General features: G+C 41.4%; 1 protein-coding gene and 1 long non-coding RNA gene across 8 annotated transcripts; one reads left to right on the plus strand and one right to left on the minus strand.

Annotated features, from left to right (window-relative positions):
* Nucleotides 1-806: 806 nt before the first annotated feature.
* MED30 (mediator complex subunit 30) lies at nucleotides 807-16,324 on the plus strand. 7 transcript variants are annotated; one of them, XM_065054298.1, is made up of 5 exons: nucleotides 807-967; nucleotides 1,709-1,914; nucleotides 2,842-3,000; nucleotides 6,077-6,187; nucleotides 16,081-16,324. In XM_065054298.1, exons 2-5 carry the CDS (start codon nucleotides 1,741-1,743, stop codon nucleotides 16,174-16,176), a joined length of 540 nt encoding a protein of 179 aa, XP_064910370.1. In that variant the 5' UTR covers nucleotides 807-967; nucleotides 1,709-1,740; the 3' UTR covers nucleotides 16,177-16,324. The 7 variants fall into 7 exon arrangements, with proteins under 7 accessions (XP_064910370.1, XP_064910373.1, XP_064910371.1 ...); XM_065054299.1 differs by lacking the exon at nucleotides 16,081-16,324 and adding an exon at nucleotides 14,579-15,113 and having other exon boundaries at nucleotides 879-1,002; XM_065054297.1 differs by having other exon boundaries at nucleotides 880-1,002.
* LOC135578692 (uncharacterized) lies at nucleotides 8,928-56,408 on the minus strand. Its single transcript, XR_010470757.1, has 3 exons — nucleotides 56,233-56,408; nucleotides 55,770-55,892; nucleotides 8,928-11,733 (listed from the first exon to the last, which is right to left on the minus strand). It is a non-coding gene; the product is annotated as an uncharacterized LOC135578692 (long non-coding RNA).
* Between the last annotated feature and the right edge of the window lie 1,834 nt (nucleotides 56,409-58,242).

The raw sequence follows: 58,242 nt of genomic DNA on the forward strand, positions 1-58,242 counted from the left end.
TTGTTATTCCCACGCAAATACTGCCATTCAAGAAGGCCAAAGGGTAAGGTTCTTCTATACTGGCAAAAGTGTATCTATGCAAGAGGTAGTAATAGCACAACTAACAGAAATGAGGTTGTAGCAAGGAGAGTGTTGGTTTCTTCTCAATAGTAGCAAGTGATAGGATGAGAGGAAATGGCCTCAAGTTGCATCAGGGGATGTTTAGATTGGATATTAGGAAAAATTTCTTCAGAGAGAGGGTTGTCAGGCATTGGAACAGGCTGCCCAGGGCAGTGGTGGAGTCACTGGAGGGGTTTAAAAGACGTGCAGATGTGGCATTAGGGACATGGTCTAGTGGTGGGGCTGGCAGCGTCAGGTGAACGGTTGGACTTTATGATCTTAAAGGTCTCTTCCCACTAAAACGATTCTATGATTCTACCAAGGTATAAAATTAATACAGTTCGCATGTGTATACCCACAAAGAGACACCCACACTGCAAAGCAGATATTCAACAATTTATCAGCGTGATCTCCCAGAAACGCCATGTCCGAACCCTCACTCGCATCACTCAGGTGGCGTGAACTATGATTTTGATCTTTCAACCTCCAGAAACCGTACGCCAGGCTGACCTGCCAGTAAACCCTCCCGTGATCCAGCAAACCTGAAAAAAGACCCGGTCCCCGAGCGAGGCCGCCCGTGGGGAGCCCCAGCGCGGCGGACAGCGGCAGGGCGGGACGCCCCCGAGCGAGGCAGCGCGACAGACACCCCGCGACAATGAACGACACCTCCCCCGCTGAGCAGGGGACACAGACGAGACTTGTGCCCAACGCCCACACCGAGCAGTGCAGCGTACCCGGCCCTGGCCTCGCCTGGCCCGGCCCCACCGCCCCTCGCTCCCGCCCCTGACGGAACGTTCCCTCCCGCCCCGGCGGCGGTTGTAGCGTCACTTCCGCCTCAGGTGGCCCGCGCCGCTGAGTGCTTCCGCCTGTGCGTTTCCAGGGCAACGCGGCGCCCCGGTCCCCGTGAGCACCGGCCGCCGCCCGGGGGCCTGAGGGGGTGGCTCTGGGGGGTGGGCTCGGTGTCGCGGCGCTGCCGTTACCAACCGAGCGTCCCCAGGGAGGGGTTGAGGGGCCCGGGGCGGCTTCTCCTCGCCTCCCAAGGGCCGCCCCGTTGCGGTCTGGGGGCAGCGGAAAACATGTCGCACCCCGTCCCGGTAACTCCGCGTGGCTCCAGGGCGGCCGTGCTAACCGAGGAGCCCCTGGCGGGCCTGCTGGATCAGGGCGGGACCGGAACGGGGCGAGGGAGGGTCTGCGGGGTCCCGGGGCGTCCCGCGCGGTGGGTACGCGGCGGTGGTTCCTGGCGGAGAGAGGGGCAGGGGGGCCGGGCCCGGAGCCCGCGGGAGGTCTGCGGTGCTCAGGTGTGGGAATTGGGCAGAGGCCTCGTCCGTGTTCCCTGGAGACAGAGAGGGGCAGGGCCCCGGTGACCGCTCTGAGGGGACGTGTGGGGGCAGCACCCCAGTTCCACTGCCCAGCAGAGCTGCAGTGGTTCCGGGAGCGGTGCCCAAACCAAAGGGGACAGCGCCGAGCTGCCTTGTGTCAGCTGAACAGTTTTATCTCGGGTAGGACCACGCATGGGGAAAAGGAAGGGCATGGCCACCATACGGAAGCTTTTTTATTATTATAGACTCAAACAAGTACTTAATCATTCCGTCTTAACTCCTTTGTGCAGCTGGACTCGGTGGGACTGGTTAAAGTCAAGAGATGTCAACCCCACCTCTCGCTGGGGCAGGCATGCCACCCGGGGCGTTCGCAGGGACGCAGGCTCAAGCAGCAAGGGAGGTAAACACAGCTTCTCTCTGTCGAATTGGCCAAGAGACTGTGCAGGACATTGTATTTCGAACCATGGAAATCTTCCAGTTACTGAGGAACATGCAGGTGAGACATAACTTTTTCTTTTTATGGTCCACAACTTCCCATGTTTTTACCACCAGCTGCTTGTATATATAGGCACAGGAGGTAGCTTAGGACATTTAAATACATAACGTGATTAAACTGCTTTGAAAAAGGGGCATTGATTGCGGAAGAGAATACTACTCTTGAAATATTTGCTTACTCCTATACGCTAAGTGAAGATGAAGAACATTCAGAAATGCTGAATTGTTTTCATTCTTACAATAAATATACTCTAAATACCCTGAGTATCTGTGTTTTCCTATATGAATACTGAAGTGTGTTTATGTTTCTCTGGTTTTGTTAATATCTGGGGAGTAATTTTAGAGGAACTTTCGTTGATCTTTTTTTGTAATATTATCCCCTTAGAGTTTCTTGTTATTGAAGTGGACATAATCGTTATTTGTGCCTGCTTACTGGGAAAGCGTACAAACTTCTGTCGTGTTGTTCTGCTGAGAGCAGAAGATAATCACACCCGTTCCCTATGTACTTTCTTGACTCCAGCAGTTTCCTTCTGGAAATATCATAGGTGTAGGTATATGTACTTAGAGTTTTGCTAACAGGGAGTTCATTTGGATTGTGTGTCTGAATTGTGACCTGGCGTTGAGAAACAAAGTCTAGAAATGTAATAGCTGTAACAGACAACAATGGTGTCATGCTTAAGGATTTTGAAGACATTCACTGGAGTTACAGACCAAAATGCAGAATACATGAAACTATTTTACAGCAGTAATTGGACAGATAAAATACAAAATTTTGCTGATAAAGAAAATAGAAATGTCAGTGATTTCTGTGGGAATAGTATGATTGTATTATTTTAAAATATACAAAAACCCCTTTGACTTAGTTTATTTCCTGTGACAGAAACTTTAATCTAATATTTTTAATGTTTTGGGGTTTTGATTCTCTAAGTTACCAAATGGTGTTACTTATCATACTGGAACATATCAAGACAGACTGGGAAAGCTGCAGGAACATCTCCGTCAGCTGTCAATACTCTTCAGAAAACTGAGACTAGTCTATGACAAATGCAACGAAAACTGTGCTGGGCTCGATCCTGTTCCCATAGAAGTAAGTATCTTTATTAATACATAAATGACAAATCAGAATAACCACTCTCTGCTTAGCATATCTTCCACTCTTCTGAGTTGCAGGAGACTCATATTAAGTTTTAAATGATAGTGGAATTGTTCAGTGGACTGAATTCTGTTTATTATTTGGGGCTGGCGGAAAGATTGTGAAGCTTTCACATTGACATCAACAATTCTTACCAGTGGAAGGAATCCAATTTTAAAATGAAACTTCATTTAAAATGTCAGCCTTTTTCCTCTAGGCTTGGTACATTTACCAATTATTTTCTACTAGTAAATAAAGAATCAAGAATCAGGGCAAGTTTTTGTGGTTTTTGATTGTTTGTTTTTCCAAAGAGGTGATTATAGTGGGAAACACTCTACTTTAACCTCTCACCTGCCAGCCTGGCTCCCTGAGTAGTAAACATTATTCTCTTGCTCTGACCATCAGTCTGTGCTTCTGTAATTTGCTCACTCGACTGCTGAGCCAGTAAGTATGAACCAAATCTGAATGTGTAGCGATGATGGAAAAGTTAAGAGTGTAAGACTTCAAGGAAGGAGATTGGCCGAAGTTTTTCCTAGTAAAATTGCTATTCCTAGTAAAATCAAAACTTCATTTTTTCCCCTTATAAGTTGTTTCTAATTCCTAGTAGTACTCTTAAAGCCTGTTTTGTGCTATGATTTGGGTTCCTACTGCTCTACATTAATCAGAACTATGAGGTTCTTTAATTACTGACCTCTGGATTCTGAGGCAACTCTACTAAGAGACTTCTGATTATCCATTCTGTTTTAATCATTTAAGCATTATATTTTATATTTTATATTTGAGTCTCCTCACTGAATAGGAATAAAGAATTTAAGGAGTCCATTCTAAACGACTAATCTTCTGTCAGCAGTCACTGCCGTGTGTTTCAGAGAAAGGTATTCAGAAACCTTATAGCAAGCAAGGGAGGAAGATAACTTTCTCATTAAAAGAAAAAAAAAGAACAACATTTTTCATGTTTTGTTGACTTGTGTGCAATAGCTGAATACTTGTGTCCCGTTTAGAAGCTTTTGATATGTTTTGTTTTCACATATGATCAAAATGAGTGGAGGTTGGTCTTTTTTTTTTTTCTTCACAGTTTTTAGCTCTTGCCAGGTTAAGAAAGGATCTCAGGATCTCTGTAGAGAAAATGAGTAGTCCTGTTAAGCTTTTTTAATGCAAGGTCTCACTGCTACCTCATGCACAGCAGTGTTTTGTATCGATAGTTGGAATTCTTTTTTCTCTTATCTACTTGGGGTTTCCTGCTCTGGAGTTAATAGAATGCCAACCTCCTCATGTTTTATCAGTTAGGGTAAACGAGAGTGGCATTGGTTTTCTTAAATTCTTATTTCAGCAATAGTCTCAATCATATTATTTAGTAACTGACATTCTAACCATATATTTAAAGAATATCAACAAGTCTTTTTTTTTAATCAGTCATGTCAGTGCCTACTAATATTTCTTAATCTATTATAGCTGATATAAGTGGTTTTATATTTTTAAGTTAATGCATATTACCAATGTAATACATATTATAAAGTTTCCATTAACTATTAAGACATGAGATGATTATGAAGAAGATCCAGCTACAAAGTTCTCTAATTGATTACAATTCCTATTTCATTTGTGTGTGAGGTGTAGTTTTTTGTTTTGTTTTGGTTTGGAGTTCTTTGGTTGATTGTTTTGGTTTGTTTTGGGGGGGGTTGTTTGATTTTTGGTTTTCTACTAACTTTTCTGAAAGGTGGGAGGTTTTCAAAGGAAATATTCTACTTTGAGTAGTACTTTGTTTTCTGTCGCAGAGAGGAGGAGTTTTTTCCAAGAGTATTTAGCAGCCACACTACTTCTGCTTTATGGTATGCAAAGGCAGTAGGCTGTTAACCTTTATTATTTTCATGGCAGATTTTAGTGTGGTAGTTTTTGTCCATTTATATAAGCTTAATAAGTATGGCCTACAAAAACAAATTTTATAGAAGGAAATTAAATTTTCAGTAGGTTAAATGAAAGCTTTCCATCAGAATGCTGAAGGATGCAGCTGAGTGCTTCATAATATTACATCCCGACCTAAGTAACAAGTTAATATGCATGCGAAGGCAACTTGCTCACAGACTTTTAAACTAATATCTCCTTGCTCATTTGCATCAATTACTACTCTTCCATTTGTCTGTAATGTGTATGTGAACAGGGATGTAATTTTGCTATCAGCTTTAGCTTTCTCAGTTTAGGAAAGAAAAACACCAATAGGCTGTAGATTTTGTGGATGTATGTTATGTATAAAATGTTACAGCTTATAATTATTTCTGAGTAATATATTAGCTTGGGAGTGTTCTGACACAGAAGCATGTATTTGGTTATTATCTAGTACATTTACTGATTCTTTTTATATTTTTTATTATTTTTTTAGGAAGGGAGCATATATTAATATTAATTTAGAAATTCTTTATGGTTTTTTTTTTGCTTTGTAGAAGCTTACTGTGTGCTTGAGGAGATCATAGTGGGAAATTCTTACAGAAAAACTGTTAAGGAACTGTTAAGGGCTTAGTCTTAAGAATAGCCAAACAGAGGCCTACTAAAACAGCAAGTCATAATTAGGGTATTAACCAAGTAGCTTTGTAAAGCCAGTCATGTTTAATATATCATTGAAATACTTTACAATAATGATAACTTAATGTTTGTGGCATTTCATAGTGTGGAACAGTAAATTTTAAGATCACAATCTGCGGAGTTTAAAAACAGAATAATTATGTGTGATAAATGTCTTGAAATGTAAAGACTGGGTTCTGCCTGCAGTTGTGAAGTTGCTTAGGTCTAGGCACGCTAATACATGGGATTGTGTCTTTTTGAAGCACATAGTTTTCCTGGAGAACCAGCTGAGGTCATTCTAAGGCCTTTGGGTTTGAGCTGATGAAGTAAGCTTGTCTCTGCTTCCTCTTGGGAAGTTTGAACCTTTGGAGAAAATGGTAGTGCCTTATGTATCTCCTGTATCTCCAGTTTTCAGTTTCTTTTATTCTTATTCTTTTTTTTTTTTTTTTTTTTTTTATGTTTCTTGTCTTCACAGCAACTTATTCCATATGTTGAAGAAGATGGCTCCAAGCACGATGATCGTGGTGCTGCAAGTCAGCTTCGTTTTGCTAGTGAAGAGAGAAGGGAAATTATGGAAGTAAATAAGGTAACAAAGTTGGAATTGAGTTGCCTAAGACTGAAAATGTCACCTTGTCGTTACAAAGCTTACATTTCTAGGTAGCTGTATTAGATGTCTACCAGCAAACAAGGTAATAAGTATTTCTTGCATGTAACTGTTTCAGAATTACGTTTTAGTAAGCAATTATTTTTTTTAGCTGTACCTCTGACTGTAGAGTTTAGGTTTCCTGAGAATTCAACTTGTGCCTCTTTTTAAATGGACATGTATTCTTCTGCATACAGAGTATTATGTTTAACCCACTAGATATTGGAAGCACAGATTGAGGTAGAGGGCCTAAGGATCTTTTTTATTTCAAAATTTACCTTAGGTGTTAAAAAATGGGTATTGAACATCAGATGTGTAAATATTATTGCAATTATGTGAGTTGCTGCAGGATTTTCAGGGGAACTTTCTGTATTTTGACAGCTTGAGGAAGATCATTCCTTTTGTTAAATGTAGCATTTATTGAATCTTGACACATTCAGAAAAAAATGTACTATGTATGATAAAGATGCTATTAAATTTGCAGTTTGAATGGCAGTATGCAATTCAGTACAATTAGTAAAGATGGATCCAAACCTAAAAATAACTATGCTGTAGTAAATGCTAATATAATATCGAGTTTTAAAAGATGTGGTTTTACCAGACCACAATTTTGACCGTTGTTTCTTCAGTCTCTAAAGTACAAAGGTAGGATTAATTAAGTATTTCTGTAGCTGTAATGTCTGTAAATGCTTAGTAAATAGGAGACATAATCTACAAAAATAACTGAACAAAGCAAATAAAATAGTAGAGTATTTCTTTATGAAAAGAATAATTGTGGGATTTTCAGCTTTTAGAATAATTCCAATATTTTAATTTGTACTCAACAGTCAGAGATGTATTGAACTTTTCATAACCCATTTATTTAGAAAAATGTGTGCATATTGTACAGGAGAAAATGAGGACTATGTGAGTGTAGAGAACAGCAGCTGTCAGCTTTCCTGTTGTATTCTTTCTGTTCAGTGCTGATGTAGAAGGGTTGTATATATCATATTGTATATAATGTTGTACTGTGAATTTGTGCACATTTTTTGCAGTCTTTAAGTGTTAATAAGCTTAACTATCCATATATGCTGTGGATTTGATAGTTTTATTACAAGTTTTTGCCCTTGTTGTTGTACTTGTATGCTAATACATTTTTAAATCTCCTTGACGTGATCTTGGGAAAAACATTTCATAAATGTTTATGGTGAGTTCTAAACCTTAAAAAGGTCGATAGTGTTACAGGACCATTGGTAGCAAATTGGTAATTAAGAATGTATTAAAACATTCATTTAAACCTGGTCAGAATTCCTGCATTTACACTGAAATGCCTAGACCTTCTTTGCAGACTTCCCACAGTAAATCTTCACAAGATAGTTGAACTTTCTCTGGTATTCTTGTGGACAGATATTGATTAACTATTGCAGTAGAAATTTAAACTTCTTGGTTTTGAAAATGCATTGATTTTTTTTTTCTTTTGTTCCCTTCCAGTTGTATAAGCACATACACTACCAATCACACAATCACAAAGGTCAAGTTTTAGTACATTACAGAATAGGAAATGCCTTTGGGTTTTATGACTAGAAATAAAGAAATTTTTATTTTTGCAAATAATAATCACTAGAATCAGACTAATTGGTCTAATTTCTGACACTAGCTGCTGGGCTCAAATAGCCCTCTGTGGTTCTTAGCTAGCACTCCTGACAGCTTTTCAGTCCTCTGTAATATGTGATATCCACTTCCAACTCAATTTTGCTTAATTTATTTAAGCAAGATTTCAGTAATAACAAAATGTTGATGAAAATGCTGTGACAGGGAAAGCCACATGACAGAAGCAGCAGCTTTCTGTACTCATGACCCACTATCTTTTCTCCCTTCAGCTGGTTGTCCTGCTCTCACCTAGTCCTTTTTGCTATGATAGGCAATACCTTTTCAGTCTTGAATGTTAAACGTATTATTGCAATTATCAAATATTTGGATGCTATTGAGACATTTGAATTCTTAGACTTTCCATGGGTCTCTTTAATTTTGCCATTCTTGCTATGACTTTCGAGCCATCCTGATCTCCTTAGTGGCTCTGGATGTATGTGAAAGACACTTACTGCCCTATAGCCTGGAGCACAACCAAAACCAGCAGATCCTATAAAAATTGTGGATTGTATATTCTCACACAAAAACATCCCCCCTCCCAGGAACCACTGGCTTGACACAGAACAGTTGAGGGTTACTGCTGCTGGGAAGGGGCCATCCTTAGTGCAGGACGTGGGGAGCGTCACCTGCTTCCTGTACCTACCATCTCACTCTTGGGGCAGAAGCAGCTGTTGTTGTAGTGGAGTTCTGAAATACTGTGGTAGCTTTTGATGTTGGTTTACTGTATAGTGACATCTTTTGGTCTAATTTATTTATTCTGCTACATTAGACTTATGTTGTAGGTCAGAAAGTTTAGTGCCCTCACCATGGCTAAGAAGGACTTGTCCATTAATTTAAAATATAGATCTGTTTACAAGGTAATGAATTTCTGTCCTAACAATTTCATAATATATAGCAACTGTAGGTTTAAATAAAACCTACTAAGCTTAAAAACAAAAGGATTTTTGGCCAGCAATAACTAAGAAGTGTGCACCACTTTTATTTTAAAAAACAAACAAATAAACAAAAACAGCCAAACAACAACAACCCAAAAAACTAAACAAACAAAAAAACAGACCAAGCAAACGCCAGCCAATTTATTGAGCACTAATTACCTCTACCTTTTGTACTAAGCAATTCTTTTCTGCAGTTCCTGAAAGTCTTGCTTATTCCTTTGTTCTGTATTTGCTTTCTGGAGTTGTAAATTGCTGAGGTGGTTTGACTCTTTTCTGGAGTAAATAATTTACTGTTCCAGAATCAGTTTAGCATTTGTATTTTTCTGCTAATACAAAGCCTTACTCACTTTTCACTGAACATAATTACTGTTTGCAACAAATACCAAAGTTTTCTCACTTGTCTTAATATTTTTTGAGTCTTTAATGTTCCGTCTACAGTTTTCTTACCTTTTAAGTATAGCATCATCTGTAATATTTTCAATATGTCAGGCTCACCTTGGGTCTGTGTTCTTATGGTACATTTGACAGGCTTACAACAGAAAATATCAAATCACAGGCTGAGAACACTTTGATTTGTGTTGTTTCCTTACCAGCAGTTTTCTTTACTGCTGGTTTTTAGGAATGACACAAATACAGTTTTGTTTTTTTAGATGCTGTAGGTCTGGTTTCAGATGAACCACTTAGGAATTCCATCACATAATTAGTAGTCTCAGTACATTTGGGTGAGAATGAAATGGTGTGAAATAACATTAGAACAGTTCAAGTGACCCTTTAGAAAATAATCATGTTTGATATTCTTAATTAAACTTTGCTAACTGGTTAACAGTGATCTTGCTAAGAGGAAAATGTATGATCCACATGACAGGCTTTTCAATTAAGCTGTTACGAGTTTAGCTGTGGGCTTTTTTGATAACAAGACCATTGTGCACTTCAGCTGATGTTGTTTTGGGCAGTAGTCCTTAAAGTTGCAATTACTCTTTCTCTTTGGAGAACTCTGCCTGAAAACTACTTTTGACTATGCTGAAACTTGCATTCTTTTTAAACTATCTTTCACCCTGTTTGCATGTCTTTTAAATTTGTTTTGTCTGTAGAGGTACACTTTAACAGGAGAGGAAGAAATGTTTATTTGGACACCTTCTGAGCAGATTAATCTTCAATAGGCACTGACTCCTGTTCGGTTTGTCAGGAAGTTTCAAAAAGGACCTTTTCTGCAAATCAGCTTTTTATTCAGTCAGTCCTCTGCCTGTGATTTTGTATGAGTTTATTCTGTTTTCAGATGTAGGATGTTGCTTTGATTTAAGTTCCTGACATAGGCGTTGGCCTGCCTTTCCCACCTGTTGAGGTCCCCCTGAATTGGACATCCTACCACTGAGTCGACTGACCACTTCCACCAATTTAAGAAATTCCACAAATTTGATACTTTAATGTGGTGGTTAGGTCATTAAGTGTGTGTAAGTCACTAATGAAGATATTAAGAATATTGACCTTAGTATCAATCCTGAGAAATATCAAGAAAGACCAGCTGCTACTTGGTCTTAATACTACTGATCACAACATTGAGAATCCAATCCAGTTTTCCACTAACTCTGTAAACCACCTGTCCAAACCACATCTCTGTCATTTGTCTACAAGGGAGACTGTGTCAAAAGCCTGATTGATATCAAAGTGAAGAAAATCCTCGGCCACCCAGCCAGTCATTTCTTGATAGAAGACCAGCCTGTTGGTCAGGCATAACACACCTTTGGTAAATCCAGGATGACTGTTTGCAATCACCTTACCATTTATGTGTCTAGGCATGACTTCTAGAAGGATTTGCTGCATAATCTTTCTGGGGTGAAGGCTTAGGCTGACCAGACCGTACTTTCCATAGTTTTCTGGATCCCCCTCTTTGCATTTATTGAAGATGAGTTGAGATGTTTCCTTTTTCATCAGGAGCCCTTCTCCATCTGCAATAGCAGATTATGTGGAGTGGCCTTGTAATGTCATCAGTCAGCTCTCTCAGCACTTGGATGCATTTTATTCCATATAATGAAATATTTCCTTTTTCATTTAATAGGAAGTGTTTCATGCGAAGTTTTTTATGTAGTTTCCTATTTTGAAACAATATCATGGTTACAAAGTTGAGAATAGATAGGAAACAGCAAGCTTAAAGCTTTCCCTGCAATCCCAGTTGTCCCCTTTTGTCCTTGTATAAAGGCATATATGCAACCTTTATTACATTATCAAATTTGGTTCCACTTCCCCCTCCCTGCCCCACTTCCTTTTCTGGAAGAGTCCTTGAGCTATTCTGCTTTTGCTGCAGACTAGACACTGTTTAGATTGAATCAGTATTGTGATAAATAAATAAGATTATAAGAATCCTAGTTTATGTGTTGTGTAACTTGGATGAGGGTATTGAATAAGCAGGGAATTTGAGATTGAGAAGGAGGGATTTAATGTGAGTAGTATGTAACTGAAGGCTGATCTCAAGAACTGGGTTTTTATCCTTGTGGCTGCCAGAATATATCTGTGGTAGCTGTTCATTCGTCCCCTCCCAGCTGGTGATGGCTGTCCTTTGAATATGTGGGAAGCTGTTATAAAGCTTAGTGGTGGACTTGAATCTTAGATAGCTTAGAGGGTACTCAGTAAATAAGACCTGAGTCTTCACCATCAAGTGATAAATAATTGGTATGAAGCAAACATCCACCTGTTTTGATGAACACACTTGTTCCTCTTTGAACCACAGAGCAGTGGATACATGGAATTGCTCTCTGGTTCAAGATGGGAAAAATACTGAGCATGCAGTGGAGCTGTCACTGGTGCCTGGGCTTGTTTCAGGAACAAGAGTTGTGCCTGCAGAAGGGGCAATTTTCTTTTCAGCTGTCAGGTGAGGACGGAGGCAGAAAACCCAGTCTCTCATTTCCAGTAAGGGCAGAACAGTTATGCCTGTGAATGACATCAGGAAAAGGTGTAGTTATTGAGCAATGACTGTGTTAATGTTTCATTGCACAGCAGTTAGTGTATTAGTGATGAATACTTTTTATCCATTTGAAAAAATATTATTATAACTTTATAAATAGATATAGTAATATAAATGTATATGTAATAGATATTATAATATTATAAGTATATAAAAATATATTTTATAAAGAGATTAATATGTGCATTTATTATGATGAAAAGTGGGCCTTGGTATCAGTTGAGTAGCCATAAGTTAGAACATCACCTGGCAGCTTTAAGAGAGATGTGCAAAGTGTTGAGGCATTTTTTCTACCATTTTTTTCCTGCTGTGTGTGTGTAACACTGTAAGTCTTTTGACTATAAACTGAAGGGGGAAAAAAGTTTTTCCACTTCTTCAGAGATTCCAGTATGGACTCTTTAAAAAATAAAAATGAACAGTATGAATTGCCAGGGCAGGCTGTACTTTTCTCACCTATCAATCACAATATGATGTTTCTGTAGAATTTTCACAGGTTTGACTTAATGGAAAAGCAGAGACCATTATTGCCTTTATAAGACTTTCAACAACCACTTGCTACAGCAGTTTTATGGTCAGAAGGGGTAACACACTCATGAAAAAGATAATGATGCAAGTTCTCTCTGAAGTAGAGTTGTAATCAACAAAGTAAACATAATTGTTTTATTTCTGTTGAGACTTATGCAAGCAAATTAACATTTAATGCTTTATGAAGCTTAGATGTACTTCTGGCCTGTACTGTTGCAGGACTTGAACAGAGCAGGTAAAAATAATACCTGCCACAGCATTCAGGAGAATAGTCTTTTATCTAAGATTTTCAAGGTGGAAACATCTCATTTTATTTGTTTTTTTTTTTTTTTTCTTAGGCAGTAGAAGTGCCTCTACAACATAGGCAAGTGCTTTTTACAGGCATCAGTTGGAACACAATCTCACTGTTCTGCAGTGTTTACACTATTATCTTTGCCTAAAGAAGGGACTTTTAACAAATGGATTGAATGCAGTATTGACTCATAGTGATGTTTAGGTCTTAAAATGGGAAAGATAGATGAGCTAAAGATGAGGAGAGAGTCGGGAACTGTGTGAAGTAAAGCTCTGATATGTCTCTGATAGAAGGTTGCGTGTTGGTCTAGACAGCAGTGCTTTCAAATGAAATGAAAGTGAACCAAACATGAGTTTAAGTCAAAAACTGATTTCAATCTAAGTTGAAATTATTGTGTGCTGCTGAACCCGAATCTGTATGAAACATGTTATTTATGGCACGTTCCTTGAAAGACAGCAATTTTCTGCATGTATATTATGGTTCTTCCACTTTGTTTCATTTATGTGGGTTTTGTGCTTCTGCACTTGTTTTCAGAAGCGTCCTACCTGACCTAAGCCTACTAAGGTCTTGTTGGTTACTGGAAGGGGCAGTCCTTGCCAGCTCCATCATGCTGGCCATAGCACTTGCAGTGTCAATCAAAATGGATAGTTAACGACATCAAAAATCAATATTGCCAAAGACGACCCCTTAGGATTGGTTTTCAGTCAGATCACTTTTCTGACAGAGAGGGACTAACAGAAATGTGCCTGTCAGATGGAAGGTGAATTTAGGTCTCCTTATAAACTGCATCTCATAATTTTCCTGTGCTGTCTTAAAAGAGATAAAGCGAGAAGCTGTAGCATGTGTGTAGGATGAAGTACCTTTTCTTGTTCCTACAACTGTTAATCCCAAGAAGCAGTCCAGAGTTCATCTAAGTCATTTCAGTAGAAAGAGAAAGGAGTGGGAGACAACTTGCAAGCAATCTGTTCAAAAGAAAATTCGTCATTGCTGCAGAAGCTGCTTACACAATTTGCCTGTTTCCCAAGAAGGCCATTTCACCAAGGTTAAACCTGAGTTGAGACGTTCTTACTGTCTCAGCAAAGTCTTAAGCAGAGGCCAGCACTGCTAGTGGTGCAGAACATATTAATTATAAGTACTTTGTGATGTGGACCGCTGCCTGTCAAAGATCAGTAACAAAGATCACTATATGCATTTCAATTAGGAGACCATGCTCTTTGAAGTGGATTTTTTTTCCCTCTCTTTATTCTTTTTTCAGCCTAGAAGTCCAGAGATGGTGCTTCATCTTAGATGTTTTTTCTGTCTCTGGAAAAAGTAGAATAGAAAAGCTAAGAAAATAGCTCTTCACTGAAGACAAGGATCTGAAATTATCTTCAGATAAATAAAGTAACAATTGTATACTTCTTGTCTTTACAGATGCTTTGAAAACAGGTGAAATCCAGTTTGAAATCCTTGTCTAGTATCAAGTAAAGATAAAGCACTTTACAGTTTAATAACACTTGCACTAGAAATGAAAACAGTTTTACAGAATGAGTCTTTTAGGTGTAACTTACGTAAAGTTCATGTGAGCGTGCCTGCCTAACAGTACTGAACAGTACAGTTCGACTTGGATGGAGAGAGAACACAATCTGCATATCGGAGGTTGATAGTTCTTTCTGTCTGTGACTTGAATAACCATCACTGACTGTTGGGCCTTTGTTTCTATTGATGAAGGCTTTGAAAAATCATGAAGTGACGTGGCCGCAACATCAGTGAGTGACAGCTTGCATCCACCTGGCAGTTTTGATGTAGCATTCATTGATTTGTCTAAGAGTGAATGTTGAAGGTGGCAAACAAAGATGTTTAAAAATGCCACAGGTATGAACATGCTTGTTTATCTCATTCCTCTTGTGCTTTCTCAAGCATCAAGATGTTATATTATGAATTTTTGTATGGAGACGCTTGCAATTCTTTCATTTGGTAACTACATGCTTCTCAGTTTTTGCTCTTGTCTTTAGGAGCTGGATCTCTGCTGTATATCATCAAGTCTTGGATTAGCAATTGGAAAAGAAAGAAGCATTAGATAAATGCACAGTTACCTTCAAAATACTTTTTAGTCTGTCAAATACTTGATTAGAAATTCCAAATTAGTGCACATGAACTGTCCTGTTTTACGTGCTTCTCAGGAGTCTGGAACTGAGTATTGGCTCTGCTTCCAGGGAATGTGTCCACTGTGTTCAGGAATATTTCCCTTGCTCAGAGTTCTATGTTCCCCATGTCATTTGAGTGTAATTACAATAGTACTTTAGCCAATTTTTACAGATTTGACATCAATCAGCTGCTTTTTTTTTTTCCCTGGACTTCTTTCCCAGCTGACCAGCTGGGCACCTTAAAAATGTTGTTTTCCACATCAAAATTCAAAAGACTGATATTCAGGATATTGCTTCTTTTTATCACTGTTCCAGTTACTTTGGTTATATTGCTGATCTGGGTTGTCCTTTTAATGTGTTGTCTTTTAGTAGTGCAAATAATAAAGTTATGTCAAACCTGAAATATTTGGATAGTTTGTCCTCTTTCGATGGTAGCAAGTCTCTCCCTTGCTTTCACTCTACTTGGAACTCCAGACTTCACCAATGAATAGCTAGTTTGATCTCTAATGTGATAGTGCTGACATCTTATCAAATTGAAATGAAATTAAGGACATAGGTTGCTGTCAACAATACACAGTAACTTAGTTTTTGGCAGCTTTGATTTGAGCAGGAAAAGAAAGAAATCAGACAATAAGTATGTGTATTATTCTGAAATGTGAAAGGTTAGGGAGGTTGTTCAATGTCTTAGTCTTTCTTTTGCAGAGACATAGTTTTTAAGTTCTGCTTATGCACCCAGATAAAAGAAAGTTTGCTGCTTGACTATTCATTCAGATGCTTCTGCAGTTCACGAAAACACATACACAATTTTAAAGAATGCCATGTGCTTGGGAATGGAATATCTGTTTCAAGACAGGAGCCCTTGGGGGTGACCTACATAGGCAGAAGGGCTGGAAAATCTTGATTGGCTTCTCCTGTACCTTGTGCTTTGTTCAAACTTCTACTGTTAATCCCTCATTTATCTGTGCACGCATGTTATACAACATATGTTCACATAAATGTACCTGTTCCCTGAACTGTGTTGGTCCAAATTACCAATTCTTTTCTTTCTACATAAAGTGCTGTCTTTTGGACTTTGGAAAGGGAGGATCAGTCCCCACAAGCATCTGATTTTTGATGGGATCAAGTGTTTTTTTAGGAAAAAAAGCTGCTATGAAAAGAAACAGCATTCCCCCTCTAGCGATGGTTCTTAACTTTTGAGGCTTTCTTGTATTTTTAGCTTGCTTTAAAGAGGATGTATTATCCCACTAATTCTGCTCACAGGCGACTGAGAAGATCCATATAGTGTTTCATAGCACTGTAACTTTTGTTGAATTTCCGAGTGCGCTATTTGAACTGATCACAAAAAACCTTCTAATAAACTCTTTCCACAGAAACTGAAACAGAAGAATCAGCAGCTGAAGCAGATCATGGATCAGTTGCGGAATCTCATTTGGGACATAAATGCCATGTTGGCAATGCGGAACTGAACAAGGAAAATCAAACTTCGTAGCTGGAAAATATATGATTTTTTTTTAATACACTTAATTTCTTTCTAAGAAGTAACATATTTTCCCACAACTATATTGCAGTAATGTTTGAAAAGTTCAAGATTAAAATGTTGGTTTTTTGTAACAACTTTGATGGTGTTGGCTTTGTTTTCATAACAGATAAATCCTACAGGCTTTACCTGAGTGATTCACTTAGTATCAATATAATACAACCTAAATAACTTACAGTAATAGTTTGGATTGCTATGCAGATGGGGTTTTTATAAATGAAGTGGATATTTTTAATAATGCAGTTAACACTATTTTCGAAATGTGTGTGTGCCTGCCCTTCTGCTGTGCAAACCACCTCTGCAGACAGGAAAAGTTGCAATACAGAAGTCACTCTAAGATACAGGATCAAGATAAGTGATCAGATAGTACAAGTACAGTGCAACATTTCCCCATTGTGGGTACATACACTACAGGCTACTATGCCATATAAGTTCATCTTATTTCATATCCTATCACTGGATATATGTTACACTAGATAAAATGGAGCAAAATTCAAAAGTTACATAAAATTATGTATATATCTGTATGGATATAACTAAGTCTTTTAAGTGAAGACTAAATACGAATTTCTTCAACATTAACTTCTTCTGTAACTGTATAATTTCTTGAGTACTGCTCCAGCTATTGTATGCTGCAGTATTCCTATAGCATTATGTGTGGTTGGAATACTTTGGTTTGGTTTACCAGAATGCACTGAATAAAGCCTCATTAATCTTTTCCCTGTGACTGCCAGTCCTAGAAAACTGTGGAGTATATGAGCAGTTTGTTATTTTGTGTTAATCATCAACCTTCATCTTTTTTTGTTCTGCTTCTGGTATTCCTTATGATTTTCAGTAACCCTGAAAATATTCTTAATAATTTTTGTTATTCTTAGATGCTACCGGTGGACTGTGTGTCTCTTTACCCAGATGAAAGGATATGTAAAATAATACTGTTTCAATACAAATCCGTAGGGCACTCTACTGTTAATATTTGTCAAGATGAAAAGTGACCATCCTCGTTATTTGTTTCTTCTGTGTTACATTTATCTCTCATTCTATGCCCAGTCAGATTCCTTAATAGTTTTGTGTGAAAGATTTGCTCAGAACCTTCTGAAGAGTCCAGTTAAATGGTATCCTTTTAAAAGAGATCCTTTTTACGATATGGGCTTTTGATACTGAATGCTCATTGATTTGAGCTATATGGTTTTTAAAATGTTATACTGGTTTGTTGTTCTATCAGTCTTTTTTAAAATTTTGTTTTCTTTAATAATGTCAACCCATTTGTCTGCTCCTCAAGGGAAAAATCACTTGTATGTAATAGATCTGATCACACTTCATTAATAATTTGTGACTTTTCCCTGAAATTGGGTACAATATGGTTGTCTTTTATTTCTCTTTTTGAAGGCTTTAAAGATTAACAGATAAATAGATGCCTGGTCCTATAACTGCAAATAAACAGAGTCAGAAAATGTTCATTTTGAAGAGTTTACCCAGCATTGGAAGTGCTATGTAACTATGACAATACCTAAATGTGAGCAGGTGTCAGAACACCTTACAAATAAGATCTCTGTCTGTGCTCACATGTTACAAACGGAGGAGCAGATCGCTTTCTCAGTAGCAAAGCTGGTGGCAGAGAGGTTCGGTTCTTGTTTAGATTGACCACTATGGCAGATTTGTTGGTCAGGAATAATGGTTCGTTTCTGTGCCTGTACGAGACATTAGTGTTTTATAAGTAAAGGCACGTAGCGATTTTTATCTTGTTTTTTAAGATGGAGGCACATTTTTGTATTTGCAAGGTGTAGTGGCAGTTTTCTGATCAGTGTGTGTATACGCATCATCCAGCCTAGAAGTAGTATTTGAAGTGGATTTTGAAATGGCACCAACATCTGAATTGTGAGTGTAAAATTCTCAGTACTTAGCATTTTGTTCTATTTTTTGAACAATTACGGGAAATAGAGAGTAATCTAGACTTTGCTCTGCTGCCTGTATACTATGTATTCTTACCGAATGTCTTTAAGTTTGTTGACTGTTGCATATATACAGTGCAGAAGTAACATAAAATGTGAATAAGAGTGCAAATATTGCGAGTAGTTGTCTGGCCAGTATAATATTCAGTTTACTCTGTGCAGCTGCTAGCACTAGCCAAGGTTTATACTGCAATTTTTCATCTGGGAGAGAGGAGAAAACACTTTAAACCACTACCAGAATAGATAGTGCAGTAGCTAAATTGCAAAGTGCAGAAATTGACAGAATTATAAATTATCACAGTAAATACTGTCAAAACAGGAACTTTGCAAGGTGTTGGACCAAAACCTTACACTTTGACTTAGACAGATGAAAGTACGGGTAGCGAACATAATTCATTTGCTACTGCCGCCATGAATAAGTTTAGGATTTGGCCAAGAAGATGACAGTTTTAAGAAAAGTGGCAATTCTTCAGCTGTGCAACACTTTTAAAGGAATTACTGGGCATCAATATGTGCTGAAATATAATATTTTCATTAATGCTAACCGAACTTTAACTGCTAGTTAATGAAATGTCACCAAAGGAAGTATTTACACATATCAGCAAAGCAATATCAATGCAGATGTTCCGATGTTTTGCTTATATATGATTGACTATTTCTGGCTAGGTAGGAGCTGGATGAACTTACAGGCAGTCCCAGGAGCAGACACCAGAACCTAAGATGGTTCAATTTTTGGAATATAAAGAATGTTTGAGGGGCTTGGGGTTCTTAGGGCTCTGTTTTGCCCAGAGAGGACTTGAGGCAGCAGAGTCGGGATGCTGACTACTTCATAGCATGTTTGTGGGAGCACCACAAGTTAATATATACTCTCATTAATCCAGTACCTTTGTAGACAATATAACAGATACCGGACGTTGAGTTCAGTGTCACAACACAGAAATTGCCTGCTAGACAGTATGCAAAGGTCCAAGGTTTTCCTTAAATAAGAAGATAAGAGTGGGGAACAGATTTATGCCATGTTCAGGAAAGATGCAAGGAGTTTACGTTTCCTCTTGTCCTTCATAGAGATGGCAAGGACACCTCCGGAGTGCTCTAATAAACCATGGCTGTTCTTGTTGTTCTGTAGGAAAAAAACAAAACCAAAAAACCCTGCTCTGATTATTGGATTTCTTACTGATGGAGAAATTGGAACTTGTGCACAAGTGCTACTTAAATTAATCACTGTAAATAATGGATTTAAGTGGAGTAGGGCAAGGATTCTGGTCTCATAGGAACCAAGATTTCATCGGTGTGCAAGATGGCTGCACAAAACAAAAGGAATACAGCTGAAGAATGACTGACAGCTGCTGCGGAAAACAGTAAGTTCTGGATGTAGATTTGAAGATCTGAAGTTAAGAAAAAAAAACATCAAAAAAAGATGCAATTATACCCAAGGACACTGTGAGCCAGCTGAGGTTTACAAGAGGGTGGATTAGTTTAATTACTTTGTGCTAACAAAGGAAATGGGGAGTAATAAGGGAATTTACAAATACATCAGTGCAGAAAAAAATATTTGGGGAAGAAAGTGGGTAGTTTGCTTACTCTTATGCAATAATAAAGAAGACTGATATGGTAGAGCATCAGGGCTTTAAAAGAAGGGTTTTTGCTGAGTTGGAAGGTTATTCTTATACATTAAAGGACAGGCTGGCTGATATGTATTGCAGGATATTAATGAAAGTGACAAAAATATGTGCCAATGCCAGTTATTTAAGAAAATGTAATGAATAACTGGAATATGAGAGGTAAATAAATGCAATATAGTGAAACTTTTGTCTTGTGTAACCTAACTTCTGTGTAACTTTAAGGATTTTTCTTACATTGCATAAGGGACACACTCTGGTATCTGTTACAACACTAGACGACAAATAACACTACTAAGAGCCACGAGCAGTGTTTGTATTGATGTGACCATGGTCAGAAGCAGAATGCATGTCTTACAGCACTTCCCACCAGACTGGGTCCAGGGCAGACCAGAGCCGTGTTGGAGGCAAACAACCAGAGCCGCGTTTTCATGTGTGCACTGAACTTTGGGAGCATCTTGGCTCATCCTCTGCCTTCGTGTTCAACCTGCAAGCTGCCTGATTGCTCAGAGTTCTGCTTCTGCATGTGTTCCCAGCAGCTCATGTATCTGATGATCACTGCTGAGGTTGTGTAAACTCTGTGCTTTTTCTGCCCAGATCCTATAGAAGGGCTGACTTGCTGGGCCCCCTTTGGCCCCTCACGCTCTCGCTTTCCCTTCTCAGCTGACTGCCCCTACTGCAAAGCTATAGAGCAATGTTCTGGGATAGAACTGAAAATGAGTGGCTGAAAGGAATGACTGTGATAAAATTCTTTCCTAGGTCTGTGTGTGCTTTCTCATGAAGTCTTGCTTGAAAAATAAATTCAGATTTGCCTAAATAGGAAGAAAGATATGTGATCTTAAAGTTGTCTGAGCAGCAGTGGATAGCAGTGCAGTTGTTTTTATAGCCATGTAGGGGTTTTAGTGGTATTTACAGTCCTGGAGAGGGAGGAAGAGGGTCAGGAAGACAATCCATTACTGAAATATGTTGTTGAAGTGGGAAGACTTTCAAACAATGAGGGGAAAATATCAAGAAATATAACAGCAACTATCAGAACTTAGGTAAGCTTGAACTGGCCATAAAACAGAGGCAAGGAAAGAGGATTTGGGAAAACATATTTTAAACCGGCATTAAAGAGAGAATTGGAACTCGGGGAAAAAAAAGCCACTGCAGTTTTGGGGTTCATGACCAAATATTGCATCGTAGGGAGTATAAGTGTGAGAGCTCGTGCTCTGAGACCAGTAATTCTGATACAGTAATTTTGCATGAAACACTGCTTTAGTTTTGGGGCCTGCATGTTACTGACACAGTCAAAGAAAAAAAATACTGATGTGCTACTATATGAATAATCATTAAAATAACTTGTGAAAACAAAGATGAGGCCCGGATGTAGAAATTCTTAGGGAGGTGCAAAGGAGAGGTAATTAGAGAGATTTGGAGTGGCTGTGGTAAAGAACAGTGAATGAAGGTATCACAGTATCACAGTATGTTATGGATTGGAAGGGACCTCAAAAGATCATCTAGTCCAATCCCCCTGCTGGAGCAGGAACGCCTAGGTGAGGTCGCACAGGAACATGTCCAGGCGGGTTTTGAATGTCTCCAGAGAAGGAGACTCCACAACCTCCCTGGGCAGCCTGTTCCAGTGTCTGTCACCCTCACTGAGAAGTTTTTTCTCAAATTTAAGCGGAACCTCTTGTGTTCCAGCTTGATCCCATTGCCCCTTGTCCTATCATTGTTTGCCACCGAGAAGAGCCTGGCTCCATCCTCATGGCACTCACCCTTTATATATTTATAAACATTAATAAGGTCCCCCCTTAGTTTCCTCTTCTCCAAACTAAAGAGACCCAGCTCCCTCAGCCTTTCTTCATAAGGGAGGTGCTCCACTCCCTTAATCATCTTGGTTGCCCTACGCTGGACCCTCTCCAGCAGTTCCCTGTCCTTCTGGAACTGAGGGGCCCAGAACTGGGTAAGCAAGGTAAGCAAGAGCTTATTTCACCAACCACCAGTGAGGAGGGAGGGGAAAACTCCTAAGATATGAAATACTAATTTTCCTGGGAATTTAGAAGATGTCTCTTGAGTTATTTGGAAATTTTAAAACTAACCAGCACATAATGGACTAGACAAATACATTGGGAAAAGGCAAAGAAAAGGCATTGGTAGAGCAAGAAGTGGACTAAACTGATGTTACTGTTTTTTCCCACCTTTAGATTTTCCAGTTGTAAAACATGTTTATCGCGTGACTGTTTGTCAGGTGAGGAACTCCTGAGAGCACCTGGACTAGATGCCGCCTGCAAATATTAAACAGGCTTACATGGTTTCTTTGTGACGATTTTCTGCTGAAATTCGTCTTCAGGTGAACATGCCTCTGTGGAATTTCTATTAGAGGAATCGGAGCAGAAAAGGAGATGAAGCAGCGCCTTGTTTCTCCCCTCCTCCCTTCCTCCCTGCCCCACATCCCCAGCCTCCCCCTGTTAGTTTTGCTTCATTTCCTACTGAAGAGCTGCTCTGTGATCTTGCTACAAAGCCGAAGTATTAGCTGGTACTCGATTACTTTCTGTTAACTTGGTAGAACTTCGGAAGCCATTTACTGAAGTGAAATGTGATGCTATTTATCCATCCTTCCGCAGCTGGTGGTGAAAACCACTGCAGCTCTTGTCACAGCTGCTCCCAGGGAGCACTTCTGTCCCAGCACACACGGGTGATCTGAGTCTGTAAAGCACAGCATCCTATTTTGCCCCAGATATCAAGTAGCATATAAAAATTGCATGTGGCTTACATAACAATTTATAAGCATTTGCATATGTTACATATATTTTTGTTCACCATGGGAGGTTTTAATTACTTTCTAGGAAATGAGAACTTTTTAAAAAGCTCTTGAATACTCTAAGCAACCACATCCAAAATGCCCTCCAGCAATCACAGAAGTAGGGGATGGAAATAGAATTTAGGCATTGCACTTTCTCATAGAGAAGAAAATGATTTTTTTACGTGTGTTTAATTACTGTTGCCACAGTCCCAGTTTCTCATCATAATCATTTGGTAGCTCAGATTTTATAAAAACAATGAACCCCACTGTACCATTTTGAAAGTAATAAACAGATTCACAGTATCTAAGCCAAATACAATTAGATTTATTCACTTTACAGCTCCATGAAGTTGTAGAGACCGCTATAATTTAAATGAGCCTTACAAAGCCAGAGTGAAGTTGGAATTAATTCATGCAAAGACTATACGGCTTTCAGATTTGGGCTTTTAAACTTGACTCAAACAATTCAGCTAGTTTTCCTGCTCAACAAAAAAGCAAGCAGAGAAACATTAAATCCTTCAGTTGTGCAAAGTCATGTCATGGAAGGAAAAGAGGTGGAAATTTCAGCCTGCTGATGCTCTGACATACAGTTACGGAGTACATGATCTGTGCTAATATGATTTTGCTACACATAAGCGCGGAACCTGAAAAAACAGATGGTTACAGGGACAGAACCCAAACTGGTAGCATAAGGCCAGCAACATTCACCCTCGTGTGTGTGCTGTCTGTGTTCGGGTTCGAGGCACCAGTGTTTATTCCTGAAGTTGATTGCTTCTGTGTAAAATATAAGAAGTCCCTTGTATAAGGCCTTCCACTGACACATAGTGAAGTCACGTCTCTGGTGAACAGCCCTATACTGGAGTGCCAATGGACATCTCTGTTTGTACAGGTGGAAAAGTACAAAACTGATGGGTGTCTCTGTCCCTGAAGAGCTGGGTAGGTAAACAGGAGGGACTAATGTCAGAAATAGAGAGCGAAGAGCTGCTTCCCACAGGATTTGCTTTCCCTTTGTTTCACATGCTTTTGTTTGACAGCTTTTTATTTTAATATGTGAAAAACTGTCTCAGTGCATGCAGGTTTCTACTTCCAGCTCCAATACCATTTGCATTTGAAGTTGGGCTTGAAAGGCAGGAATTACCTGCAGTGTGCAAATGTGAATGTGGAGCGCAGCTGCCTGGGAGGCTGGTGATACATCATCTCCAGGGTTTCTGTTGAGGTCTTATATTTTAACTGTGTCAGCCTGCCCAGTCTGTTGCGAGCACAATTTACACCCCTTCTGCCTCCTAAGAGGAAAGGAAATAGAGGTGACAAAGACGTTCCCAGTGGAGTGACTAATCTTTACCCTTCAGGAGTGTTCAAGGATAGCCACCTCTACTAATCATTAAATAGTTGTTTTTAAAACAAGAAAAAAAATGCAAAGCAGTTAATCCCATTTCCCAAATGTTCTGCAGTGCACATTATTATCTAATCAGCTTCTTGTAGTCATTACCAGAAAGAAATTAGGTCTAGCAATGGATGGTCAGTATGATGCTGTCAGCAACACACACTTCAATTTTAAATTTCAAATGGAGTCTGTTGTCTGCCTGTATCAGCTATTAACTTTACTGTCATTGTCACAAAGCCATCAATCTCCGTCTGTCCCAAACCCATTTTCTGTGTAGAGTCAGCCCATCTTCCTGATTTCCTACACATGCAGATTTGAAATAATCTTGTAAACCTTGTACTGCACCAAAGACTTAAGGCTGCAAGAATTGGCAAGTGGGGTTTTGGTTTGGGTTTGGTTTTGTTGTTGTTTTGGGGCTTTTTGTTGATTTGTTTTGTTGGTTTTGGTGGTTGCTTTTTCTTTTTAATCCCTCTAACATAGATTTAGTATCTACTACCAGCTGACAGATTGCAGCTACTCTCTGGACTGGATCAGTCCAGAAATGAGAAAACAGAAAGGCAACCCTAAAGCTGATATAAAGCAGATGAAAGTCTGGTTCCACTGAAGCTGATGGCAAATGCAGAAGGACTTAATTTCTAAGTAATTGCTATAAAAATTGTTTCAGAGAGATAGAGAGTGCACAAAGTGGCCTTTGTAGGCTGGATTTTTTACATTTTAGAGATGATCTCTGTTTGTGTAGCATCTGAGAGCATCAGAAATGCCCCAGTTAGTTGCCTTCTAGTTAAATGTGTGGGAGTTTGTTACCAGAACATTAAAACATTTAATTGAAAGAGTCTTCTGTTCTGGATTTTGCCTCTCTTCTGGGTCTAACAATGTCTAAGAACATCAACTTTTAAGGCCCATAAATTTCCTCAGAATTTCCAGAAAGGCACAGCTTAGGGAGCATATATTTGATTTATAATGCATAGCTGTGATAGGAAGAGTTCCTTGAATAGAGAGCGTGTTATGATCTTCATTTTATTCTCTAAACATGAATCCTTCAAGCAAGAATCTTTTGTAATATCTACAGAGAAGTTTCTGCCTCTGGGGTCCGTGACAGAAAGTTGCTTCATTAACCTACATCTCACTGGAAAAACTGTAAAGGGACCAATTTGTTAAATATGGTAACTGTGATGTCGTGTTGCATCAGTACATAGCACAGGAATGGAACCTGGGTAATACTGGCCATTTGCACCTGCAGTTACTTTGTTGTTAAACTGTTGGACACTTGTAACCTGAGTACTCCAAGAGTTGTATTTCCACTTTGAGTGCTATGTCCAACAACCAAGGTGACACTAATACTTGTTACAGATCTTGTGATCAAATCCCATCTCACCCTGTAGATGCCTGTATTATTGTAATGAAGCCTAGGTTTTGCTTCCAGGAAATCACAGGCTTGCTAAGCCTTGGTGTAACTGAGCTGCTCTGATCCCTGGATGGCATCTAAGTGTTGGCAGAACTCCCGTACTGACACTTTCGTCACCTCTCACTTCTGGGAGCTGGGGCTTGTGAGCATTTTGTGATGCACAAGGAGATGCAACACCCATCCCACCTGTGATTAAAGCACTTCCTCGAAAGACCCAAATTCAGGTCTTCAACCTTTGCGTGCGTATCAGGCTCAGCTTGAAGCAAAGGGGGATGCAGCAGCGTGAGTCAGGCCTGAAAGGAGCCAACTTTATGTCTCTCTCGTATGCAAGTCCTTTTTTTTGCATACAGAGAAGCCTCACTGCAGAGAGAGGAAGCAAACTTGTATTTCATGAAAACTGAAGGAGGACACAGAGTATGTGCATAATTTATATTTGTTGGAGGATACAGCTCGGGAGTACAAATCAAAGAGCTGCATCCAGAAAAGGGAAGCGTAAAAAATATTACACAATGAGAACCAAGTAGGTGCTTCCTGTAGCTACAGCAACAAAGGCCACAGGATAAAGAGAGGCGATACCATGCGAGGATGCCCACTGAAACAAGTGCACTGGGGATTTTTGCCATCAGACATTGTCTCCAGCTGCAGTGAACTGCCTCCCCAGACTGGTTCAGATGTGTCGGTCCTTAAAGTGATGTTACAGCTCAAACAGCAGCAGGGGCTTTTCCTGCAGTTTTTGGAACATCTGTTAGCATTGCATTTGATCCTTTAATGCTGCTTCTCTGATGACAGTGAATTTGCAGTTACGGGCTTGAGCATGAGACGTAGTTGCAGTACCTTCCCACTAGATCTTTGCAAAATTGCCAGATAGCACTCCATTAGAGAAAATATACAGCACACCCTCTTCCTTATGCTCCCTTCACAGACTTGGTGCATAAGGAAGAAAGTCCTATAACTCTTCTCACTACAAACACACCTGTAAACCACCAGCTGCACATATAAAATTGCAAACCAGAGGTCCCATTATTCACATTTTGTATAGCTGGAAAAAATATCCTTTTCTGGTGTCAATAAGCATTCTTGGCTGAGCCTCTAGATCTGTGAAGCTTCTTGCCTGACAGGAGTCCACCAGCCAGGTGAGATCTTCCACCACCACTTTGTGGAAGGATGGGCCTGCGGTGCCACTTGGCTTCTAGGACTTCACTAAATAAGGAAGGAAACATCTAGGACCAAATATGAGAAGAAACTTTATGGCAGGAGAACAAAAGTGTTCTGGGCTCAGCCTCAGCCAGCCAGTTAAGGATAGAGGAGTTCTCAGGAAACCCTGATCTTTGCTTTGACCTTTTTTGTACCTGGAAAGGATATCTTATTTGAAAAATGTAACACTGCTCCATCTGTAAAATAAGAAGGGTAATAAGACATAGTTACAGGCCTCTTTATTTTATTAGTTATTGATGTCTAGTAGTAGGCTGGGACTGTGCAAGGCATTGAGAACGCTGCTACCAGGGGCTTTTAACCAATGAACTGCAGATACAAGCCTGGAACTCATCAGTGGCCAGAATATGATACCCTGGATAGTTGTGGCAATGCTTGGACTTTCCGAATGGCAACATCATATTGGAGTAGGGAGGGCTGTAGGAGCGCGGATCAGTGGAGGAAGGTGTGTTTGAGAAAGCACGTGCGAAAACAGAGGTGCATTCCTTTCTAAATTGCATACAATTAACATCCAGTTGTTGAGGATGGTCTGTAGCATGGAGGAGCTGACAAAGACATCAGTGAGGTGTGATGTACTGGCTGAGTAGAAATGGGAGCAGAAAATACTGCAGTTGATGCTGTAGGTCAGAGCAGTGTTCTGGGGAGCCTTGAAGGGAAGCACAAGTAGCTGAAATTTAGTGCAGGAGGCCAAAGGAAAACGATGGAAGAATTCAGAGGTGCTGCTGTTGAGGCTGATGATTTACTGAGGCATTTGAAATAGGTTGCAAAGGAAAAAAAATGAAAATGAAGAGAAGGCTCTTCATTTCATGTCTTGAGGAGAAATGATCAGAGCATGACCACAATTTTTGTTGCATGGCTGACAAGGGTGAACCTTAGAGAAGCTGCACATGGGGAAATGATGTAATTTGGCAAATGTCTGGCTCTTGTCTCAGACTGGGAGAGATGAGTCTCAGGAGATTTAATTAACATGTAGGCCTCCTTGTAGGAAATAGCTAAGTGTTGCTATGCCTAGAAGTTTCTCAAGAAACAGAAAGCAAAATTAAAGATGGTCACGACTCCCTGACTTCAAAAATAAATTCTGCAAGAGTCACAATCTGTGCTCGCTGTCCAGGTGACGAATATTCAGATGTGTTGTCTCTCTATGGATAGAAAGCTCTAATAAGATCAAGTCCTTGTTTCTTGGACCGACAGAGGGTTCACTCTGGATGATTTTTGAAACATAGCTCAATAAACCTTTATGTAAAGATAAAGTATAAATTCTATTTTGATTTTATATTGACTTCTTATAGACAGGCAACTGTTCCAAAAAGTTTTTCACATATTCATTCATTTCCCTTTAGAGAATGCAGTGTGCCAGTTTCTGAGAGAGAACAAAATTATCACATATTATTTTTAGATGCAACCAATTTGTGGTGAATATTACTGTGCCAAAACAGGGTACCAAGCTCCCTGCTTCAAAACCAGGCAAGTTTGTTGGGTAGCTATAAAACTCAGTGTGAAGGAAAGAGAAGAAATTTTCACCTAACTCAAATAATCTGGCATGTACTGCCAGCCTACAAATAAGACTGAAGCTGGGGTAGCTCAGCAAGAGAAGATGAAGAATATTAATGTACTGAAATGTCTGTACGTGGATGCAATGAGCATGGAAAATAAGCCGCAGGCACTAGAAGAAATACTAAACAATGAAGTTTATGAACTAGTGGGCACAGCTGAGGCAAGGTGGGCTGATTCCTGTCAATACTTCGAATGTCAACAAAGAAGGAAACAGTCTGCATCGAGAGGCAGAGGTGCGGTGGCAGGATGCAGCTATGTTTGCTCACTGGTGCGGTACATGCAATGGGCTCAAATGATGTTCTGTTTTCTCGAAGGAGCTTATAATTGGTGGATCAGAAGAAATAATGAACATGATAAATCCAGTGCAGCTTTTTTTGTTCATGAACTCTTGGAAATCCATAAACTCCTAAACAATCTGTTTGGTTGTCATAAAAGACAGTTCAACCATTTTAAGTTACCTTAACACTAACAGTTCCTTAGTAAAGCTACAAAGCACTGGATGCTCTGTTTGATTGTTGGGTGTATTCTTATGAAGCTTCCTAATTGCAATAATTAGGACCAGCCTTGGGACGGGCCACCCACTTCTCTTTCCCACTTTGATGTCAGCTACTGAGGGGAAGAATGTAAATAGAAGCTGGACTGTAAACACAAACACTTACTGAGGTCTTTGGTCCCAGTATTTTAGCTCTGAGACACTGTTTTAGGTTGAACAGCTCAAATATATAAGAACAAACTATCCTATGAAATATGAAACCGTAAAAAAGACATTTTAGCCAGCTCCCAGGCATAGGTAGTTTGACCATTAATTGCTCTGCATTTCTCTTTTGCACATGGAGCTTCGATCACATAAATCCTGCATCCATTTGCTGAACTCCAGAGCTCGGAGACAGCTGGGTTTTGGTGAAGCAGACTCATCTTTGCAATGGAGCTGGAAGCCTTAGCTAAATTTAACTGGCAATGGTTATATGGTATTCCATACCATATAACAAACACCATGTTCAGGAAAAAAAATAGGGAAAGAGAAAGAAGATAGTGGAGTTTGGACTTCCATGGTGGCCAATGCTCTGCCTGTGAGGGAGTGTGAGTGAACTACTTTGCAACACTTTGATTCTCTTTCCATCACGTTTCAAACTGTTTGTATCTTACAAGTTTAACTTGTAACTTTAACTTATAAGTTTTCTCACTTTTGTTCTACTTGTTCTCTCACAGTGGAGCTGGAAAGCCCATGGGAAAGGGTGGTCTTGTGAGCATATCAGTGTGAATACAACAACAAGGGATGTTGTGCAAGCCATGAGGTTAATGGAAGGGCTATTTCTGAAGCACATCAATGAAGAGTGACACTTTCAGCCTGGTTTGGCAGCTGCTTCCCCACTCCCAGAGGGCTGAGATATCTCAAGAGCCTGTGAATTATGGAGTAAGGGGTTAGGTACCCAGGATGCCTCCGTCTGCCTGGTGTCCTGGCCCACAGGTCCCTCTGCAGTTCGCTTCCCGCAGATGTATGTACACTGCTGAGTAACTATCTTAAGAATAGTTCATTCAGAGACTGTTTTCCGCAGGCAATATGGACAAGTCTGGATCTATCCACCATCGATTAGCTACCACTATCCCAGAAAGCCTTGAAGCTTCCTTTCTCCTACTTAAGCCACAGACCACACTATTCCAAAATGCCACCGTGGAAGTGTCTCAAGTCAGTTTGAAGACTTTGGGAGGAAAAACACTGAAAATGATTATGTATTAGGTCCTCCATGGGAAGCCTGGTGGAGATTGGGGCTGTATGCTAGAAGTGTGGATTACCAGTTGTCTCCACAGGACAAGCCCTGAGCTGTCGGACTGCAAACCCCACCGTGTCACTGGCTGGGTTGTGTGTTCCATGTTGCAAATGCTTGCAGGCAGGTAGGCACAGCCTAAGCCTTGTTTAAAATATGGTAGGGAAAGACAGGCATCTAGTGCAGAACACCTGCAAGGGGAGGGCACGTGCCTCCAAACAGGCAGTGGAAGGTCCTGGTCTGAATGAGGTAGTGATGGAAGTTGAAACATTATCCTCTGGTGTCTACTTTGTTTGGCAGCCTGACTACCTAGTCTCCCTCCCTTCTTGAGATTTTTGTTTTGTGGCTGGTTGCTGTGGGGGAAAAGATTATATGAAACCGCCATGTTTGGCGGTGGCTGGACAGTGAACTAAAATACACAGAGGAAGGTTTCTGGGCTGGCATGGACAAGCAGAAAAAGCCTTGTGGGCTACTTACCCAAGGGTGAGCTTTACCAAAGGCTTTTGCAGCCAGTCTCTATCCCCAGGCACAGTTTTCTGGCCCAGGGAGGCAGCGATGCTGCTCACAGGTGCAGGGGCTTTTTGTATCCAGGACGTCACTGCGGTCCCTTCCCTGCACTTTTTGTGGCACCCACACACAACCCAGAGCTGAGGGGATGAAACCACATGTGCACCTGGTGCTTCAGACTCTTCAGTGTTTCTGCTCTTGTGGGACTTGCTGCAACCATGTGCAGATGCTTCCTCCTGCCTCCCCACACCCCGAAAGCTGATGCCTCTGCCCCTCTCCCAGGAGCCTTGCACCTGCTGAGCCTCCCTCCCAGACTCCTTTAGATCAGCTTAAATGCTTTTCAGCAGTAGATGCTTCCTTGCCTGGATCAATTGGAAGATGCGGAATGCTTGTTTGACTAAGCTACCCCTTAATCCTTTAACAGGAAGCTTTTATCTAGCAGAACCCGGGAGTGAAACACGCAGGACGAAGGCTTGTTAGCAGAAAATACTGTGCCTTCGTGTTTTCTTTGGCAGCTTGGCAGCAGACTGCAACACTTTATAGACACGTGTGTGTCAAAGCGAGCCGTGCCGCGGGGCTGATGCAGCCTGCTGGGAGCTGGGAAGGGAGGGAACTGGAGATGGGGCTGGGATGAGATATTGCAACCTGCAACTGCCCCACAGATATCATTAAATCTGCACTTTTAGAAATAAAAAGAGTGTGGGACTGTCAACACTGAATATGTCAGTCACAGGTAGAAATTGCCTGGCGTCCTGCAATTCCTATTTGCATGGAACAAAAAATAGTAGGAGGAAATCTGCCTGCAGCAGACTTTCAATTTACGTCACTCTGCCAAACTCCTCAGTGAAAGCAAGTGGCTGTGTGAACATTTTGTCATCGCCTTCATTTAACATCCAGTGGGTGTAATGTTTGGCAGCCTAGCCCTCTGAAGAGGCAGCCCTGGCAACTCATTTTAGCACATTATCTCATTATATTGTGTGCTGTAGTATCCCAGTGTAAGGAAAGCAAGGAAAACGCATAACTGTGTGAGCACAAGGGGCACACAGTCAAAGCTGGCTCGTCTGGGGAAAGCAGAGCACCTGGGGTTTAAAAGCTGGAGAGTGGGAGATAAGAGCAGGTGAGGCGAGGGGAGAGCTGGGACTGCCTGGGCAGGCTGGGGGTCAGAGACCTGCACCCCCTCCAGCTGAGGAGCCTCTTTCCAAACCTGCTCCTGGAAGGAGGCAGAAAAAGACCGTCCACATGGCTCACTCAGAGACGGAGGTACGAGCAGCATCACTCTGCCGCACCCAGCACAGCTTGGAAAGTTGTTCTCAGTTCTTGCTTGTTTCAGTGCTCTGTGTCGTCTTCTCTCCTCAGTGGTGCTCAGGCCATTGGTCCTCTGGCTACAAGGAGTACGGCTGGTTCCTTGGGCTTTGCCAGTCCTTCCCAGGGACGTTGGCTGGGCCACACCATGGCTCACAAGTGGTCTGACTGGTAGACACCAGAGGTTGCCCAGTGCCTGAGCTGCGGCATCTTGGGAAAGGCCTCAGAGTGGACTTAGATATCTTTTTAGACACCAAAACTCATTCCAAATCCAACCCTACTGGGAATCAAAGGAACATTTTCAAGAATACCCGGGTAGATAGATGCATGATGCCAAGTGCGAGTTTAGAAAGAACTGAAGCACACAACATTGATGTTCATTAAATCTTAATCAGGTCTTTTTCAACAAACCCTATGATGTTGCATTTATATCTGCAAGTGCTAAATATCTATTTTGGTCCTTAGCTACTTAATGTCTATAATCTGAAATCCAAGGTCCCGATGGATCCTCAATGGCACTGAGCTTTCAGTGATATTCATGTAGTTGGCAATGAAGGGCAAGACTCATGCAACTACAAGTGAGGCACCACAACAGCTAGCTTTTAGAGCTCCCTGGTGCAGCACCCAAAATGAGAGTGGGCATATAGAGATTACAGCCATCTTGATAAATTAAATGTACCCAGAAGCATGCTGTCACAAAGGCTGGTGGGCATCGAAGCTCGCAGAGGCAGGGAGCTACGTGCAGACTGCCTCCTCAGAGAGGCCCTGGACCATTCCTGCTCCCAGCTGGTGGCTGGATGCTCTTGGGCAGACCAAGAGGTTGGCACAAGCCAAAAAAGCTTCCAGGAACCATTCAGATGATTTGAAAGCACACACGGCTAAATTGCAGTTTCCCTAGAGCCTCCCTGGCACTTCGTAGTTGACCAGCATAGTCATGGCTGTCTATACAGCCCTTGGCAGAGACCAACAGCAGTGTGAGAAGAGACCTTTCATCCACCTTCACTTGGTGCCCTGACTGGGAGGCTGCAGCACAGCATGCTTGCTTGTGCCCTCTCCTCGTGGCCCCAGGAACCTTCATTTTTTTGTGCATGCAGCTGCTTTCTTGCTATTTCTCTATACCTTGGGCAATTCCTTGCTTTGCTGGCCAGCCACTGGCTGTCTTAGACATTTACCTGCCTCTGGCACATTTGTGGGGAACCTGAACAGCATAGAGCATGAGGCAGAAAATCCTGCGAGAGCTTCGCTTGTTGTGTGCTCAGCTAAGTGACAGCAAAATGCCTCACTTGCATTTTGTGCCCTTTAAAATATTATGCCTGGAGCTAATGTGGTGGCTTTATAATTGGCCATGATGACATGGGCATCCCTGAAATTCCACCAGTGCTGAGGGTGAGGAGGTGGATATTTTTATTTACAGCTAGCTGGCAACCTGATCCTGTGAAAGTATGCTCGTTAATAGGCCTGATACAAGTGGAATTAGTCTCATTATTCCCATAAAGACTGAGCCCACCAGCAGAATAAACACTGGCAGGATCAAGTAGCAGATGAGTCATCTTTTCCAAACACGAAAAGCCAGTGAGCCAGTAAATAAACATGTTAGTTAAATTAGCTATCACACACAAATTCCGTATATATTTAAAGCAACCTGGGGATACCCATCATTGCATACTAAAATACTGCTTATATCTCCAGCTAACAGCATCCCAACACACGGGAACGAGGGGGTCTGTCCCCACAGCTGTCCCCAGCCAGGGGAATGCTCCTCCTAATCTGAACCATGTGCCAGCCTAGCGCCAGAGGATAAACTAATCGAGTCCAGTGAGACAAACATCTGCAGGGTTAACTTCTGCTCTCCTTTGCTTCCTCTGGACCTGTTTGAAGTCTGTGGGGTTGTGCTAAGTAAATTAGAGAGGAACTGTGTTCCCAGTGTCTCTAGTGTAAACGTAACACTACCATATTCCCCATGGGCATTTCAAATAAATGTCAAGAATCAGTATAAAAACATAACCATTAAATTAATAAAATAATATTTAAGCTGATAACTCTTCCCTGAGGGTTAAAAACATTAACAAACAAAACAAAACAAACAAACAAACAAACCCCCTAAAGTTAAGTAGGTGAGTATCTCCTGAATAAATTGATCCTAGCAGCACAAGGATGAAGCAAAGCAGGGCAGGATGCCTCATCAATGCAGAATTCTTCTTTGTAATAGTATTCTGATGTTTTTTTTCAGACATCCTTCAAAGGACAAAACAATAAATGTCTGATAAGGTCACGCCATGGTGAATCAGACCACATCTTTGGGAAAGTTTTACCCGAGTTCAGGCCACATTTTTCCTGTTAAGTTTCATCCTACTGCTCCTCGCTGTCTCTATCACTGGCATACTTTACAGTAAGGAACTGATCACATCAAAAGTGTCCTTAATGGCTGGATTCAGTGCTCACTGGAGCAGTGGGAGCCCTCCCAGTTAGCACAGTGTGGGTGCTGGTTTGGGCATCCTGGGCCTGTCCTCTGCTCAAAGCAGGAAGACCACTTGTCATAGGGAGATACGAGGTCTCGTCCTCCAGCAGGACACTGCTGTACTGACTTCCAAGAACTTCTGATTTAGAGTAATTCTGACTTAGAGTAGCTCTGGGCAACATCTAGGGCCTGTTTTTCAGTGAGGGTGAGGAAGTTGAGATGTAATGCACTTATTGTCAGTGAAAGTCAGACACATGTGTAGGGATATACACAGATGTGTTTAGTGCTGGGAACAATAGAGCTGCTTGAGGAGTTTTGATTAATGTACTGGCACTGCACATAGATTCTGTGCCTTTCAAAACAGAGAGATGTGTGGTTTGTATGGACTTTTGTCTATGCCTGAGGTGTCAACTTCTATATCTTAATGAAGTAGTATTTTGAGGACCTTTTTCCTCTCAGCACTGGACTGTGCACAAAGACACATTTTTTTTACTCTTTGTATTTCATTCTTGAAAGAAATCTGCAGCTGATCGTGATGCTCGTTAAGATTCTTTTAGCTCTAGTCTTATTTTGGCAGTATTGTAAATGAATTACAGGACCAATTTTGGCTCTACCTTTAGCCATTGGTCCCATTTTCATGGTGATTTTGACACTGTCTCTAGCATCTTCTTCAAAGCTCTGTATGGGCTGGGTGCCATGTGGTTTGACGGTGAGCTTTCCCATTGAAATCCATACAAGTCTAGCACATGGGCGATTTCACAGCATGGAAATGATGTTTCCAAAAATGTAGAGTGTCGATATCTTTTCCTTGGGCATAGGGCCCACTCGCTGCCTTCTCAGCTGAAAAACCCTCCAGTTGTAGCAGTGGCTTTATGCAACTTATTTAAGGAGCAGCGTCTCAGCTGCTGCAGGCTTAATAGCTCCGCTGATTTCTGTTTCCACCTGATAAAATTACAGCTCATTTGTTTGCTTGTTGGTTTAATTTACTGTTTGAATTGTGCTGATGATCCTCACAAGATCCATCTCCTTCTGCATCTTTTGTCAAGATGTCGTGCTGAATTGGGTTGAGCTGTGATGCAGGAGCTCTTCATCTTAAATTAACTGTTGGGTGACATTGTGATGCAGGCTGTGGCAACCGGAGGAGGGTGACAGCCTTTGGTGGGGCTCCAATTCTGAGTCCCTGGTCGTCTGTCCTCTCACCTGTGCCACAGGGGAGCTGACAAGACAGCAAACATTTTGATCTGGGACCAAAACCCCAATATTGGAACCCAGTGCTGGGGACAGTCACAGCCCTGGATATTTCCTGGCCATTTAGCAGGACAAAGCACACAAGAGCAAAGTAAATGTAAAATGTTAGTGTTCTTGTTTTGTAGAACCATTCTGTACCCATACAGAGTTCTTCTCCACGTGGTTTGATTTCAGCAGTCTAAGGGCACAGCATGCACGGCAGTGGAGAATCAGACTGTGTCATTTTAATATGGAGTTGTAGCTGTGTTTCATTTCAGTAATATTTCACAGGAGGCTTCTATGACTGACAGGCACTGAATAAATAAAATATATGATCATTTCAAAAGCATAAACTGTAGGTTGCTTTCTTGTGCTGACTACGACATCTGCTACTGGCATTCTTCCTCAGCCATAAATACAATGAATCAATGAAGCTGCTGGACATGGTAGTTTTAAAACCAGCATATAAACTAAACATGTAAAAGAGTTATATAAAACATAAGATAGAGTACGCATATATATATATACATACATATATATCTGCCACTCACTGTCACATATCCACATGCTACAAAATACCAATTTCTTCCTTCTTAATCATATACTTTTACCAAATGTAAAAATAAATCACCAGTAAAAATAAATCAAGTGGCTCAGTTGCTCACATGCTGTGGACTGTGATATGCCCTGCTTGTCAGTAGGTGTCATGCAACACCACAGTTTTCAAACACCTGGCTTGCATTAAAGTGTCCCTTAAACAGGATATTCACCTCCAAATGGATTTGGTTGGTTTTTTTAAGGTCACAAATATTCTCATGTGGGTGATGAACAAGTGTAATGTGAGCATCCGCTAGTGAGGAACTGCACCTAATTCCTGTATCTCTTTGGATGCTCAGTGGTCGTGTTTGGAGAGGCAGCAGCCACCACAGCAGTGAGCTGTGCAGGCAGGGCAGCAGAGAACAGAGCTCTTGCTGGAGACTCTGAGCACAAAAGCACTAATACCTACTCACCTCTGTATTACCTTTTCTTTCTCCTTTTCTCCCTGTACCCCCAATAATCCAATAAAAACTCTTTTGTTTCTGTCATAGCTGCAAACACAACTCGATAATGTCATCATACAGATCAGCCAGCTCATTTTTTTTCTCTAATCCAATCAATAAAACGACCGTGCTGTGCTCCCTGCTCCAATTTAAAATCAAAGATGATAGCCTGAAAGAAGTAAATCCCAGTCCACTGCTGAACAGACCTTGGGGTATCATTTTGTTTGGTTGCTGTTTTCACAGCTTGGTCATACGCACATTGAACATACAAATGTGGCGATGAAACTGAATGAAGTGGGGAGCAAAATGTAAGTTGAGTTTGAGAGATTTGGGGCTGACTGGAGCCCTCAAAGAGCTCATCAGATGCCCTGGCCATGAATTATGTAGGTATCTGCATGCCTGATAGGAAGGAGGAGGGTTCAGCCACATGCCTGACATCACAGGTGCCAGTGACATGATGGACCTCAGGGATTTACATTCTGTGCCCCAAATCTCAGATCAATCCACAGCCCTGAGAGGTTCAGACTGCCTTGAGACAAGGCGTTAGATGTAGCGGTTGAGACCAGACAGGTATTTCCATTCCAGCTCCCTCTGGCTAATTCCTGATAACACTTTGAATGTCTATTGATCAGCGAGAATTTTTTCTATTTGCTCCTGCAATTGAAAACTCGTTTGATTTGCTGGCATGAAACCACCATCAGTTTTTAATATGAAGAGAATGAATTTTTGTTTTCAATATCTATAAAGAAGAAAATGGTTGCATTTTTTTTTTTTTTTTTTATTTTGGTTAAAAACAGCTTTAGTGCCAAAGCAGCTGGGAGAAGCAAGTCTGAATTTGTCAGACAGATAGATAGCCCATGTTGTAGAGAAGTGTCTTGGAGTGTTCCGGTTAAAATTGGTTTTGATTTGCCAGAGTTAAGAGCTGTTGAGAATTGCACATGCGGTAAATGTTTGAACAGCGATAATGCTGAGCTGGGAACTGGCAGAAGCTCGTTGCCGCTGCCGCAGTCTGGCCAAGTTTGCTGAGCCGTGGGATGTCGGAGGCCCCTGGGGGCTGTAAACCAAAGGGGCCAGGTGAAGGGATCCTGAACACTAAATGAAGCGAACTGAAGCCAAAAAAGTGACAAAGTCCCTGTGGGGTTCCGATCTCTCAGACCTCTGCTAAATCCAGCCCTGAGAAAGGGTGAATGTTGTGCGTGGTTTTCTTTCCCTCTCCTGTACAAAGTCACTCTCACTGGAGGAGATGCCATGATTGTGTCACCGGTAAGGCAGCAAAGTACTCTGACAGTATATTGATTTTGCACAATGTAAGATGCTTCATGGAAAGGGAGAGATTTACTGTGTGACTGATAGACAGAAAGGCAGGTAGCTGTGTAATCAGAGAAAATGGAGTCTACTAACAGCATCTTATTTATGGTTGTTTATTGTGAAAACACAGAGCACCCAAGAAGAACTGTTATTTTCTCTTTAAAAGCTCTTGGAACAGCTTCCCAGCACCAAATGCAATATTGCAGTTAGGGAACTATTGGTTTAAGTAACTTGGACCAATGTTTTGGTAACAGATATGTGTTACTAATAGCAAATGTATTGATTTATTGTTTGAATTGTGGCCAAATCTAGTCAGAACCTCTGGGGTAACTGTAAACTGTGCAAAGCCTTGGCTGTACACCACCATCAGAACATCACCCCCTTACCCAGAGACAGTATAATGCCCTATTTATGTCATTGTTTCTGCTCCCCGTATACTGCCATGGGATATCCATCTATAGGTCCAACTATATGTGGTAGTGAGGAGATAGAAGACACAGATCGTGGTAATACAGTTGTCTATAAGATTGCCAACAAAATCTATAAATTGAGAAAAGGATGCAAATGTGGAGCATTCAAACTGCTGGAGTATACAGAGATGGAAAGATCTGTGTGTGTGAGAGAGTGAAATGCAGAACTTAATTCATGTGATATATTCAAATATATGTCTGACAGATACACAGCTTCCAGACATATGACAAGGAGCAGAAATAGAAGGGTGGGTATGCATTTGCATGAATATCCAGTTCTCTAAGCAAGAAAAAACACGTAATTATAGCAAATAGTTCAAAGCAGAAGAACTAATGCAAGCTGTTTTCCTATGGATTTGAGTCCTGGCTTGACTATACAACATATAATAATGTGTGAGCTCCAAATGACTGTTTCCTGTGTCTGGGAACTTGACAGGGTTTTCTAAGAAAGGGTTGTACAAAGCTTGTGCTGCAACTTTTCCTTCAGTGGCGATGACAGCACAGCTCTTTCCTCTACTTGGCTGCCGATTTTCATTAAATCTGTAGGGATTCAGTACCTCTGAGACTGTCAAATATGGTTGAAATTAGTCAAGAGATTGAAAATTTATTAGTAACACATATACGTATATACACGCACACACATGCAGTGTGTGCTTTCAGAAGCATGGGCTCATAGGAAGACAAAGTAAGAAAAATATGTTAGAAAGCTCTAAGCTGCTCATTCCCACTGTGAAGCAAACCAGCAGAATGTAGTTTATTAAGATATTTGTCAGTGTGTTCTTAATTTAAAATATGATTCTTTCTATAGGAGAAAAAAAGGAGGTACACCTCTCAAGCTGAACAAGAGGCAAATGCATAGCTGTTCATAGATTTTAAAGCTGAAGGACAATTACACTCACGTAGTATCATGTCCCATGTTGGTTAAACATAGAGACTATTGCTAGCATAAGAGCTCATGGCTGTAAAATAATCTTCTAAAATTATACCAAAAGTTGAAAAAACCTACCTAGTGAGCAGAGGATTTAATTCCTGGATCTGCATTTTAATAGAAGTAGAATTAAATAGTGATCTCATTTTAAGGCATAGTTTAATACAAGATTGCCAGGTGGGACCAGACTCTCTTCAGTGGTGCCCAACAACAGGATGAGGGGCAACGGGCACAAACTCAAACAGGAGGTTCCATCTAAATATAAGGAGAAACTTCTTTACTCTGAGGGTGCCCAAGCACTGGAACAGGCTGCCCAGAGAGGCTGTGGAGTCTCCTTCTCTGGGGACATTCAAAACCCACCTGGACACATTCCTGTGTGATCTACTCTGGTGAACATGCTTTAGCAAGTGAGTTGGACTGGATGATCTCCAGAGGTCCCTTCCAACCCCAATCATTTTGTGATTCTGTGTGATTCTGTGAGGATATTTGCACAGTGATATGTGACTAAAAAAAACTTGGACTCTACAACCCAAGACATTCTCCATCCTCATGAGGTTCTAAAAGGACTTTATTCAGCAGTTCAGAGGCTGGACATTTGGGCCTGAGCTCTTTACTAAGTTGGAAATGCAATGTGCCACAGGGTAGGTCTGCAGTGCCAAACCTCATTCAGCAGTGAAGGAGGATCACAGTATCACAGTATATTTGGGATTGGAAGGGACCTCAAAAGATCATCTAGTCTAATCCCCCTCCTGGAGCAGGAACGCCTAGGTGAGGTCACACAGGAACACGTCCAGGTGGGTTTTGAATGTCTCCAGAGAAGGAGACTCCACAGCCTCTCTGGGCAGCCTGTTCCAGTGTCTGTCACCCTCACTGAGAAGAAGTTTCTTCTCAAATTTAAGTGGAACCTTTTGTGTTCCAGCTTGTCCTATCATTGTTTGCCACCGAGAGAAGCCTGGCTCCATCCTCATGGCACTCACCCTTTATATATTTATAAACATTAATAAGGTCACCCCTCAGTCTCCTCTTCTCCAAACTAAAGAGACCCAGCTCCCTCAGCCTTTCTTCATAAGGGAGGTGCTCCACTCCCTTAATCATCTTTGTGGCGATCTACCCAGGAGTAAAGGGGAGCTGAGGCCCCTTCTCCTATGCCTCACACCAAGTGGCACACCATACAAGCCCCCAAGTGATGTGGTTGCAGCACCATCACTGCCCCCACTTAGCCTGGCACCATGTCAGCTCCTGCCTAAAATCCATCCTGTTAGCAAGAAACACAGTGTTCTGTCCCATCTCGTTACTTCACCATTTTCTTCACTCATGCTCTATTTACTGGGCTTGTAAAATGTGTATAGCCTACAAGTGGCAAAAAGAGTTTGACTAAAAATATAATTAAGGGAATTCTGTACAACACAGATGTGGAAACTATGGAAGGCGTCAGCCGTACTGATGATGCTGTTGGACATGCATAATTGAATGTCACTAAACCGCCCAACAGCATTCCATGTTACGTGGGTTTGATTTCTTTTTCCACAATACTGCTGAACAGATTGGTGGGAGTCTGAGGGGAAGAAAACAGAGAGAATTATATTCTGATTTGCACCCTGGATGCTGAGCTTCACCTTCCACCAGCCCTCCAGCCTGAGATCGTTTCAATGTGTAGGTGTAGGAGAAATCTCATTTCTAATGTGGCATATAGGCTGTATTTCAAACTCTCTTTATGTTTATCAGTAGCATAAATCTCTTTTCTTACAGTGCAGAACATCTCTTGGAGGCAGGAACTCATTGACCACATGCTGCAGCAGTTGGAGAGGCATGCCTACTAATTACTGGCACTCTGCAGCACTTACATCAACATTTGCTGTTGCAAGTAATAATAATGAGCCACAGCATGGGTCGGATCACACAAGCAATAGCTTCCTTCCTACTTATTGTTTTTTACTCTACTTTTTTCTTTTAGCTTTCCAGCTTTGCACCCAGATCACTCCCCTCATCCCTGGACCATGAACAGGCGCTGGGTTGGACAAAAATTCCAAGTGGGAACAAAAGAAAATGAAGGCACTAACCCTGTCTGGAAATTTGTCTGAGACACAGATTTTCCCTGAGTCACTCTCACATATTTCAAAAAGTATATTTGGGTTAATATCCCACAAAGTATGGCAGGCCTGGCTGTGACATCATGGGCTGGTGTTATAGAACAATTTTTCTCTATAAATTGAACATAAAGCCTTTGTAGATTATAGGTAAAGAAAACTAGTTCTGAGGTGTTAGCCATCTTCATTCAGACTAAAAAAACATCATGGGAACCGATGGTGCACAGAGTTACCAGACTGAGTCAGTGAGGTCTGTTTAAATCAGTGAGAACTCAATGCTTTAACACACATGGGAACGTTAGGAGAACCGAGGTTTTATATGGTTAGCTCTTGGTGGTGGCCTCCTGTTCATCTCTTACATCTCTACCAGTTCCTCATAAGCAGGTACTATCACCAAGGCTGGACAACTTGCAGACAGCTGCGGTGGATGCTTCGGGATGCCGCACCAGCTCTCACCATCCTGTAACAGACATTTCCCTCCAGATGTTTCATAGGTTCTTTCACACCGACTGATGTCCTTGGTCTGAGAGCTATTGCTAATGTGCTGGAATCACTCACGTTTTGCTCTGGTTTGTGACGGTGACACCCTGTCTGAGGCAGGGGATTGCACCAGCACTAAGAACAGAGCACGGTGGGTGTCTTCCTCCTTGTCTGTGAATTGTTCCTGTCCCAGGTCACCTTTCTATCCAAGTGATCTCAGAGAAGTCAGCTTTCTCTGTATGCCACCATGAGCAATTGCCTATCCAAAGCCCAGGCAGCATCAGCTCAAGAACTCACTGCCTCTGTGCAGTACATAAGGAATTAGATGTAACGTCAGAAATTCTGGCTCATGTCATTTTCTTGAGTTGGGCTATATGAAGGGTGAGCCCATACCCTGGATCCTCCCTCACCAAAAGTTACTCCCTTGTTGCCTTTCTACCTGGTAGAAGAAATCACCTTCTTCTTTTCATCCACAGGCTCCCATAGTCCCTCCTTACCCAAATTAACATACCCTAGCAGCCTGGAGACTCACCGAGATGCTTTCAGCAACACGTGCTTGGCTCCTGCACCCACTCCCTGGAGAGCACTTGCATGGCAGGGTACAAAATGAAGCAAAGTACACACATGCAACATGGGAAGCCTGAAGTTTGACTGCTTTATTTTCTAGACTCACATATTTTTCTTTCTTATTTTGATTAATACTTAAAAAAATACTACTAGTACTGAAATAATTGCTGGTATCTTGATTAGCAACTCCTGTTTTCAAGCTTAAGAAGCTAACGTTGGTCATAACACATCAGCCTGAAGGGGCATGTTGTCCAATGTCCTATTTCTGAGAGAAAACAAGGGAAGAGCACAGCCACATATGTGGCTGCCGCCACCAAATCTCCTCCCTGCCTCCGACAGCTCCAGGACTATACAGGCTGTGCAGGCAGGTTTTCTATGGATGATGATGTGAATATGCTCTCTATTTTCAGTCAGCCAGCACATATAAGAAGCTTCTAGGATTTTAGTCTACTCAAGTAAGAGGCAAAAAGATTTTTATACATTATTTTTTTCTATATTTAAAGAGGAAAGCATGGTTTATTTTCCCTAATGTATTCCTATTTTCCTCTCATTCTCAAGGTTTTCCATGCTGGAAAAGTAGATATACCTGTGAGTTAAACTCATCTTTTTAGTTGAAACTGATACGAGGACTTACTGAAAAAAAAAAAAAAAAAAAGGCAAAATTATGTCTGAGTTGAGTCTGATTTTTTCAAAATAAAAATCCATATTGATGAATATTTGTTAGATCAGAACATGGATGGTCAAACTACCAGGTAAACAGTGTTAGTTTGCTAGCTGTTTTCCCAAACCAGAGACAAGATTTTTTAATAGTGCCAAAGATGAGTGTCACTAAGTGCCAAAGAAAGTCTGTACAATGCACAACAGGAACTTCTAGTGGTCCTACCAAGTCTAGAAATCATGCTACATGCTCTGAGTGTCCTTTCTGGTGCTTATGTATTGATCTGCTACATACATGTGTGCTATAGCATAGCTAAGTTGCCTAATTTGAAGTATTACTCATTCTTCAAGTCCCACTGATCTCGGTATTTAGGTTTCTGGGGAAAAAACAAACAAACAAAAAGAACAAAAAACAAAACAAGAAAAAGCTTTGGCTATTTTCTCTGGAGTCTAGATGTGGAGGCAGAAAAATAGATACTCAAATCCTGGCACCAGATGTCTGATGGTGTGTTTGGAGAATTAGTAAGACTGGATAGACAAGAAAAATGGAGAGGAAGGCTTCACCCACTATAATAGGAGTGTATCTGCAAGCAATTATTATGTCATCATAATTTCACAAACACCACATATTAACCAGTACACAAATTTCCCTAAGTGCTAAATGAAATGTTAACCATTATATTCCAAATGCTTTATCACAAGAGACATTTTGTGACATCAGAAACTAGTTTTCCTTCCACTCAATTATGTCTATTAACTGGTAATGTATACTGAATCCCTGCCATGCGTTTCGTAACGCGGATCCTCATTAACTGAGCAAACAGAAATACAGCCTCATTGGCAAGGCGACTCAAGTGACCAGAAAGCAGAGATCCCTTTGGCCAGGGATCATCTGTCACCTGTCCCCGTGCAAGGGTATGAACTTCACAGGTAATTAATGGGTACTGGGGGTGAGCGGGACCACAGATGGAGCCCAGAGCAAGCACCGCGTTTCCACAAAAGCCCACAGCTATGGCAAGGTGCAAGACTTTGCTTTATAGGAAGCATTTTATGGCATCAGGTGGATTTCAATCCCCCTAAAACCTGAAGCAATTTGTAAAACAAAATGATATAAAAACAAAAAGTGCAGAGCACACAAACACATAACGTGCTTTTGTTTTCTCCAATGCAGCAGTGCAAAGTTAGTCAATTATCCTTCCCTTGGAAGACTTGAATTATAAATTACATTTCTAGATCTCTATAGAAGGATAGTTCTCACACTGCTATGTTTTTGGGCCTGATGCTTATTAACTTTGACCTCGTGTAAAAAATGCCATCAAACCAAGGACACACTTCAGAAAAAACATTTCAGCATGTGCTTAGGTTTAAATGCTGCAATGAATTTGTTGGGAGTGAACCTCATATTTAAATACTTTGCAAAGCAGGCGTGTCATTATGAGTTGAAAAGCAGCCCTGGACTTAAACTGTTCTGACTCCAGAGCGGTGTCATCTGCTTTGCTTCACTCTGGAGAGACTGGAACAGCCAAGCGGGGAGCACAGCTGTGCAGAAACAGCCTCAGCCCCAAAATCCACCAGCTTCAGTTCTGCTGGCCTCTCTGCCCAGTTCAGTATAATTGCATAAGCACAGCTTGAGTCTCTTCTCACTTCTGGAAGTGTAAATCACAAGTAAATCCTCTGAGGAGGAGGCTGAATAGTGGAAAGAGGGGGAGAGTTGGGCCAGCTCTTCTGTTCATAGGTACTCTGTAAAAATCACACCAGTACTGGAAAAAAAATCCACAGGAAAAAAAAAGGGAAAAAGGTTTCTGTAAAACTCTCAGACACAACAGCTCAGAATTTCCCACTGTGCTTCTGTCATCACCTTCTGATCTTACCTTATCTTTGCAGTTTATCTAATTCTTCCTGAGTTTTCTGAGCCTAGTTCTCCCCCGACAATACCTTAGTGTAAATCTACAAACTGCTTTACACATGATTTACACCAGCAGGAGTGGGTGAGTGAAAAAATGGCCCCAGTGGCCTTTGCCTTCCCACCACCATGCATCCTTAACTCACAAAGACTAAGGATCACACCCAGCAGCTTGTCCCTTATGGGTTGGGTTGTACAGGCATGGAGTCCATTATGGGATTTATTAACGGAGAAGGTGGTGATGGCAGTGCTGTTCTTACCACAATTTGCATAAAATCTGTGCAGAAAGAGGCAGAAAAATTGTGAACATCTGGCTATATCTGTAGCCGGTACAGAATTCCATTACCATGTTGGCACAAGCCCGTGAGCACGGCACTGCTAAATAATTCATTAAATTAGAAGAAGTTGCACGTGGAAGATGTACACTAATTTAACACAGAGGAACACTGTTCTCTATGGTAGAACAAGCTTTACAAGAACAGAATATTCACCACCTGATGTCGAACCAAAGCCTAGAAGGATTCTGTTCTTCCTCCAGCAAATTTAGTATGAGATAAAAGCTCTGAGGAGACTCATTGCCCAGTCCTATGGATGCTCATTCTGCGTTATTGGGAACAAGGACAGCTGTTTCCCATCCCTGTGACAGTCGTGTCACTGGGCTGCCCACATGCCATAAAGAAAGAGAATGCGATATAAGCAGGACTAACACCAAGTGCATCACTGGGTGTATCAGCTCACCCAGCATCACTCTATAGATGAAGCTGATGGAGAACTCTCAGCCAGGAAAGACAAGCGGCTTCTGCTGCCTTTGAATGCTTCCATTGCACAGGTCTACGTGTCTCCCAGCCACCAGGCAAGAGCCACAAGGCCAGAACAGTGAAATGTGAGCAGGAGGCTCAGTGGGACACACAGAGCTCCCCAGGGCCAGGCCCAGACCCCAGGAGCCCAGGCTGAGGTCCTTGAGTGTCCCACAGGAGCTGGGAGCAAGTCCCAGGTCTGGGACTCCCACTGACATCCAGCACATCTCCACATTCAGGAGAGGCATTTCCTTGCCATGCACCGCAAGATGCTTTGGCACCCCTGGTGTCTGTAAGTGATTCAGGTACGCACAGGACTAAGCTATAGAAGAACCTGTTTAAGCAGCAATGAGAGCATAACCAGAAATCAGCCTCAGCTGGAGAACCCAGACAGAAACCACACAAGTGTTGGTCCCTTATTCATGATTAATTCAACCATCTCTAATTTGCCTAACATACAGAATTTGCATTTACTCTGAATTTTGTATATTAGCTTCCATACAGAATGACACTAGCTCCCTGCAAAACCCATTTTCTCATCTCTTTGTAAGCTAAATATTTCCAGCCTTTTTTTTCTCTCTCTTTTTTCCACTTTATTTTTAAGGTAATGAAATCAAGTGCAGTTCCTCTCTATTGTTTTGCAAACAGCTGCTGAGTAAAAGAGCAAAACCGAGTCAGATCTCCGTGTCACCTGAACGGATGCCGTTCTCAGAGAGGACAGTGCTTTCATCTTAATTGCTAGCTAGTAACGAAAGTGTTGGAGTTCAGCACTTCAATATAAATCAATAATGGAAAAAAATTGTAACAATTTACTAGGAAAGAAAATATCTTTTATTGTGGATATTTTATAATACTGCAAAGGTAGGAGAATTACATAGCCTACTTGCTCTGCTAACACAATATTTATAAATCTCTATTATGCCAGTTTCAATAATTTTGAACTTTTTCTTCTACTCCCGAGCAATTTGCAAACAGTGTTCTATTTTCTGAAAAACACTGAAATACAGATACCTTGCAATACCCAGTACTTGTGAGTTTACAAATGAGCTGTACAAAGCACTTGTAATTTAAAACTTATTTTTTAAAAAGTATACACACCTCTGAGACTGCAGAGCTATCAGGTATCACCCTGAATAGGCATGTGATTCATTGCAATGCATTTAACGCTAGGCTTTTCATTATTTAGCATAAAACCTGGCCGGTGTGGCTGGCCTCGCTCCAATGGGTGCTACAGTTCCCAGACTCACTCCTCCGTAATCGCGTAGCTTGATCTAGTGACCACTTGGCCCAGTGCAATGATTACAATGGTAAAAAGGGTAATGGTGGTTTGAAATATTCATCCTATCCATCCTTACCTTAGAAGAGGTAGGGGGTTAAACAGAAGGTTTGTTGGGTGTGCAGAAGCAGAGGTGCCTAAAGCCATGGACACCGGTGGGTGTCACCTTTCCCAAGAGAGAACTTTCTATCACAGAGCATTAAGCTAAGAATTCCTTTTCAAAAAACAGTCTCTAATTAAATAGGATTAGTATATCTTGCCAGCAAAAATAAATCTTTCTAGCTGAAATGCCAAGACTTTATTATAAACAAAACCAGCCTTTTCCATAAGTCCATGGTGATCGAATATTTTAAATGGGCCCCCACAAGCCAGTGTGAACTGCTCACATCACCATTTGAAGCTGACATCCAAACTTCTCCAGCAGCTGGTCCCTGTATCCAATTAGTTTTCTTGACAGGGTCTGAATATTAAGTTGTTGTGGGTTTTAATTAAATATTGAAGAATTATGGTGACATGGTATGACAGCTTACTGCAAAATAATTTACAATACCCTGTTATACTGTTATTTTAAAACAATTTTCCTAGCACATTTAATCTTCTTAAAACCTGCTGCTAAATGAAATTACTGTATTTTGCTATGTATCAAATAATGATAAATGGCATCTTAGATTTACATGTGCCTTCCATATCCAAGCAGCAGAGTACTCACTCCTCCTTACCTGCTTCTTTCCTTCCCTTAAAGAGAAAAACATTGCTTTCCATCATTGAGAAGTCTTGACTTTTTTCAAACAGATCCTCAAGGGGGTCACTTATATTTTAAAAATTGGGCTCATGCTGAACATGTGCTATTGCCATCAAAGGCAGAGAAGTCAAAATGGATCTTACAAACCTGTACAAACCTTCTTTGTCCTGCAGCTCAGGTCAAAAAGTGCCAATTCATGTGTCTGATGTTTTGATGCAGTTTGTGCATTGGCTGATAAATGAATCACAAAAGCTGCCATTCAACATCAATTAGGTGTGTAATAAAATCGACTGGGCCCTGTCCTTCCTTTCAGCTGCAAAACCCCACAGAGCATGATGGAATTCCTTGGGTAGGTGCAACCCAGAGCAGGATTTACCTGGTAAGTGCCAGTTTCAGCAGGTATGGTGTCAGCCTACTTCGGAAATATCTATAGAGTGGGGCTGATGCTGCTTTTCAGGTTTTTATGCAATGCCCATCCTCTCATTAGCCAAGCAGTGATCCATTGAGCTTACCCTTCCATGTACCCTGAGATCATGTGTTTAAAATATACCTTCATGATACCAATATTTGAGTATCACTGGCTGTCTGAATGACATTAGAATTGAATTTTTGAATCAGCTTTGTTTGAACTAAACCAGAGGAGGAACATAAGATCTCTGAGCACACAGTACATTTTTCAAAGGTTAGAAAGATCTTTTTTCCAGCATGAGCAGGAAAAAATGCAGAGTTAATTTTGACAGCACAGACACTGCTGCCATTGTGCAGGCAGAAACTCGAACCTCCCATCTGTCTTGCTGGCTCAACACTCCATTAGACATTTGAAAGGGAAGAATACATACTGGAAATTCTGTTTGGAGGAATAGCTCAAGGGCAGAGTGTTAGACTGCTTTCAAAAAAAGCATTCTGGAAGCTACATTATTATTATTATTATTATTATTATTATTATTATTATTATTATTATTATTATTATTATTATTATTATTTCTGTTCTCCCATTTGTAATCTCCAGCTTCCAGGGACATAATAACACACTGCTGTTCCTCAAAACCATAAGCATGGCAGATGAAACTTGGGCCAGCATCACCAACTGTAGCAGTTAAAACCATGCAACACTGGTGCCATTTTTTAGCTTTAAGGGGTCTACAGCACGTGGATGGCTCGGCTCGCTCCCTTCTCCCCAGACCAAGAAGAACAGGGACTGCCCAGGCAACATCAGCCTTCTCCACCTCTGGAGGGAAAAGTATTTCAGCAACAGGTGGGGGGAAGGAATTAATTGTGGGTGGTGTGATCTTCTCCACCTGCAGAACCCTATTCAGCTTCTACAGTGATATTTAATACCTGCCTTTGTAGTGCAACCCTGCAGCTTGTGTGCTGCCAGCAGAGCTGGGGACACACATGTCCCTACCAGGTGCCTGGCTGAGACCCACCGCCCAGCCAGGTCATGGTGTTGAGCAGATCTCTGGTGCTTGTTAAGAAGGAGATTCCCCAGAGTCTTTGTGGACCCTACCATCATATAGTGTCTGGCCAGGCTGCCCATGGGCAAGTCCAAAAGTTTACTCTCCAGCAGGTATTCCCAGCTTAGTTTTTGAGGACTTAGTGGTGATGTGGGTAATGTGAGGGAAAGCTACCTGTGGGTTTTAACAGCCTTCCTAAGCATATGGGTCATGAGGAGTGGCAGAATTAAATTTACTGTCTAATTTGGGGTTGATAAAACAGACATTGCTTGCCACAGCAAGCAATGCCAATCTGAGCAATGCCATGCCAACCTACAGCCCCAAAATAGGCAAGGCAGAGGTACCTGTGGTCTGGTCTGAATGGCAGCGCAGAAATCCTGCTCAGTGTCAGTCTTATCTGGTATGATGTTAAGGGACACTTATCTTCTAAGGCAAAAATTATAAGCAAATCAAATAATTTCAGTCCAGCTGCAATCACAGCAGTAGAAAGATGAATCAGGACATGGGAAATAACAAAATAATGGAATTTTTAAAAAAGGAAATACAACACCTTCCTTTCATAGCCTTTCTACTGAGCCTGGTAGCCTTCCCCATGCACACAGTTCATTTTTTTCTACGTTGCTTCGAAACGTCCTCCCAGAGCAGGGTCGTTCCTCCATGGCACCCCTGCAGAGACGCCATGCGTGCTAGTGCCAGTCCTTCACGCAGCACAGGTGACATCTTCATGCTGGCACAGATGAAAGAACTTTTACTCTCCCTATGTTCCCTTAATGTATATTCTTCTTTCAAACTAAGTGACTAGGATTTCTGCCATGGAAGTGCTTTGGGGAGCCCATGTGACAAAAGCTTTAAAAGCGTAAAGGGAACTATTAGTTTTTATGAATCCCAAAAGGCTATTCTGAGAGTTGCCCAAAGGGAACACATGAGCAATACTTGAGAAAAAGAAATATTATTTTTCAATAAAGTATAAAATATTTACTATCTGCCAGTGATGGGCGCTGAATGATTTGTGGATATTACTTTGACAGCGCAGTGTTTAAAGATGCATTTCACCCTACACAGGCGATCACCAGAGCAGTATATCAAAAGCTAAAAATCTTCTGCCAGTATAGATATTGACTGTGTCTCAAAACAAATGCATGTATAACTCACCATGTATAACTTACCTTAAATTTGTGTGATTTTTAAATATGTGCCTATATACTGTATGTATTTTCTGTTGGGTGAAACTCACAGCTGATATGTTTTGTCACTCAGGAAGGAAAAATCTAGATTCTAATTTACATCACATGCAGAAAATTTAGATGCATTTCCCATTATTTACTTGTGCAGGGTGGCTGTACTCCATCCTGCCAGCTGAGAAATAAAAGCTTCCTCCATAATCAGAGCAGAGCAAAAGGTAGCTCTAGGGAGAATTCATCCTCCCTATCTTAGATCTTGCCCTCAGATGGGAGGAGGTGCTCTCTGGAGGTGTTCACCTCTCGCTATGTGTCGCAGATGAGTTGCTTAGCCTGGAGACCACAGAAAAGAAGAAACATTAATGTCTACTGGCAAATCAGATATACCAGTATTACGCATTTATTTAAAAAATATTTTCTCAAAATTGTTGATCAGCTTCCTCTTAGCTTGTAGACCTGTGCACATCCCATATCCTGGGCTGCATCAAAAGGCGCGTGGCCAGCAGGTTAAGGGAGGTGATTGTGCCCCTCTGCTCCGCTCTGGTGAGACCCCACCTGGAGTCCTGTGTCCAGCTCTGGAGCCCTCAGCACAGGACAGACATGGACCTGCTGGAGAGGGGCCAGAGGAGCCACAGAAATGGTCAGAGGGCTGAACAGCTCTGCTGTGACGACAGACTGAGGGAGTTGGGGCTGTTCAGCCTGGAGAAGAGAAGGCTCTGGGAGACCTTACTGTGGCCTTTCAGTACTTAAAAGGGGCCTGTGAGAAAGATGGGGACAGAATTCTCAGCAGAGCCTGTTATGATAGAACAAGGGGTAATTGTTTTAAATTAGAAAAGGGGAGATTCAGACTAGATATAAGAAAAAAATGTTTCACAATGAGGGTAGTGAAACACTGGCCCAGGTTGCCCAAAGAGGTTGTAGATGCCACATCCCTGGAGACGTCCCAGGCCAGGCTGGACGGGGCTCTAAGCGACCTGATCTGGTTGAAGATGTCCCTGCTCATTGCAGGGGGTTGGACTGGATGAGCTTTGAAAGTCCCTTCCAACCCCAACTATTCTACGATTCTGTGAAAACTCTCAAAACCAGTGGAGTCTTTGCTCCACTGATTTTAATCCATTTACACTCAAGCCCACTGGGCTGCATTTTTATAATATTTTCTGTCTTCCACTGATCTCAAACTGAGCTGAAAGGCTGCGGATACCATTGTTCAGTATATAAGAGGATTCAAAGTCACAAGTTTTTTAATGGTTGCAAGGCAAGCAAGGTAAATCCCTTCAGTTTCTCACTTTTTTTCCCAGAATGTTACATTTATCTTCAAACTTGTTTGAAGCAGCAAATTTAAACAAAGCCTCCACATTTGCAGCAAGGATTTTGTATAGATGTGCATCTCCAACTCTAGGCCACTCAAGCAATGTTAGTCTTCTGAGTGCATCACCCAATAGTAGTTCTGGACCACCGGAAGCCTAATTTCAAGCCTCCAGATTATACACAGGAGTAAAGCCTGGAAGATTAGGGTCCCCTAATGAAAGACCACTTCACCAAACCTGACATGTAGCCACCTCTGATATGGATTTTGATAGCAGTTAACAGCACACAGCAAGATAACCCAACTAAATTAGGACAAGAAGTGGGAAAGGAATAAAGCTGCCAACAGGAACTCCAGGGAGACTGTAAGTCGGCAGACTGCAGCTACCCGAGCTGTCACCGGGCCAAGGAGCCGGGGGATGGCTGTCAGCAGCACAGTGGTGGCTGCACTGTTGCAGGGATCTGAAGGAGCTAAAACCTGGTTTATCTCGCATTAAGCTACACAGCCACCTTATAACCATCTTGGGTGGGAGTAAAGAGCAATACCGTGGAGTCAGGTTTGCAAAAGGGCCTGATGTATCTGCTACCTGAGTGCATCCTGTGCAGCAGATGACCCAGCTAACTCTGCCTGGCTGTGTGCTCTGAAGGGAAGACTTAAAGCTCTAGAAAGTAATCTATAGCTGCTAAGGTTGCTATTGCTTTTGCAGTGCTTGCTTGCTTTATGGAGCTGTCTGGGGTCATTAGGAATTTTCTGGACTGTATGAGACTTTTAAACTCTTTGGATACCTATGAATAAACTGAGCCACATGAAATCATAGCCTAAAGGAAATTAGGAGTCTGAGTCTAATGCTGGATGCATGCCTGCAAAAAATCTATGAGTGCACCAGAAAGCTTATATGCCCTCCCTTCATACCAAATTCCTAGTGAGTCCTTTGTTGCTTTTTTATTGCTTTCTGTGGCTCAGCTTCAGCCTGTGAGCATTTTAAATGACCACAGCAGAGGCACCTGAGCTAGCAGGGCTAGAAAGCATCAGTCTCAACCTCTTAAACATGAAAAGACTTCAAACTACTCTGAAACACCCTTTTGATGGCTGCTCAGAGCAACACAGGAGCACTATCAGGAACATGAAGTTGGTTGTTTAACACCAAGAATGCAATTGTTCAGGCATCCCACGACACATGAGAATGCAGATTAATATTAATGAGAAAACTACCTTTGCCAAACTCCTCTTCAGCACTAATTTCTCAGCCAATCCATGATCTGTGAGCCTGAAACCACACATGGAGTCCATGTGAAGAGAGAGTCTGGTGTGTCACAGGGCTGGGAAGCTTGGAACCCAAACTCAGCCGCCCTGGGAGGGTCCCCTGCTCTTTGCTAGCGGAGCAGTCATTCCCCGTCAATGCTGACTTGCCGCATAAGGACTTGAACGTGGCTTCTGTACGTGGTTGGGACATACTGCATGCCCAGCAGTGACCCACTTCAGCTATTTACTGCTACATCAGTAGTGTGATATATCTGGTTTAAGGCATTCAGGTTGTACCCAAGGTTCATGCAGTGCCTAAAATAATAGACCTGACCACAAGAAATCAAATTTTTCCTCTAGGTCTGGTGTCAGCTTCACAAGGTCTATCAAATGGAGTTCACAATGTGATGCATCAATCAAATGATTCACATTTTTGGCCCAAAATACCTTAAAGCCTGCTAAAAACCCTCAATAAAATCTGTACGCAGTAACTTCGCTCTTCTGCTGGAACCAGACCTCCCTAAAACTAGGGCAAAGCTTATCTGTGGAAGAGACAGAACTGGTCAGCCTGCAACTGTGGAATGAGTTCCCTCAAGACTTAAGGTCCCTGTTTCTCTAACCTTACCTTCTCTAAAATAAACACAGAGCAACATGTGCATTTTTCAAAGAAAACAAAGACAAAGAAAACCAAAACTGATAAAGCTGTACCAAAACAAGACATTCCAAGGGCACACACTCCTCCCCAGAGGAGGAAAGAAGAGTAAACATCACATGATAGATGTTAACCACATCACTTAAGGCATCAATGCAAGGCGTTCTGACACTGTTAGGATGAACCTATGTGGACAAAAAATCTGAATACTGAGCTAATCAGCCAATTTGTTGAAGGGTCAGCTGTGATGCTTTAACTTCTCTCTTAAAAACACTTTGGAACTTGAAAGATGCAATGTTGTCTTTTTCTGTAGGGGACATCAAGGGACCTATTGACATCTAAGACTGACACAGCTACCAGGCAAATGAGTAGGAATTGTAGTAAAAATAGAAATAGGGTATGCCTGAATACATATGATGTATCTTTGGAAGTCAGCACAGCTTTCAGAAAGGTAAGACCTGCCTTGTAATTGTATGTGAGACTTTTGAAGGAGCTGACAAATGTGAGTAAAGGGGATCCAGTCAATCAGGGCTGTTTCTTTGCCGAAGAGTTTTGTGCATGAAATCTTTTTGCATGGTTTTACTGAACATCCAACAAGTTAATGGGAGAGGAAGTAGAAAACATTTCTCATACAGAAAAACTCTGATCTGAAAACAGTTGAAAGCTGCTCCCAATATCATGTACATTTGTCTTGTTCTAACAGTCTTCATTGTACAAACACCTCTACCCATCCCTACACACAAAAGGACACCAAATTACATAAGCCTTTGATGTGACCATTTGGCATTTTATTATCTATCGATCATTTCAGCACCTTTCATTAACAGGCAATAAAGGATCATCATCAGAGTAAGAAACAAAGTTAGGAATTTTGTTGGGAATGAATCTGAATATCTCTTTTCTCAGCTTTCTTCCCACTGGGCTTTAGTGCCTCAGAAAATGGCAGTCACTCTACTTCCCTACCTCACTAACGTGGTATGAAAGACTGAGGGGTGCCTTGACTTTGCAGTAATGAGTGACAATAGACACCCTATATGCAGATAGGGCAGGAAAAAATGTGTTGTAGGAATACAGACATGGTCCGTCCTTGGATTTAGGAAAGATAAAGAACAGAATTCACTTTAAAGCAGAATGCTTTAATGAATCCCAGGTTCAGAGCAAGGTAAAGAAATGCTACCTGGAAGCATAGCAGTGTGCAATAACACAGTGACAATGGTTCTCTTTCTTTTAATGTGATCATTCATGGTTCTGCTAACATAGCCCTGTGGGCCATGTTCCTGTGAGGTAATGGAAGAAAGCCCTGGATTAAAATTTCCAGGCTCTCAGAGAAGCCAAGTCATGACTTGATACGGCTTCTATCATTCCACTACTAGCATCAGCAGCCTGAAAGGAAAAAAACTAGAGCTCTTCAAAAAGTTATTTAAGAGAGATCTGCAGGGAAACTGAAACCATGTGAGCACGGGTCTAGTTTAAGGACATCTCTGTTATCAAGGGTTAAACAATTTTCTTCCACAGTATAAGACAGACAAAACTTACCCTAATTCATTTAGCCGCGAATAGGCATCTACTATCTTTTGAGATACTTGTGAGTACCCAGGACAACCACATGAGGATGCCAAATGGGACTCCAAGTCTCCAGAGGACCCATCACTTTCCAAGGGTCACCCACAGAGAAAGAGGTACCGAGGGCATCTGCGGTGGCACAGTGAACCGCACTGCGTTTCTTAAAGCCACGGAGTGATTCAAGTTAGATTGAGCTGCTTTGCTTTTTGACCCCTGAGGATCAGAATGACGGCAGAGGCCTGCCCCATCGGTCAGCACGGGTGGGACCTTTAGCCTTTGTGCTGCCAGAAGAGAGCATTTCTGGCAGCTATGAATCACTGCCCACTGACAAGGCCCTTCAGTTCCATGGACCTGATGATCTTTTCTTTTCAAAACTGCGCTGTGAGCTACTTTTCTACACTGTAAACCAGCTGCCTTTTCTCTCAAGCCCTGTGTCTGTGTGAAAAAAATAACAAAATACATAGCTCTACTTGGGGCTATAGCAACCGTAAGATGCAGCTGCATTGCAAAGGGCAGGTTCAGAAACCAAGGAAGAATCAATGTCAAGCTGCGAACAGTGCAAGAGCAATTTCTGTTGGACAGCCTTCAGCATCGATTAGGGTTTTTTTCTATTTTTACCTGATTTATTGTGTTTTTATGTAAAGGGCTCAGAAAATCACTAGTAGATAAGTGCCCTGGAAATACAAATGTAAAAATATACTCACGTTCCTATTTTTCAAGTCACTTCTTACAAGCTGAATCTTGTGGCCACAAGAAAGGTACATTGCACAGGCTACTATGTGCATGCAAGGGAATTCGAAGTGAAGCTGGGGTCCGCTGAGAAAAGCCTGTGATAAAAAGAGAAAGGCTAAGAACCTCCTGGAAAGCTGTAAATATAATTAAAACATGGAAAGGAGAATGTCAAATGGATTAAGGTTAATGGTTCACGGACTGCCCCAGCTTGCTCATGAAGAGTATTAATGGTTTTATCAGAAAGGAGCGAAAAAAGAGACTGTGCACCAGTCTGCCTCAATTTTGAAGCAATCTGCAGAGAGCTGGCTACTGACCCCAAAGGCATTTCTCAACCAGGTCAAGAATAGCCACCTGAAGACTACAGTATATTAAGGCAAAGAGGGAAAAAAGCCTTAGAAACATGGGTCTGCAACCTGAAATCTGATTGAACCTCACCTGGTATACAGCCTGGTCCAAATGAAAATGTGGCAGGAAGCTAGGGCTGGCTTGAAATATTATCTCAGAGCATCTCTTCCAGCTCTCTCCTGCATTATCTGTCAGTGTCTTTTGATACTGCTGTTCTTCTCTCAGTGATTTCAGACACAGCTGGCGTTCCTCCAGGCAAATGCTGGCTGGGGAGCTGGGGGAGAGGCCACTGGGAAGGAAAAGCACTTGTTGTGTGTGCTGTGCATGGAGAGGAAATCCTGGTGGTGTTCGTATCATGTGGAGGGAGGTGGGAAAGGGGGGACAGGGGCCATACGCTGAGGAGCCCGATAAGAAATGGAATTCCCAAATCCGGCATGGAATGTGAAATAAGACCCCCAAACGGTAATGCTTTGAGAAATGGTTCAGAAGTGTAAAGGTTCTGGTTTCTTTGGGGAATTAGTAACACAAAAGTCAGTCTGATTTTGCTCAGCAGAAGAGAAACAATACCGAGCTGACAAGATAGCTCCAAGTACAGGAGATGACTAGTTAGATTACTCTGAACAAAGAAGGCTTCCCTGACAGCAAAGTTTCCTTTCTTGTGTCTCACATTCTTAACAGATGTTTACTGAGAGCTCTTTTTTTCAACTTGGTCTTTTCAAAAATCTAGTTCAAAGGAGTTAGGAATTCACGACCATCAACATAACAAAAGAAGTAATAAACTTATGCATATCAAGGCTAATGTGTCAAAAGCTCCAAATACCCAAACAAGCAATACAGTGATGTGCTATGATACAAATAAGGTGTTGTGATCCATCTCAATAAATTCATTTTATTCCATAGTCAAAGTATCTCCAAAAAACATACGTTCTGAAGAGACAGCTTCTCTAATAGAGAAATTATTTCCCTTATGAAGAAAGGGAAATATCTGTTTAACAGGTATTCCAAATGTTCTTTGTCAACTGGGCTTTTTTTGCTTTAGCAATACCATTCCTATCCTAGTTTTGCTTGCTGTAGTGTCATTTCTGTCATAATAAGTAAGTATATAATATTTTTTTTTGTCCATAAATGTAGCATCGCTCCTGTAAAGATAGGCAAGCCATTTTATCTGGGTTTTTCGGTTGTGGAAACAGAGACACCTTCTCCTTCATGGGGGTAAGACCAATATTTTCAAAGTGATCACTGCTAGTCCACATCCCTCTCTGATGTGAGTTCATTTATCTTGTTTATTTCTATTTCCACATTTTGGTCCAATTTCACTGCTTTATCATCACATACTAGCTTCACATCAAAGATGGCAGTAAAACATATGCTTCCTGATTTGTTACCCTCCAAAAACATTTTCTATTTTTAAAGAAGGAGTGGGGTCAAGCAAAGGCAAGGAGTTATAGTAACAGGAAGATGGATGTGTTTGCTCATCACCGTACACTTTAAAACCTGAACAGGGATTAGTAAGAATAACATCCATCTGCAACAGCCACAGAGACTAGTGCAGTTCACAGATTTTCTCAGGTTTGAGATGAGAAATCAAATTATATTTATAGACCTACTGTTGGTTGTGGCTGCCAACAGGTGAAACAGAAGACCCCATATTTTTGTTTAAGCATTACAAAAAATGACTGCTGTGTTTCAAGAAGACAATCCATCTCTCTGTTACTGTCATCCAAACTTTTGATTTCAATCTGCAAGCTCATTGGCCAGAAGTGCAACTTTTTTTCCATGCTGCACGTGTAACCATCACCATAGCAAGTGGTGTTCTGTACCACAGACTCACTTCAACTTCTGAAACATTTTGAGGCTAATGCCAAGGAACCACCTGAGAGGTACGATTTTGAGGCAGCCAGAAGATCTTTAAAGCAAGGTCCACATTCATATAAAAAAGAAGGTGCTTCTCTTGCCATATTTCGTGGAAAATCTTGTTTGTTGGAGAGCAGCCACTTGTGTCCAGGAAGTGCCATCTGCCCCATTGCCCAGCTGCCACGCACACAATTTGACCAAAAAAGTGCCAAGCATTGCTTTCTGGGTGCCAGTTGACCCCCCTCA

The sequence above is a fragment of the Columba livia genome, chromosome 2 (genome assembly GCF_036013475.1).
Source record: "Columba livia isolate bColLiv1 breed racing homer chromosome 2, bColLiv1.pat.W.v2, whole genome shotgun sequence".
NCBI classification, from domain to species: Eukaryota; Metazoa; Chordata; class Aves; order Columbiformes; family Columbidae; genus Columba; species Columba livia.

Excerpts from the sequence above, each read along its gene's own strand:
- MED30 (XM_065054298.1), top strand. The coding sequence starts at position 1,741 with ATGTCAACCCCACCTCTCGCTGGGGCAGGCATGCCACCCGGGGCGTTC. Across the intron at positions 1,915-2,841 it reads AGTTACTGAGGAACATGCAG|TTACCAAATGGTGTTACTTA; the intron begins GTGAGACATAAC and ends TGATTCTCTAAG. Across the intron at positions 6,188-16,080 it reads AAATTATGGAAGTAAATAAG|AAACTGAAACAGAAGAATCA; the intron begins GTAACAAAGTTG and ends CTCTTTCCACAG.